This window comes from Phasianus colchicus, chromosome 38 (genome assembly GCF_987193195.1).
Source record: "Phasianus colchicus chromosome 38, bPhaCol1.hap1.1, whole genome shotgun sequence".
Lineage (NCBI taxonomy): Eukaryota > Metazoa > Chordata > Aves > Galliformes > Phasianidae > Phasianus > Phasianus colchicus.
Genome location: NC_143473.1, coordinates 426,707 through 495,371, shown reverse-complemented (window position 1 = coordinate 495,371; position 68,665 = coordinate 426,707). Strand labels below are relative to the sequence as shown.

Sequence of the window (68,665 nt, the reverse complement as noted above, 5' to 3'; positions counted from 1 at the left end):
GTGAATTAAGTTACAGCTGATTTTATATGAAGTACAAAGACTGTGAGGAAGTTTTCTGTTATTGTACAATATACAATCCCAGCTAGATAATAATAAGTAATGAGACTGATAATTGGAAACAAAAACAATAGAAACCCACACTGTTATTTAAGTCTGATTTTTTACACCAGTGACAGAGGAAGAAGATCTAATTAAAAAACTTCAAGTTTGGACAAGTCTGAAAAGAAAGAAGTATTCCAAATTCCAAAAAATATTGCAATATTATTCCTGAAGGATGCTTTCCCAGGATTTACTGGGATCTTTACTGGACAAAGTATTTCCCCTTCAGCTCAAACTAGCTGTGTGCTCTGGTGGCCAGGCAGGGTCCTGTCCACCTCTCCCCAGATGGCCACCTCTGTCTTGGCACCAAACTATCCATCCCATAAGTTTACCACTAGCTGGCGGAGTCCCAACTCCAGTACCACCTTGCAGGCTCACATGGCCATTCCTGGTAATTCTTTTGACAACAAAAGCTCCTGTGAGACCATCCTTCGCATCTCCATCCTTTTCCCTTGCCAAAATCTGTCATTTCTTCTTCCCCAAGTCCTCAGGAATAGGGGAAGGCAGAGACCAGCATTCTCTGAGCTGCTGTGCCAGGACAACAGAAGGAATCCAGCAGAAGGACCTGAGCTGACTGGGGCCCTGAGAATGTGTCAAACAAGTTACAGAAGTGGCTACTCATGTGGAGAAGATGACTTTGGTTCTGACATGAAGCAGCCTGAAGTTCAGCATGAAGGTCATCTTTTCAAGATGAGGCATATTGAACAATTGATTCAATAAATAAAAAATGAGTAATACTTAAGAAAACGAACTCACAAAAACAACAAAAACAACACATATTTCTCTCTCTATTTTTTCCCCCCTTTTGGACCTTGAGAATCTGCATGTGGATTCTTAAGTCCCTACCTGGTGTCCCTGGCATGAAAAAGACATTGCCACATGGAGCAAGAGCTCAGCCAGGGCTGGTGAGAGTCCAGGGCACCCAGCAGTCGCAGCAAAGGCTGAGGGAACTGCCTACAATCAGTATTAAAAAAAGTGAGTGTTACCTACAGATGCTTACTGGGATTGTGGAAGATCATGAAGCCTGGCTTTTCTCACAGGTGCTCAGTGACAGGAGCACAAGCGGCACCAGACACATGCTGCAGCATGGACATCTTCCAGCTGGGAGAAAAAGACTGTCCCCATGAGGATGCGCTCCCAGAAAGCATGGGGGTCTCTGTCTTCCCCATGATATCTAACCTTGACTCAATCTAGCTGAATGTAACTCCCCTCCTCTGAAGCAAAGCTCTGGGCAACATGTTCCAGTACTCTGTAACCCTCATTGTGAAGAAGTTCTTTTGCTTATTGGTTTGGAACTTCCTATGCTCAACTTTATGGCCATTTCCCCTTGTTCTGTCCCCATGGACTGCTGAAAAGAGGTTGGCCATGTCCCTTTGACTCCCACACTTAAGATATTTATAGACATTAATAAGATCCCCTCTCAGTCTTCTTTTCTCAAGGCTGAAAAGATTCAGGTTACCTATCCTTTCCTCATAGGGGAGACTCTCCAGGTCACTTGTGGTCCTCTGCTGGACTATCTCCAGGAGATCCCTGCATTTTTTGTACTGGGAAGCCCAGACCTGGATAGAGTACTCCAGGTGAGGCCTGACCAGAGCAGAGCAGAGGGGGAAGATCACCTCCCTGGACCTTCTGGCCATGCTCTTTTCAATGAACTCACTGGCCTTCTTGGTCATCAGAGCAGTATGTTGATAATATATTGTTTATGTGCTTAAATTTTCATAATGATATTTTGGTGCCCGTGATTAATAACAACAACAAAATACTCTACATGTGTGGAATATGGTAGCCCAGCGAGAGGCCCTTTGATACATTTTACGTTTTTGAAAGATAGATGCTTTTAAAGGATAGATTCATGGTTAATGCTTTTTAGTCATACAGAATTAGTATATGCATTAGTGCCAATACAGCAGCATAAGGCTCACATAATATGTTAAGAAAAGAATGCTGAAAGTGAAGATCCTCACTCTAAAAATGTTTTAATCTAAAAAGTATGTCAGATGAAATAGAGTTAATGTAAGTGAAAAAAGTGAGAAAAATTTCACCTAAGATTGCCAGCAATCAGTACAGAACCTTTATATTTTTAATCCCAGTGAAATGTTTTGTAAGAAGTGTGCAGAGTTGATCGTGTAGAAGCCATTGGCAATTTTGAAATATGTGTGAATGGTAAATTTCCTATGAATATTGTTGGCTTGATTTCAGATATATTCACAAGCATTTCTCTGGAAAGTACACTGCTATTCTGTCCAATGTAAATTCACTGACACCTGCTCTTAGCAGGAATTTTTTAGTAATTCAAGGCAGTAACGTTTATCAAAGTAGCTAAATTAGCTGTTATGAAATCACTGTTGAGTTTTTGTGAATGAGCACCTCTATGCACTATTCTACTTCTATTCTAGCACTTTTCAGACACTAACATAGGTAATAGACTAATGAGGCAGGGGAACCTGCGAATCCAAGCCCTGGGAAAAGGAAAAGGGGAAAAGGTAGGGAGATGGGTCTAAAAACAGCACAGTGGCAATGATCTGAGGAGAAACAAACTAATTTACTAAATAAGATATCAGAATGCAAGATAACATACTATAATGCAATATAATATAACGTAATTAGAATTGAAGCTAATAACTAAAGTGAGAGTGTCTGAAAAATAGAAGCCTTACTCTAATTAAGCTGAGGTGATATGGCTGGGAGCAGAGATGAGCCAGAAAATCAAAAAAGGGAAGTCAAGAGATCTACGAATGGTTTTTATCTTTCCCACTGAGCAGAAATGGTAACAGAACAGTGAGCAGTCCTCTGGGGGATATAGTTCTTCTTCTCTTCTAAAACAGGTACCCCGAAGTATCTACTATGCATGGAACAGGAGCATTAATGCTTTAACATGTACTACATGATGTTATGATGTGGAATACTGAGAACAAAAATCTAAAACCATGACATATAGTTACACTTCCGTCACCAGAAAAAAGAGGAAATAGGGAAGTTCTGGAGTCTGAGTCTAATTCAAAATTGTTCGTAATTAATTAAATGAATTATTTTGGAATTCAAAAAGGAATCTCTTTTACAGATTTTGTTCACTGACCAAAATTTACAAAATTCTTCAAGTAGACACAAGTATAGGGCAAAAAATATCTGAACAAGCCTACCCAAGTCTAATAAGGTAATAAGACTGTGGGTGGTGACTTATTTTCCTTTGAGATTTGGAATTGGGGTCACTTTTGTCACCAGATTTTTTAACACCTTCTTCGAGATATTCTGATTTATTGTTCTTCAGAGGAAAACTGCTTAAATGTGGCATCACAGAAATATATTGGATTAAGGGCTAATACATTTTCCTAGCCAGATGAAAGTGGTGTTGTATTTTTAACATGTCAATAGTGCTTATCCATATCTCAGGAAATCCAACAGTGGAGAATTCAGGTTTAAAGTAATTAGATTTATATTTCTTATTTAAATGCATATATTTATTTTCAATATTGTCAGTTACTTTTTTCCCATCTTACCACATTTTTGTCTCTCTTCCTCTTTTCCTGTCTCTCTCGTGCACTAAGTAAATATATAAACAAATATATAAACATATATGTATACACTTATATACTGTCTCTTTCCTATTAATGGTAGTTAGTTTAGTGACTAAGGATGAAAAATATTATATATTTACGCTTCAATTATAGGAACAATATGTTTTACTGTCTAAGTACCATTTCTTGTCATGGTTATTATCGTGATATTAAATAGCTGAGAGTCATTGTAGAAGGAACATAAGTCATTACCATCTTTCTATACATAATGACTCTTAAACATAATTGCTATGTAATCTTTAGGTGAATTATTATATTGAATTATTATATAGGCCAGTGCACATGCTGGTAGCTTAGCTAGGAATAAAAGAAAGCTACTCAATCAAAGATTAGTCCTGTTTCTTTTTTAATTGAATGATTTCAAAGCATAATATTCAGGGCCGTGTTTTAGAAATATGTGATACTTTTACTTGACTCTGTTAAAGTGTGTGATATTAATTTAAGTAAATTGATAATGAAAAGAACATAACTGCATGACTGAAAGACTGATCCAGGTATGAAAAGGATACTTGTATTTCATGAGCTACATATTGAGAACCCACAAACCCACAAAAATCTAGTCAAAGTCTAGATTAGATGTGAGTCACATGCTTGACAGTCAAGGTAACTTATGCTGATGTTACAAAGAGATACCAGCTGATCTTAGGGGAAAGGTGATATGTTCTACATAGGGGACTTTACAAACAGCAGAAAATTAAATTCTTTCCTTTGACCTCCTTCATAGGATGCGAAGTCAATGCTGTGGAAGTCATGATAGGTTGAGGTGATCCATGAAAATATCTACATATTAATATATATCTGTACATATATATATAGGCAATTGGAAAGAGCCTGAAAACCTTCCAATGATGTGACATGTCTATTTTGGTGATACTAAGCTGCTATTACATCAATTGTGTTCAAAAATAACATGAAATAAAAATGCTCTGTAGGTGCCTTTTACTCCAGTAGAATGTCGAGTAACAATGTCATAGAGAGACATGAGGAAACTTGCACTACAGAATCTATCCCCTCAGTCTTCTTAATCTCTTTTACTTCCACAGGAAGAATTTTGTGGAGCCTACGACTGTTTCAAGTAAAGAAAGAAAGTATTACCTTTTTCTGATCTAACTTGCCACTCCCAGGGCAGTCCATCCCAGTGCTTGACCAATCTTTTGGAAAAAAAGCTTTTCCTAACATCCAACCTGAACTCCTCTGCCACAGCTTGTAGCCATTCCCTCTAGTCCTATTGCTAGTTACAAAGGAGAAGAGGCTGACGCTCACCTTGCCACAACTTTCTTTCAGGTAGTTGTAGAGAGCAATAAGGTCATGCCTGAGCCTCCTCTTTTGCAGACTAAACAATCCCAGTTCCGTCAGCTGCTCCTCATAAGACTTGTGCTCCAGACCCCTCACCAGTTTAATTGCCCTTCTCTGGACAAACTCCAGGCTTTCAATGTCTTTCTTCTAGTCAGGGGCTAAAAACTGAACACAGTACTTGTGATGCAGCCTCTCTATAACTTAGTACAGAGGGATGATCATTTCCCTGCTCCTGCTGGCAGCACTATTTCTGGTACAAGCTAGTAGGCCATTGGCCTTCTTGGCTACCTGGGCATACTGCTGGTTCATGTCTAGATAAACCTCTATTATAGTTTGCATGTAACTAAATAGCAAGCATTACTTTCAGAGTGACCTATGAATTAGTGATTGGTGCATGGGTTTCCATACTTTTGGTTTGCCTGGTATGTTCTGAGAAAAGAGGAATTTTTGTGGGCTACATGTACGTAGGTTACTGCAAGTAATGTCTCCATGGAAACTACAACAGATACAAAGAGCATAATAACACTATTTGATAGAGCAAATTCTCAGCCTCATAATACTATTTTTTCAAGAAAATCACCACCACTAGCTGTGTATTTTCACCAGGGATGAACAAGAAACCACAGGCCATTCTTGTAAAAACCTGCACCAGAGGAGGAGACTAGCTGTCACAATTGCTGAAATCTACCACCTACCAACTCGTATTCACATCCACTGTTGGTGTTCGTCAGTGTTGAGTCATCACCAGTGAATGTCAATGAGAGCCAATTTTCCACCTGGAGGAATTGAATTATCCACCTTTGCTTCTTATGCACTTCTGTGTCAGAGGTTATTTTGTCAGACCACCATCCTGCTTCCATCTGTCACACACAAAATGTGATGGAATATGGTCAGGAAGTTTCAGCCTCTACTACCACACTTTCAACATCTGTCTCTGTCACCATGGGCCAACACAATAAAGCAGGAGGCATTATTTTTGGAGCATCTCTTGTAAAATATATAATATAGTTTATGTATGTAAGTAACAAAACATTTCAATTTTTAATTTTTAAAAAGGGGGCGGGGGGGTGGGGAACCATAAAACTAGTAAGATATTTGATTTCATTTCTGTGAAATCAATGCACAAGTCTGTTTTTATAGTAGTGGTTGCAATTCCTAGTGAGTTCTCAAGGTGTTAGTGAGAGACTTTTGATGAAATTTCATTCATTCTGTGCTTCATCCTTGATAACTGTTGTTCACAAATTTATGTACAATCAGAGAGCAATGACATGAATAAGATGGGGTGGTGAAGCAAGAAATGTTTGTCTCTGCTAAGAGAGGTCTCACAGAAGTCTGATGAAGAGACAGGATCAATGTTTGAGTTAAATATGTGATTGTAACTCTACACATTACATTTAAAAATTTGCAGGTAATTTATTTATGGGAACTGAAAATAGGGTCATGAGTACACAAAAGAAAAAAAAGAAGAGAAAAGAAGAGAAGAGAAAAGAAGAGAAGAGAAGAGAAAAGAAGAGAAGAGAAGAGAAGAGAAGAGAAGAGAAGAGAAGAGAAGAGAAGAGAAGAAAAGAAAAGAAAAGAAAAGAAAAGAAAAGAAAAGAAAAGAAAAGAAAAGAAAAGAAAAGAAAAGAAAAGAAAAGAAAAGAAAAGAAAAAAGAAAAGAAAAGAAAAGAAAAGAAAAGAAAAGAAAAGAAAAGAAAAGAAAAGAAAAGAAAAGAAAAGAAAAGAAAAGAAAAGAAAAGAAAAGAAAAGAAAAGAAAAGAAAAGAAAAGAAAAGAAAAGAAAAGAAAAGAAAAGAAAAGAAAAGAAAAGAAAAGAAAAAAAGATTCTTTTCATCAGTCTTGAAATATAGTCTCAAATTCCTTTATCAAAACAGAAAGCATGGCTGCATGTTTTTCACTGTTTGCAGTACTGTTTTTGGCTAAAGTATCAAATAGTATAAAATTATTTGCCATAACCTGACTTACCTGTACACTGAGCTCCTGGTTTCAGTCACCATGATGTTAGTGGCAGATCTATGTGTGGTTGTTTCTAGGTGAGCACCTAGGGCCAGACCAGGCAGGTAGGTTAAGAAGACTAATCACCATGGTGGTGAGGGGCAGAGGCTGGGCCTCTTGACAGGCTGCGCCAGATTGCATGTTGCCCACAGTCCATGGGTTGGACATGCCTGGTCTAGCTGGAAAAATCCTGAAGGACAGAAACATAATGTGTTGGTGCGTATATCAGAAAACTCACTTTGCTTAATGGTGAAAGGATGTATGGAGAGGCACTTAATAAACATAACTGCGAGCCTTGATCTCAACTGACTGTTGTTTAGTTACTGAATAGAAGATGTGTTGTGGATTTTGTGACTGGACAATGAAATAGAATGAAACATTGGTTCTGTTTGTACATACTTTCAGTAAAGAATAAACATCATGAAGCTTGCTTTTCTCTGACACTCAGATAACTTTTCTATCACTGCAAAAATGTTCCTGGAAATTATAGAATGTGAAAAGAAGCCTACATTGATGCTGTACATAAGCAGCCTCTTGATAGCAGTTGAGGACTCAGAACTCGTAAAAATTGACTCAGCAGATCATTTTGGTATCCCCTAAATTCCCAGACATTTAGGCATGGTTGTAGACATTTCTTTAGGCGCTTCACTGAATCTGGATGAAAAATAATATTTCAAGAATTACTTCAAAGTAAGCATTTTTTAAAATGCATGTCTGACATATGTTGCCAAAAACAAAGGCAACTTTTTTAACATAATAGCGGATAATGTTGACTACCTAAATTTGAACTGAAATATATATAATTTATTAATCATTTATATGTAATATTAATCATGTACAAAATGCTATAATGGAATTTTTTAAGATTCTGCTGCACTAACTGCACAATGGAATGTTTTTGTTTGTGTGTTTTTGAGAAGGTCTGAAAGATTTAAGTTACTTTCCACCATGATAACAAAAACTAGTTAGGATTTTTAGAAAGTTACAAGCAGTCACACAAGAAAATAGGCACACAATAGAAGCAGGCAAAAATAAGGAAGATGTAATTGAAGAATTTATGATAAATTTTATTTTTTATTTAATTCAGAACATGAAATGAATTATACTAACATGTTGTGCCAATAACAGTGGACGCTTCCGTAGAATATAAGTGGGGAAGACTCTTTTCTTTAAAAAGATCAACATTTTAAAGAATTATTTTTAAAGAATTTAAATTATTAGTTGTGAATAGAGAGGAGGAAATACTCATAGAAATAATAGCTAGGGCACTAGTTACTGGTCACAGGTTAAGTGGCTTTTAAAGGGTTTTATTAAACAAATCTATAAAATTTTAAAGATCTATATGTTTGCAGTCTTTTACTGAACTGTTTTTAAAAGAGAAGATTCAAAACTCACTAGAAGTATGCCTGTTCATTGAAATGAAATTCTGTAGCTATTACTTCTGGACCGTGCATCCAAAAAAAGTTGTGAAAAATTCTGTCTCATTCTTAAAAAAATGAAAATAAGAATATATCAAATTTTGTAGTATATTATGCAACTTTTACATGAATATTGGATTAACTTTAAAAGATAATCATTGCATCCCTCAGTTTTCCTCCCTGATTTTGAATAAAACCAAACCTAGATAAAAGCTTGGTCCAAATGATAGAATTTTTTCTTCTCAAGACCAGTTGAAGCTAAATTTTATCAAACATTTCTATATATACAACTGAACAAGGCAAGGAAAAATATTTTAAAACTCCTACACAATTTTTTTAGTTTCATGTCTTAGTGATTACAGTCTTCACAGATGCATATATTTGATTTTAGGAGGCATAATATGAGTAATTAATGATAACTCAGAAGTTGTCAACTAGTTAAGAAAATGCATAGGAAAGCAAATACATTTAAGAAAAGTCAGAATAAAATTAGTACTGTGGCAGTATTTGTTTTCCTGATGCTGCTTTTTTACATCCTATGAATTAAACTTATGCCCTTCCTCGTTCCTACTTTTTATAGGAATAATCCTTGGTCAATAGAAAATATATTTGCAATGCATACTGCACTTGCACAGGTTTTTATTCTGTTCAGATACAATCTACATACAACGTATCTGTTTTTTCCAATAGCTACTGGAATATATAATCGCTCATAAACAATGTTATGTTTTTTTTTTTTCTTTTTCTTCATTAGGGGCTGATGTTATCAATTTTGATGGCCACGTAGTGCTACCATACAGATTCAGGAACAAGAAAATGAAAACATTGAAAGATGTCATCTCTCTGAAATTTAAGACCTCTGAAAGTGAAGGTGTAATTTTCCATGGAGAAGGACAACAAGGAGACTATATCACCTTGGAACTCAAGAAAGCCAAACTTTTTCTAAATTTAAATTTAGGTAATTTTTTTTTTTTTTTTTTTTTTTGGTATGCTTTTGTGTCCTTTTTAACACTTGTTCTGGTTTCAGCTGAAATAAAGATGTCCTGGCTTTTGCTTAGTCATGGGAGCATGTCCATGGCCAAGCCAGGACAGGCCACTTAGTGGGAAAAAGAAGTCACCACTATACGCATGACTGCAAGGGGAGGGAGGAGCCAGGACAGGTGGCCAGAATTAGGCCAAGGGTTATTCTATAAAATATGACATGCAGAAGGTCATGACTACTACCCTCTGCTGATCTTCCACAGATGGGGAGGAATCTGCATCCCATAGTCTGAGGGGAATGAAGAAAGTCTTCAAGGCCTTGGGACAGTTGGTGAAAGGGTCTGGGGCACAAGTTATTTTCTCTTCCCTCCCTTCGTTTTCAGGTGATGACATGGGATGGAATAGAAGGATCCAGTCCATAAATGCCTGGCTACAAGACTGATGCTATAGGCAGGGCTTTGAGTTCTTTGATCATGGCTGGTTTTATAAGACACCAGACCTGACAGTAATACATGGAAAAGGTTTGTTTCACAGTAGCAAAAGGGTTCTGGAACAGGAATTAGCAGGGCTCATCCAAAGACCTGTAAACTAAGTTTGAAGGGGGATGGGGATGTAGATTGACTTGGACTGGTGGAGAAGTGCTCTAGTATTGAGGAAGGCCAGGACATGGGACAGACACCCCTTGAGGGTTGCTGGGCATTGGTTGGTATGGGGTAAGAACTTGCATTGCTGGCAGGCCACAGGTCAGCAGGGAGTTGTATTTATTGCTGTGGATTGGTCAGTAGGTAGAGAGTAATTGCACTGTGGCTGTATAAAGTATGCATTTATATATTTATAGTTGCATTTCTTCCCATTTTCCTCTTCTTTCTTAGTGTATAGTTTTTATCTCAACCTGCAATTCCTGGTTTTGTTTTTTTTTTTTTTTTCCCAATTCTCTCCCTCATTCCATCTGGGATGGAAAGGGGGAGTCTGGAGAGAGTGAATGGCTGTGTGATGTTTAGCTACGTGACAAGTTAAACCGCAATTCTCAAAAGAACTTATATCCTTCTTTTTCTTCAGATATGGCAGGCCACATAATTTAATTTTGTGAAAATATTCATCATTCCTTTTATGTTGTTCTTTTTTACTTCCTGTCCTATGTCCCCCCACTTTGTGTGAGATAACATGAAAGTAAAATCAAAATGAAGATCAACAATATATTATTATTAGAAACTTGTTGGAAAGGATTGGTAGGGGATTGGGAGAACTGTATTTGCCTCAGCTATAATTTCATCTTCAGAAACTTGCAAAATTGTTGAGATTGGAAGGACTTCTAGAGGTCATCTCGTCCATCCCCCAGCTCAAGCAGAATCAGCTAGAGCAGGTTGCCCATAAGTACATCCAGAGCTTCAAGTATCCAGAGCTTCAAATATCTTCAAGAGTGGAAATTGTCATTATCTCATTTTAAGAACACAATCAAGTGGCTGTGTGAAAGAAAGATGCTGTTTTTAATGCTAGGGGAATAAGGATCACTCTTAAAAATCTGCAGCAAAAAAAGATTACTGTATGGGAAGCTACAGGCCACATGAGGTTCAGTAACCTTCCTACAAAGAAACAGAGCTTGAAGATAGGCAGGGAGAAGGTCCTGTTTGTTTTTTTTTAAGCTATACTATGAAGCACTGGACCCACTGAAGCTGGTGAAAATTCTCGGAAGGATCAATAACCTTCAGCAAAAAAGCAGTAAAGATCATTTGTAGGAAAATACTGTATTAAGCCATGGCAGTGTGATTTGCTAGAATGTGTTGTCAACTTGCACATCTTTACTGATTTTCAGGCATGCTCCAGGAATGCATTGTCTTCTCATGTATTTAAAACATAGAAGAATACACTGAGTTATTGGGCAGTGCAGCGATTTTTTAAACTTCTTGGTGAATTTGTCATTTGCTGCTTCACTTGAGATATATACTACCTACCTTTCTGGCTTACTTATGTCAGCCAGACTGCAGTGAAATATGACCTCTGATGAGCACAGCTACCCAGGCAAAAGTTTCCAGAAAGCACAGCAGTAAGCTGCAAAACTGTATTTACGTTAACTTTAATTGCCTCCCAGAAAAATTGCAGAATCACAGATGGCCAGGGTTGGAAGGGACCTCAAGGATCATGAATCTCCAACCCCCCTGCCATGTGCACAGCCACCAACCTCCACATTTAATGCTAGACCAGGCTGCCCAGGGCCCCATCCAATCTGGCCTTGAACACCTCCAGGGATGGGGCATCCACAACCTCTCTTGGCAGCTGTTCCAGCACCTCACCACTCTCTCTGTAAAGAACTTCCCCCTGACATCCAACCTAAATCTTCCCTCTCTCAACTTAAACCCATTTTCCCTTGTCCTGCTGTTGTCTACTCTTTCAAAGAAATGACTCCCCTCCAGTTTGTAGGCTCCCTTTAGGTACTGAAAGGCTGCAGTGAGGTCACCCTGCAGCCTTCTTTTCTCCAGACTGAAGAAGCCCAGCTCCCTCAGACTATCTTGGTAGGGAAGGTGCTCCAGTCCCATGATCATCTCTGTGGTCGTCCTCTGGACCCTCTCCATCAGTTCTGTCTTTCTTGTACTGGAGGCTCCAGATCTGGACACAGTACTCCAGATGGGTCCCCACAAGAGCAGAGTGGAGAGGGACAATCACCTCCCTGTCCCTGCTGACCACCCCTTTTCTGATGGAGCCCTGTATACCATTTGCTTTCTGAGCTGCAAGAGCACTGCTGGCTCATGTTAAGTTTGTCATCCATCAGGACGCCCAGGTCCTTCTCTGCAGGGCTGCTCTCAAGGACTGCTCCTTTTACCTCATCTAGTGAAATGTATCCCTACCCAGGGTGACACTTAGTAGAATGAAAAGGCTCTCACTGTGAGGGTACTCAAACGTGGAACAGGTGACAGAGATACAGAGGATCTCAATCCTCCCCAGATTAACCAGATATAAGTAAGCTTCACTGAATCTAACCTACAGAACCAACAACCAATGCTTGCAAGTTGTATTCCGTTCAGAGGCTTTCCTCAGAAAACGAGTCAAAGAAGAGAAGCTATGAAGCAGCGGTGAAGGGACAGCTGTCCCACTTACCCCATTAGTCCAGTGGACAGTTCAATGGTACAATTTTCTGCACCTATACAAGGCATAGAAAAAAATATAAGAAGTACCCAAGCAAAAGGGGTGCGTTGAGATCCTCTGGTACCATGGCAACACTGGTGTCACCAAAAACAACACAACTAACTCAGTTTTCTTTAGTTCAGTAACAGTCTGTATGATTGTTTGCAATTTAGTCTTCATAGGAAACAGAATCACCGCTTTTCTCTCTACCTGAAGAGAATGTACACAGGGGTAAAGTGATGGGGGGACAGACACACTTATACATGCATCACTAAGCAAGAGCATCCGTAAATAAAAGCATGCTACATAAATGCCAGCTGTGGCTAAACAAATAGAATCATAGAATCACTCAGGTTGGAAAAGACATTCAAGATCATTGAGTCCAACGACCTAACCTTACTACCCTAACAAGCCTCTGCTAAATCATCTATCTGAGCAGCACATCCAAATGGTTTTTAAACACATCCAGGGATGCGATCTTTTAGGTAACAAAGAACTTTTTTTTATAAAGTTATTCTCTCAAGTTGTTCAATATACTTAGAACCAAAAGGGCAACTATGTACCATGAGAAATAAAGAAAACAAGGAGAGAGAAAACGAAGGAAGAAAGGAAGTAAGAACATGTTTATATTGAAAGAATTAAAAATCCACTACTTCAAGTTTCTGAAAAAGAAAAATAGAGATGTTACCATGCAAGGAATTAAGCAATAATTCTTTTTCCAGCAACCAATACAGAAATATGAAGTTCTGTTCGGAAAAATAAATGCTGAAAACAATTAATAATGTAAAAAAAATATTTATTTTCAGAACTTGCTAATTACATACATTCTTCTAAAAGTTTGAGGTTCCTTTATTAAAATAATTTTCTAATCTAGAAGTTACATAAGCACTTATGTGAAAAGGAAAGATTTATAGATTTCTCATGCAAAGGCTGCTCTGAAAGCAATGCCTTCTATTTTATTTTGTTGGCCCATGATATCAGAGGTAGATATCAGTAGTATAACAGTAGAGATTGAACGTTCCCACCAGTATCCCGCTAGATTTTGTTGCCATGATGGCAGCATAGTGGCAGTCTGTGAAAATTATATCTGACACAGAAGTGCACATGAAACAAAGATATAACTGAATTCCTCCATGTGGAAAAAACAGCATCCATTGACATTCTTCAATACTTGATGAACATTCACAGAGATTTAACAGTCAGTGTTAGCATAGTGTGTTAGGTGGTGTGTTTCAGCAGTGGTGACAGTAATAGTGGATCAAATCTGCTGCTCCAGGCTTTTTTTTTTTTTTTTTAAACAATACGCGCAGCATACAAGCCCTTCTTCAATCACCACCAAAAATGCATAGCTAGTCATGGTGACTACATTGAAAAATAATCTTCTGTAGCTTAGAACTTATTCTATTTAAATGGAAACTATATTATATAAGATTATGATGATACAATTTGATAAATGGGAAGCATTACTTTCAGAGCAAAGAAAATATTTAAGGGAATGTATTTAAATCTTATTTAATTTATTGTGACGTTCTAAAAGATAAACAAAGTCCAAGTGTCCCATAAAAAAAAAATTAGTATTTCTAAATCAATTTTTCTGAAGGAGGGCCACAAAGATGATCAGAGGGATGGAACACGTCCCCTGTGAGGACAGGCTGAGGGAGTTGGGCTTGTTCAGCCTGGAGAAAAGAAGGCTGCAGGGTGACTTCTTAGCAGCATTCCGGTACCTAAAGAGAGTCTACAAAGAGGAGGGGAGTCAACTCTTTGAAAGGGTAGATAATGGCAGGACGAGGGGAAATGGTTTGAAGTTGAGGGAGGGAAGATTTAAGTTGGATGTCAGGGGGAAGTTCTTTACAGAGAGAGTGGTGAGGTGCTGGAACAGCTGCCTAGAGGGGTTGTGGATGCCCCATCTCTGAATGTGTTCAAGGCCAGATTTTATGAGGCCCTGGGTAGCCTGGTCTAGCATTAAATGGGGAGGTTGGTGGCCCTGCATGTGCAGGGAGGTTGGCGATCCACAATCCTTGAGGTCCCTTCCAACCCTGGCCATTCAGTGATTCTGTTATAACATCTGTACATTCATTGATTATACAGTATTCCATCAAAAAACCTTAAAAAATCTTTTAAAAATGAACTAGCAATACATACTCTTCTAAAGGAAATGCTGAATGATTTAAAAAAGTGTTCAAGTGTAATTGAAAAATGTTTGAGTATGCAACTGAACATTTTGGTGGGATATGTATGCATGTAAAATAGATTTTTTTTAAATCTGACTTTGATTATGCCTCCACTGATGCATAACAAATGTACTTGTATGGGATACACATTGCTGTTGCAGATCACAAACCTGTGGTGCCTGAGAATATCCACCAGTAACTTCACTACAGCTAGACATTTAAAAATAATGGACTGCTCAATTTGCTGTGGTTTCAAGAAGTTGATACAAAAATAAAACATTTTTTGTATCAGACTAAATATATGTTAAAAGAATGAAAAATATATGTTAAATTTTAATATTTCATTTAAAAATTGTACCATTCTAAGGTGCTGAGTTGATGACAGGGCCTGCTGGGCTGCTGTGTGTGTCTGGGGTGCCCTGTGCTGGACAGCCAGAACCAAAATAGACCCATACCTATTACTGTTAACCACTAGAGATAAGAAATTAGCTGAAGTCTGTTCTCACTTACTTTCATACCAGAATAACAAACACTTGCAAAGAAACAATCACAACTATTTCTTCCTGGGGAGTAGGTAAACAACCCACACTTTAAATACTTATTAAAAAAAAAAAAAAAGTTATTTTTGATCCTAAATCTGCAAAACTCTACTGTTTGAGGAGTACCATGGAGCAAATGAGGAAAATCACCACTTTTTATGATCTTCAAGATAAGAAGTCCCCTCTATGTGAAAACAAATAAGAAAAAAAAAAAGAAAAAAAAAAAACATGCTAGAGAGTACATTAGAAAAGAATTAAGCTTTCAAACAGAGCATGTTTTCAAAGAGATCTTCAAATGCTTTCACAGTTCATTTCCCTCACTCTCCATTGTTTTAATACAAGTACTGAGACATGCACCTGTAATATCAGAAAAAGTAAATACCAAGCTATGCTTGCAGATGTTGAACTGTGACTATGCTGGCTGAAGATCAATTACATAGAAATTGTAGAAATATCCAGAATAAAAATATCTAAAGAGAAACAGAGAAAAAGAGGGTTGGATGCTTCGGATAACTCTTAAGTGTTCTATTCACTGTCACAAACAAAGCTACTAAGTTTACAGTGACTGCTGATAATTTTCTCAAATCTGTGATTCTTTTTTTCTCCAAAATGAAAAACAATTTTAATTACAATGATTTAATACAGTTGCTACAAATATGAGAACATGATTAGACAAAACATATGCTTCAAAATGTTTCTTCCTATCTATCATTTAATATTTTTATGCAGTTCCATCACTTCTATGGTCATAGAAGTCCATCTTTTCATTAAGACAGTTTAGTGAACATTATTATTATGAGTAATAAAATATTATGAGAGGTTGGCAAAGAACCATTTACATGGATTATGAGACCACATAAGTATCTTCACAATTTAGGTGGAAAAAAAAAGTGTAAAAGAATAAATATGTATTCATATGTTTACATACATATGGACATATAGTTCATTCAGCATAGGGAGTTCCAGTGGCCATCAAGACACTTCATCAGTTTTTTGATCGTGAAGGTTTGTCTGTTTGTGAGCATAGGCTGATGAAACAAAATGTCCAGTATATCTATCTAGTGGCACTGGACAAAAGAAAATTGGTTAGGTTCCACACAAGTTAAATAGTGGCTTTCTTATCTACTTTAAATATTCCCTGTGATATTTTGATGTAATATATAGTTTTGGAGAGAATGGAGTTTCTGTGAAGTACATATGGCAACCATAGGAGAGAGTGATGGAGATATGAATAGTTGGTAGCAATAGCATGACAATGGCAAAGGAAATTACAAGTATCACAGAAATTTTTCTAATGATGAATACAGCTGATGAATGTGGAATTAATAGTGAAGAGGAACAATGGTTTCACTTAAAGTCACTACAGGCAAATAGGATTAACTTGTCAAAATCTGTTCAAGCTCTAATTTTTAGCACTTCAATATTTTCAAAACAGTTATTGTAAATATTCCTTTCAAATACTTATGGCTTAAGCCTTAACAGCATCTCCAAGTCTAATTTTTTTTTCTCTTGTAAATATTCACATGACCAAGATTTTGTTCACTGTACTATCTAAGGAGTAAATAATCTCCATAAAAAAATGTTCATTTCTTCATAAAATGATAAGGTCTGACTTGTTTATTTTTCTTCTTTTCTCTCCTTCCTTAAAAAGAAATCAGTCATACATCAGAATACTCTAACAGTAACATTTGACATAGCAAGATAGAACTAGTTCATGAGCAAAGGTATCAGTGACTCCATTCCACTCATGCCATAAGATTTCAGCACCCAGAAGTCCTCAGAAGATTATCTTAAAAAGTGCTGTCGAAGACTGTTCAATAGGAATGCTACTGTTTTTTTTGTTGTTGTTTGTTTGTTTGTTTGTTTGTTTGTTTTGTATGCATTAATCTGCTGCAGTATTGTGATTGAAGGAACTATTCGTATGGCAATGATTCTGCAGGAGCTTATTATGAACTTCAAAAATCAGTGATAAAATACAATATATATTGTAGTTGTCATAGGCTCCAGATGCCTTGAATTTGCTGATTGTCTAAAAAATTCATAAATGGGAACATGACGAGAGACATCTATCTATCATGTCTCTTTACTCTCTGTCTCAAAAAGAGCTTGAATATAAATATTCCATCAGCTTTGCATTAATGAATTCAGTGGATACTTTGCCTTCTGTAACATTACTTTCTTTCCTATGACTTGCTTTTTGATAAATTTTTCCTATGGCTTGCTTTCTGATAAATTATGTCACTGCAAATGTAAAGATCCTTTCTCCTCTTTTGAGTGTATTAAATATATTATATGTACCTGAAACTCTACAAAGGGGATGGGGGGCAAAATGCCTCCTATACTGTCAGAAAAGAGCAAGTCTGACACTGCCTTATGACACTAAATATGGACAAGTCTCTGGAGCTGGACAACATGTATCTCAGAGTCCTGAACTAACTGACTGATGTGGTTGCCAAGCTACTCTAAATCATTTCTGAATATTCATGGCTGTCAGGTGAAGGTCCTGGCAAGTGGAAAAAGGAATCATCACTCCCATTTTTAATAAAGGGAGAAAGGAAAATCTGGGAGACTATCGACCAGTGAGCCTTACCTGTGCCAGGGAAGATCACAGAGCAGAACCTCCATGAATCTACTCTAAGGCATGTGCAAGAAAGGGGAGGGGGGTGATTCAAGAATGCCAACACAGCTTCATCAAGGATAGACTATGCCTGACCATAGAAGTGCTCAGGTTGGAAAAGACCTCAGAGACCATCAAGTCCAACCACAACCTAACCAAACTTACCCTAATTCTAACAACCCTCTGCTAAATAATGTCTCTGAGCACAGTAAACAAATGGTTTTTAAACACATTCAGGAAAGGTGACTCAACCCTGCCTCTGGGGAGCCTATTCCAGTGCTTAACAACCCTTTCTGTAAAGAAGCTTTTCCTGATATCCAGCTTAAACTTACTCTGGCACAACTTGAGACCATTTTCCGTCATCCTGTCACCAGTGAGAAGAAACCAACCCTGCACTTGCTGTAAGCACCTGTCAGGTACTGGAAGAGAGTAATAAGGTCTCTCTTCAGACTCCTTTTCCCCAGACTAAACAGCCCAATTCCTTCAGTCGCTCCTCATACGGCACATTTTCCAAGCCCTTCACAAGCCTTGCAGCCCTTCTTTGGACCTGCTCGCACCCCATGTCCTTTCTGTATTGAGGTGCCCAAAACTGAACACAGTACTCGAGGTGAGGCCTCACCAGTGCTGAGTACAGGGGCCAAATTACTTCCCTAGTCCTGCTCACCACACCATTCCTGATCCAAGCCAGGATGCCACTGGCCTTCTTGGCCACCTGGGCACACTGCTGGCTCGTATTCAGCTGACTGTCCATCAATATACCAGGGTCCCTTTCTGACAGGCAACTTTTCAGCCACTCCTTCCCAAGCCTATAGGGTTGCCTGGGGTTGTTGTGACCAAAATGCAGGACCTGACACTTGACGCTATTGAATCTCACACGGTTCACCTTGGCCCATCAATCCAGTCTATCCAGGACCTTCTGTAGCACCTTTCTCCCCTCTGGCAGATCAACACTCCCTCTCAATTTGGTGTCGACTGCAAACTTACTGAGGGTGCACTCAATCCCCTCATCAAGATTGTTAATAAAGATGTTAAATAGAAGCGGCCCCTGTACTGAACCCTGGGGAACACTGCTCATGACCAGCCGCCAACTACATTCAACTCCATTGATCACAATTCTTTGGGCTTGGCCATCCAGCCAGTGTTTCACCCAGCAGAGCATACATCTATTCAAGCTATGGGCAGCCACCTTCTCCATGAGAATGTTGTGAGGGACAGTGTCAAAGTCTTTACTGAAGTCCGGGTAGATCACATCGACAGCCTTACCTTCATCCACTAAATGGCTCACCTTGTCATAGAATGAAATCAGGTTTGCCAAACATGATCTACCATTTGTAAACCCATACTTACTAGGCCTGATCCCTTGGTTGACTTTTAATTGGTCCATTATGTCTCCTGAGATTATCTGTTCCATAATCTTCCCTGGTACTGAGGCGAGACTGATAGACCTGGAGCTACCAGGATCATCTTTCCGTCCTTTTTGAAGATGGGTGTCACATTTGCCAGTCTCCAGTCCACTGAGACATCCCCGGTTAGCCAGGACTGCTGAAGGATGATGAAGAGTGGCTTGGAAACCACATCCACTAACTCCTTCAGCACTCTAGATGCAATCCATCTGACTCCATGGACTTTTGAGCATTCAGCTTCTGGAGCAAGTCCAAAACCATCTCATCATGGATTATGCAGGGCCTATTCTGTTCCCCATCCCTATCTACCAGTGCAGGAGGCTGTGTTCCCACGGAGTAACAAGTCTTACTATTAAAGACTGAGGCAAAGAAAGCACTTAATACCTCAGCTTTATCCTGATCCTTGGTCACCATGTTGCCCTCGGTGTCCAACAAGTCATGGAGGTTCTCTCTAGCCCTCCTCTTGCTGTTGATATATTTATAGAAATATTTATTGTTGTCTTTTATCTTAATGACCAAGCTCAGTTCTAACTGGGCTTTGGTTTTTCTAATTTTCTCTCTGCACAGCTTCACTACATATCTGTAATCGCCTGGAACAGCTTGAAAAGCGGGCTCATGTAAAATCAAATGAGATTCATCAAACCAAAATGTAAGGTGTTGCCACTTGGGTTGGAGCAATCTCAGATATGTGAACAGACTGGGAGAAGTACTCAATGAGAGCAGCTCTGTCAAGTAGAACTTGGGGGTCCTAGTGGATAAAGAGCTGGATGTGAGCCAGCATTGTGCACTTGCAATTTGGAAGGCCAACAGTATACTGGACTGCCTCAAAAGAAGGGCAGCCAACTGGGTAACAGGAAGAAGTTGTCCCCCTCAGTTCTGTTTTTGTGAAGTCACACCTGAAATACTGTGCCCAGGTCTTAGGCCCTGAAGACAATGAAGATGTGGAGCTGTTGGAATCAGTCCAGAGGGCAGCCACAAAGATGATCAGAGGGCTGGAGCACCTCTCCCGTGAGGTTCAGGAAGTTGGGCTTGTTTATACTGGAGAGGAGGATTGTTTTTCTGGGGAGACCTCATTGTGACCTTCCAATACTTCAGAGGAGTTTATGAACTGGCAGAAAACCAACTTTTTTCATGGTCTACTAATGAGAACGGGCAAGAATGGTTTTAAATTAAAAGAAAGGAGATTTAGGTTAGATGATAGGAGGAAATTTTTTATTCACTGTGGTAAAGGACTGGAAAAGGTTGCCCAGAGAAGATGCAGATGCTTTTTCCCTAGAGGCATTCAGTGCCAGTCTGGATCAGGCCCTGGGCAACCTGATCTAGTGGTTGATAACTATGTTCATGTGAGGGCATTGGAACTACATGATATTTAAAATCCCTTCCAACATAAGTCATTCTATGATTTTAAAATGAAAGCTACAACTCCCGTTGACTACAGTATATTTTTTTTTAATGTTAAATATTTTGTTTGCTTCTCTTCCCACACAGTTAAAATCTTTTCTAAATTTGACATCAGCACTTATTCACAGAGAGAAATGTAAAGAACATTTTCAATCTTACTGTAGAGGGAGCCTTTAATTTATTTATTTATTTATTTATTTATTTATTTATTTATTTATTTATTTATTTTTGTGACTTCCAAGAGATCTATTAGAAAGTAACGTCACAGATCTCATCTGCAGTTTCAAACATAGAAAAATCTCAAAGCAAGAAGGCAAGCAAATAATTAAATGAATAAGAGCACCTTGAAAGGAAATATTTTGTAATTTTACAAACTTCTCTAGGGAATAGATGTCATCTCTAATTCTCTTTTAAAGTTGAACCTTTTTTTTAATTCACATTGCTGTGCAAGGAAGAATGTGGTTTCCATTTCTGACACACAAAAAATAATGTGTATTTTATCAGCATACTCAAGAAAAATAAGAACAAATCAATATGGCAATTAATGACCACGTATTTCAATATGTGGTTTAATGAGAGTTCTTAATACTCTGAGACTAATAACCAGATTGCTGTATTGTGCAATGAAATATTTTTTTAAGCACTAAGTTTATGACTTTCCAATTAAACCTTTACTATGAGAAAATGTGCAAGTTCTACATCTGAAATATGTTCTCAAATATTCTCTAAATAAAAGACTGCATTCAATATAAACCTACAAACTTGAAGAAAAATATATGATTGTAAGGTATTAAGCAACCTTTTGCTTTAGGTACTGTTTCAAAAATTTTCACAAATTGGATTAGATGCCCATGTTTTAATCAGGCTTAAAAAATTGCTACTTATCTATACAGTCAGTTTCTTCACTGACAGCAGGATTAATCTGCAAATCTCACTGGTTAATGACAATGCTTCAACATACAATACTAATTATAGGGCTAAAAACTTTGCTCCTGCTGAATTCTGTATCTATGGAACAATGTAACTTTACATAAGTTGCTCCAAATAATGCATTTGAAAACAAGTTTGGAACTCTCAAACATTATTCCGTTTTTCCAAGAAGTCATAAGACAGTGAACTTTTCTTCTCAACTGCGCTGCTGCTGTCTACTGGTTTCAGCATACTGACTCAAGGACAGCCTGATTCCTGCTTCTAAAATCTACACAGTATTTTAGGAGAGGTTTTTTTTGTTTCTTTGTTTTGTTTGTTTGGGAGGAGAAAAAAAAAAAAGTTCCTATAGACATATAAATGTAAAACATTATTATTAATGTCATTAACAAAATACTGAAATAACTTATAATACTAGCAGTTCAATGCTTCTCTTCGAGGAAAACAAAAGGTTAGGTTTCTTACTTCAGTTGTCTGTGAAGACAAATTTTATCAGTATTTTTTTAGTTGATTCATTATTTCCTTGATAGATGTGTTTTATTTTTCTCCAGAAATATGCAGTCTTTCAAGCAGACAACTTTTCATCCAGTGACAGAAATAATTTTGTTAGCCAACTATGCTTTTCCTCACATTTAGTTTCAGACTCCAAATTCATCTTGTAACGTGCTTACAGTGCATTAGATATCAATTTAATTAAAAAAAAAAAAAAAAAGGAAACAAAACAAAAACCTAAAACCTTTTGCGTGTAAATATTTTTGGCTAAAAAAAAACAAAAAACAAAAAAAAACAAAAAAAACCCTACAACTTAAAAATATTTTTTTTGTTGTTGTTTAAAAAAGTGTTGGATTAAAAAAAAAAAAAGTTGGTTTCTGTCTCCATATACTTGTATTTGTATTCAAAGTAGATATACTTAAATGTAAAAAAATGTAATCATGATGTGAAATCAACCATGTTATAGTGTTGGCTACACTTAAAACAGCATATAAAATATTTTAGTAGAGTGATGGCAAATTTGGTTCATTAAGAGCCTTGTACACAGTGCTACCTAATACTTCAGATGATCACTACCTTTTTGAACAAGAACCAACTTGTTGTAGGATAACCTACAGTTCCTCAGATAACAAATACAATGTGTTTTCTTACAAACGTATCCAACACCCATGAATTCCCCCAGCACAGCCCTACCAACACCGCAGCAAGTTTGATTTGATTTTTCAGCTAAGTTATTTCAGCTGTTAAAAAATTATCTAAGTTTAATCTAAATTTTAAAATGAGGCTTTAATTCTTTGCATGGAAATAGGAAAAATAATACCAGAATGTGATTCTCAATAGTGTTTAATGAAAGCACATAGCCAAGTCAAAACAACAGAAATCACAAGATATTTTTGCTAGTTAATTAACATAATTGCTAGTTACCATGACAAAGTGTTTCAATAGGCCTTAAATCACTTGATGTCAATGGAAGAGTCTTCAAGATAGGTGCTTCTTAACTTGTTCTAACATTTTTTATTTTTTATTTTTTTATTTTTTAAGATAAATCTCAAGTATTTATTTCCCCTAAAACACCTACAAGAATACTGTACTAAATTTGCATAGAAATAGGACATCAGACATTTACAGTTTGCAGGCATGTGGACTTCACGTAAGCACCCACAGGATCAAATTCAAGGAATGGTATTTAGAAACTACACTTGCTTTTCTTAAAACTTGATCTGTTGTGCTCTTAACCACTTGCACCATTGCTCATCTCGTTTTTTTTTTTTAGAAGAGATTCTAAAGTTATACTCAAATATTAAAGGAAAAATCTCCAAAAAACATGTCATATTTAGACAAGGTGAGCTTCTTCAATTGAATTTTTACTTGTTTTATTTTTATCTTTGTCATCAGGCAATGAATTATGTCTTGTTTCCCTCTCAAGACCCAGCATGAAATGTATCTGAATGCTATCTTTTCCTCAACTGGTCTATTCAAGTCTTCTGCAAAAACAATTTTGAAGATCAAAAGTAGTGATTTCAAAGCACTCTTACTAATTCTAATGCTGTATTTCCTATAGAAGAGCTAACTAGAAACTCAGAATAAAGGATACAGTAAATATTAAATTAAGCTCCAGTTATTACAATTAGTAATCCTGGAATATCTTCATGCATTTTAGCAAAAAGCACTTGAGATTCAGATTTAATCTGAAATTCAAAGACAGTTTCTATTTTGATTTTTTTTTTTTTTTTAAAGGAATATAATGGAAAAACTTACAGTAGGAGCAGCCGTAGACCTCAATTCTTAACCCAATTTGGCCTTCTCCATTCCAATCTAAAGGAACTATACGTACATAGCGAGCAATGACTGGGTGTTGCAAATCATGTCGGACCACACTATCAGAGTTTGTGTTTCCAGGAAATGCCCAAGGGAAAGAATAAGAAAATTATTTTATTATTTCTATCTCATACACTGTAAAGATTCTGTTATGAAGGAAAATTTTAGGTAGTGAAGACCTCCGAGTGACTAGTTAGCACTTAAGTTTGGTTAAAATGTTTTCTTTGATACTGAGCAAATGAACAGTGGTTTTAAAAAGTTTTGTAGTGCTCACAACACAAACACTGTAGCACTGGAACCTCGGGCTTTCTCCACAATAGATACAGTAAATTCAGATAAGAGCTGCTGCTAGATAAGAAAGTATTTTGCATCACTGATCCATTGCTCAGTTACTAAAACATTTATAAAGATGTCCAAAAGGGTTGTTCTGTGACAAGATACCCATCCTCTAACAGATTACAAACAGCAGTCACTGTCTTGTAAACAGAAACACTGATATATCCTATTTCCTACAGCAGACCCTCCAATTTCTCAAATTTCCAGGAATACAAAGATCTTTCTTTATTTTTTATGTACTACCTTCTGGAAAATGAGCACACAGTTTCTCTCCTAACCGTAGTTACCTCCCACAGCAAAATCAGCTCTTTTTTGACTTTGGAAGTCAAAAAAGTACAAAACACAGTACTCTGTCATGGTTTTATAATTTTGTTATCGGTATTCCACACCAAACATCATGTAAAGCACGGGTAATTAAAGAGTTAATACTCCAGTTCCGTGGACTGACAACTTTCTGGATGCCTGGTTCTCAGAAGAAAGGAAGAACTACACATCCCAGGGGACTTCATGTTCAGAGAGGAAGATAAGCCATGGGAGGGAGTCATGGGATCTTGCTCTCTGGCTCTCTTGCTCACTGCCTAGCAGTGTGTGGGTCTGCTCCCCAACCGTGTGCCTTCAGTTCAAAGTAGGCCTTTTAGTTTCGGACACTCTCTCTCTCTTATTTGATTTATTAGCCTCAATTTCAATTATATTATATTGTGTTATCTTGCATTCCGATATCATGTTTAGTAAAATTAAGTTTTCCTCCTTAGATTGTTGCTGCTGTTCTGGTTTCTGGGCCCAGCTCCCATCTCCCTTCCCTTCCCCCTTTTCCGTCCTGTTTTTGGGCCAGGGGGCCTATGGGCTTGCTGCCCCCTGTCGAGGGCACACGTTGATCTAGATAACTCCGTGACAGACTCTCAAGTAAAATTTAAAAATGACTGAAGTAAATTCAGTGCTTCTTTTGTAATTTTGTACCTCTTGGTAAAAGATTTCATAGTACTCTGCTTAAAAGTAAATGATACCTATCTGTTAACATAACAGATTTTATTGTCTTTTCATCTCATGCACAAACCATTTGTTTTCTAATGGTAAATGTTAAAGATTGCCATTTAGTTATTTTCAGCATTTTCAGAGAAACATCATAAGTCTTCATGAGTAATTTTCAATAAAACGAGTATCTTGGAGCAGTAAACAAAGAAAGGTGATCTTTGCCACACAAATAAACCCACATAGAATCCTATAATACATTCAAGTACTGGAAATAAAAAGAAATGAAGAAACAACTAGGCTGTAAATATATCTACTGCAAAATATAGTCATCAAAATTTTGTAAAGCCAAAAATTTAGGTTGACACTTTGCATATAGATACAGCACTAGATATTTCAGATGAGTATCCATCTTGTATACTGCACAGTAGATCTAGGTGTAGGTAAAGATTCACAGAACCCTTTCCTTGATGAGCTAAAAAAAAATAATGCATGTAATATTTTTTATAAGGTTGGTTGTTTGTACTGCTGCAATTATTGTGCTAAATAATGATGAAGACACTCGTGGCTTCATAGTAAAACTTGTTAGGTACAAAAATTAATGCCTGTGAAGCACTTCCATATTTGAGTGCTAAGCATTTATGAGAAATACAATAGTTCTGTATTCTGAGCTGAATAGCAGACAGACAACAACAAAAAGCACAGGCCGAACAAGAACTAAACAATCTATTGAATAACTGCCTACCATCTCAGATTTAATGCTGTTATGTCCTTGTTAGCAATGCCTCTGTACCATCAAAAACTATGGCAGAAAGTCACAGAGATTCAAAGGACCGCTTTGCAACAAGCTCCTCGTATACTGCATGAACATTCTTTCATCCCTGCAGCACTCTCAGCTAAATCAGGATCGCCCCACAGAAATAATTCATTTTCACTGCTAACAGTCTTGCGAATTGGCCTACCACAGCTAGTACCATTTTCAAGACCTGCTGCTTTGTGCTGCCAATCAAGTTTCTTAGCTTCTCTCCCCCCTGCCCCAATGGCAGTCACACTTCATGATCTCTGCTTTCCATGCTGGAGCTGCAGCCAGTTGGACTTAGGTTTCTCAAGTCCCTTTCAGTCTCAGGAGGGAATAAAACAGCCAGAATGGAATGGATGCAATGCGGCTCTCTCTAGGACACCTGCTGCCTCAGAAGAGTTCACATCTACTGGACAGCTACAGAGCTCCTACAAAAGCATCACACACAAACAAGGAAGGAAAGAAAAACCCAGGACACTGTGCAGGGGTCCTACCTCTCACTAGGTGATACCTGTTCCGTGTACAGAGGATGGACATAAACTGCACCTCATCTGTTCCCCACTTCTTCTCCCCCGCTTCGTACAGGCACTTCAAGACATTAGGGGTGACAAAGTAAGGCTCATGGAGAAGACTGGGCGTACAGGAGATCTTAAATCCCTTGCAGCTAGAGCACTGCTGGCGCGTACTTGTCTAGATCACGGATATTTTCCAACAAGCACCTACCAGGCACGGCAACCCACAGCCAAAATCTCATTGCCCCTGCCAAGTAGCCAGCCTGTCGAGAGACCTCTCATTAGAGACTTGCAAACAAGGCTAAAAGCATTATTTCCATTTCACAGGCTGGCTTCTCTTCACCACGCATCACCTGCACAAGAATAGATTGGGAAGCACATTACTACGCACCTGAGCATCTTGCTGAGCATGGGCATCATCCACATACATTCCTTCATCTCTGTTTCCCTGCAAAGACACAAGGATAGAAGACTCAGTTCACCAGAGCATCTACTGGAAGCAACTCCTGAGAATTCCCCGTTCATGAAAAGCTGCTGGGGATGGATAATGGAGTCCTTCAAAGGGAACACTAGCTTACAAATGAAACGCAGCTCAGATGTACTTTGGGCTTCCTTCTGAAACGAGCAGCAACCCACTTTACTGGGACATTTAAAGAAGAGCCCACAGCACTCATGCACACCCAGAGTCAGAGTTCCCTCCCCGGAGAGGCTGGGTTTGAGGAGCAGGTCATGGGACACACAGGGTGAGAAAAAGCCAGCCTGGAGCTCCTCACCACTGAGTGCAGAGCTGTGCCCACAGCTCTGAACATTCACCCCCTTCTCCCCTCAGCTTGGCTCACCGTTGCGAGGGACACGAGGACCCTTCGAAACATGGGAGATGTGTCAGATACGATGCCATCCTCAAGGGAGCAGCCATATTCCAGCAAGAACACACACACAGCACCCGTTAGGAGCAGGGCCACCACCTGGGTGCTGCCCACAACATTTGCCAGCTGTAACCTAGCTAAGTACAGAACTGTGCCCAGGCCTCCCAGCAGCACTGCAGCACTCCAGCCATCATCATTAGTGCTACAGCCTCCAATTAAGAAGCGCAGACAGGAAGAAACTGACAAGAGAGCCTTTTGCACTCCTTACGAAGCTTGTAGTTCTCATTAATGCGACAAATCTCTCCATTGGTGCGAGAAGCCAGAATTTCCATTGGGCAACCTTCATCTGCTCCTGCTCCCTAGGGAATCACCAAGGCAAGACTTAAGATACCAGCACCTGCTTGTGACGTGCAACTAGGTTTCTTTAAGAGAGAGAAGACATGCATAACAAAGCAGTAAGTCCTTGGCCAGAACTTAAGCAATACAAAAGGAAGATTTCCAAACCTTCACAGCCCTCCTTAGTTCGTGCACGTCATACATGGTGGTGGGAGTCATCACCCCAATGATCACCCTCTCAAAATTCCCACTCAGCTCCGACTTCAAGTCATCAATCAAATCCTAGAAGGCAAAGAGGAGAAAGGAGTTGGCAGAAGGGACGGCCTTTGAGGACAGAGGAACTGAGCTGTTCAGCACTCCTCTTCAGGCTCCAACCCTCCTTGCATCAACAACTGCTCTGAACTGAACAAGAACAAAACAACCTTGGTCAGGTGAAGTCTCTGCCGACCTTTCTCTTGTAGAGATTGGGTCGTTTTTCACTTTGCGCCCAAGTGACACAACCACGTTCGTGCATCTCTGCAGACCACCCACCCTGCCAGTAGTGCTCTTAGAGGTGATCAGAACTTGCTGACGCTGGGAAACATTTAGTTTGGTCAAGACGTCAGTGATGGCATCTTCATCCGTGCCTGCAAGAAACAAATGGAAGCTAGTCAGGATGCTTGCACAAGGATCAGAAGTGCCCTCTGGTCTTGTGCCACCTCCAGTCCCTCACACAGCCGGCTCTCAACAGCTCCAGGACTACATCGATGCACACAAAGCTGCCAGGACCCACGCCACCAGAGCAGCTGCATTTTGGGACACGAAGGGCAGTTCTGTTTCCGCTTTCCAACAATTTTTAGGGCAGTTGTGCAGCAGAGCAGTGCAAGCAGCTATGCTTCCCTCTATCAAACCACCAGAGCAGCCATTCGCAGTGCTGGGGAAAAAATAAAAGTTGACCATGGAGGGAGATCAACTTAGCAAAGCCCTTCATGGCCTTCCTGAGAGCCTGCGCTTCTTGCTCAGCGCTGAAACTTGAGACCCCCTCGATTGTTGCCTAAGGCCACAAGAAAAGGATTTAGCAAAGGCAGACCGACGCACGCAGAGTTGAACTGGAAAAAAAAAAGAAGACAAACATAAAAGATGTGAACACAGAGATAGTAAAACTCCACCCACACAACTGATGCTTCTCTCTCACTTCTGTCTCACACGGCAGCCTGTTCTAGTGGGACTTCCCAAGCATATCAGAAAGAAGCCACGGGGGCACAACTGCATGGAGAACATATCTCCATACTGCTGCCCACGGAGTACCGCGTTTCCAGTGAAACAAAAGCTGGACCACCCGGCATCTGTGTTCAGGCCCACCAGGCCTTCTTCCTAGCAGTTCTCCACGTCAATCATAAAGCAATGCGCTCCCATCATAGCCCTAGTCCTGACTTCTCTTGTAGCAGGTAAGGACCAGTATTCTGCACCATTCCTTTTGCTCTGCTCAGCACTGGGGAGGCTGCAGCTGGAGAACAGCGTCCAGCTCTGGGCTCCCAGTACAGGAGACAGCTGGACATGCTGGAAAGAGTCCAACGCAGGGCTACCAAGATGGTGAAGGGACTGGAACACCTCTGCCATGACAAGAGGCTGAGAGAGAGGGGGCTGCTCAGCCTGGAGAAGGGGAGCTCAGGGGGATCCCACCCACGGCTGTAGAAGTTCTGCACAGAAGTTTGTCCTGATATCCAACCTAAACTTACCCCATGCCTGTGTGTCCTGCGGAACCCCACAGATGTGACAGTGGGCTGCTTCTCAAAGGAAACCAGTGCTCGGCGTCGGGAGCGGTGGAGGAAGCAGCTGATCCTGCCAATAACGCTGCCATCGCGCGTCCCTCCCCGGGACTCCCACACCTTCCTCTCCCCAGCCCGGCTCGGCTCCTCGCAGGCTGCAGACACTGCTGAGGCACTCGCGCTCCAGGCCGTCATCTTCTTCCCGTGCCGCCGGACCGCTCTCTGCAGGGCTGCGCTGAGCTCCTGCTGCTGCACCAGAACCGCAGCTCCCGTGCTGACGGACGGCGGAGCTTCGTGCCGGCACCCGCAGCACGCGGCCCCCGGGCTGCTGGCGGCACGGCAGGATGCTCCCGTCCCCGCCTCCCTCCCACCGCCCCTCGGCTCCGGCATCCTCCCGTTATCCGCCTGAGGAAACGAAGGCCCCGCACAGGGCTCTGGACGGGCTGACCGACGGCTGATGCCAACGGAACGACGTTCAACACCGCCACGCGCCGGTCCCGCACTTCGGTCACGACGACCCGAGGCATCTCTGCAGGCCGGGGGCAGAGCGGCTGGAAGGCCGCGCGGAGGAAAAGGATCGGGGGGCGCGGGCCCCGGGGCCCCGGAAGCGGAGCGGGCGCGCGGAGCGAGGCAGCGCCGCGGGCAGCCGGGCCGGGGCCACGCGGGACACGCGCGATGATGACGCAATGACGGCGCGACCGCGGGCGCAAACGACCCCGCCGGGAGCGCCCGCCCCGTTCCGCGGGCCGACCAATAGGAGAGCGGGAGAGGCGGGGCCGAGCGCGGGCTCTCCGCCAATGGCGGCCGCGGGATTCCGTGCCGGGAAAGCGGCGCTCCGCCGCCCCGCGTCCCCGCCGCCGCCCGCCCCGCGCCTCGGGGCCCCGTCCGTCCCGCGTCAGAACGGAGCCGTCCTCCGGAGTCGGCGTCGCGGCGGGGCGCCGCCGGCTGAGAACCGGCGGCTGACTGCGAGCGGCGGGACGCCCGGTGTCCGGGAGCGGCTCCTGGCCGAGCCGGGCAGCCCCGAAAGAGAGGGACCGACCCCGCCGATCGAGACGCGTCGGAGCCCGGCAGAGTCGGGCGGCCGCCTTCGGTTCCGGCTCGGCTCGGCTCGAACGGTCAGCAGCGCCGTGCTGAGCCGCTGCCCCGCAGGCGGAGGACTCGACTGCCGTTTTCTGTATTCACGTCTGTCCGAGAAGAAAGCTGGCGGCGCTGGCGCTGACCAGGGAGAGGGAGGCCGGGGGCCGGAAAGCTCTCGGGCTGCGGCTCCAGGGCAGGCAGAGGAAGTCACGGCGCCGGTGACATCAGCCGGGCTGCTGGGACCTGCGTGCTGTCACGCTGCGTTTCCGTGACGACGGCGGGCTCTCCCCGAGGAGCCGAGGGCAGCTTTGCTGCTGAGTTCGTTACCCGACGAAGCCCGACGCGGGGGGGCTGGGCAGACAGTCTTGCCAAAGAGGCCCGTGCTACAGCAAGATTGACAGCACGACGCCTTTTGTTCCCCTTGAGCCCTGGCCAGGCTTCGGGGCGAAAACCAAGAGGAGAAAGAGGGCAGCGGCTGTTCCCTCGGACTGCTCCGTACATTGGTTTACTGTGTGCTAGAAAGGCTGGAGCTGCTTGCAGCGGCTCTGGACGCCTCACTCGTGGGATGGATGCATTGCTGTGCAACTTCCCCATGGCTGGGAGAGGTTCTTCAGATCCTCCCTGCAAACGGGGCTCCCCAGTGACTGCAGATCTGGCTGATGGTAAAGTGCTGGGGCAATTGGTCGTGGATCTTTCTTCACCACTGTGCTCACGTGGCAATGAGTAGGCCCACTGCCTTGCTTATTCCCTTTACTGCTAAGCTTCTCTTTTGGCTATAGACGCTGCCAATATTACTGTTGGTTTTATTTTGTCATAGGCAGTAAAATAAGCCTATCCCAAAGACGTTGGTGTCTTTGTTGCAGCTGTTGAGCCCACCGATTGGCACAACAGCATTAACACATGATGGGCACGTAACTTGGACATCAGGAACGTGACTTCAAAGGCTTCAAAGCATCGGGAATGTCTCCTTTGGAGAGAGACTGAGAGGTTTGGGCTTGTTGAGCCCGGAGAACAGAAGGCTCATGGGAGACCGTGTGGCTGCCTTTCAGTACACGGGGCCTCACAGATCACCCTTGCTGAGGGTGAGCACTATTCCCTCATTGAGGACATTGATGAAGATGTTGAACAAGACCGGACCCAGCACCGACCCCTGAGGAACACCGCTGGTTACAGGTCTCCAACCGGACTCTGCACCGCCAACGACGACCCTCTGCGCTCTGCCAGTCAGCCAGTTCTCAACCCACCTCACTGTCCACTCATCTGTCCACACTTCCTCAGCTTTGTCATAAGGATGTTGTGGGAGACGGTATCAAACGCCTTGCTGAAAGCAAGGTAGACTACATGCACTACATCCACCCAGCCAGTGACAACATCGTAGAAGGCTACCAGGTTGGTCAAGCATGCCCTCCCCCTGGTGAACCCTTGCTGATTACTCCTGATAACCTCCTTTTCTTCCAGTTGTCTGGAGATGGCATCCAGCACAAGCTGTTCCATCACCTTTCCAGGGACAGAGGTGTGCCCAGGTGGCCAAGAGGGCCAACAGCATCTTGCATTAGAAATAGCGTGGCCAGCAGGAGCAGGGAGGGAATCATCCCCCTGTACTCAGCCCTGGTGAGGCCACGCATTGAGCACTGTGTTCAGTTTTGGGCCGCTCACTACAAAAAAAAGACATTGAGGCCCTGGAACGTGTCCAGAGAAGGGCAACAAAGCTGGTATGGGGTCCGGAGCACAGGCCTTACGAGGAGCGGCTGAAGGAGTTGGGGTTGTTCAGTCTGGAGAAGAGGAGGCTCAGAGGAGACCTCATTGCAATCTACAACTTCCTGAATGGAGGCTGTGATGAGGAGGGGTTTGGCCTCGTCTCCCAGGCAACAAACAGGACCCGAGGAAATGGCCATAAGTTGTACCAGAGGAGGTTTAGGTTAGACATAAGGAAGAACTTGTTCTCTCAGAGAGCAGCCAGGCACTGGAATGGCTGCCCAGGAAGGTGGTGGAGTCGCCGTCCCTGGCAGTGTTCATGAGGCATCTGGATTAGGAGTTACAGGATATGGTTTAGTGCTTGTAGTGGCAGTGGTGATGGAAGGATGGTTTTTTCTCCTTTCCTTTTTCTTCTTTTCTTCCTTTCCTTTTTTTCCTTTTTTCATTTTGTTTTCTGTTTTCCATCTTTTCTTTCCCTCTCCCCTTTTCTTTCCCTCTCCCCTTTTCTTTCCCTCTCCCCTTTTCTTTCCCTCTCCCCTTTTCTTTCCCTCTCCCCTTTTCTTTCCCTCTCCCCTTTTCTTTCCCTCTCCCCTTTTCTTTCCCTCTCCCCTTTTCTTTCCCTCTCCCCTTTTCTTTCCCTCTCCCCTTTTCTTTCCCTCTCCCCTTTTCTTTCCCTCTCCCCTTTTCTTTCCCTCTCCCCTTTTCTTTCCCTCTCCCCTTTTCTTTCCCTCTCCCCTTTTCTTTCCCTCTCCCCTTTTCTTTCCCTCTCCCCTTTTCTTTCCCTCTCCCCTTTTCTTTCCGTCTCTTTTCATCTCTTCCCCTTTCTTTCCTTTTTTCATTTCTTTTGATTCATTTTGTTTAGTACTTTCTTACTTTTCATCTTTTAGATTCCTTTCTAAAAGAAAAGATAGAATGGGAGACAATAATTAAAGAAACAAAACCTGCTTTGAAAGCCATGGGGCCGGATGGATTGAACCTTGGGGTGCTGAGGGGGTTGGCAGACGTGGCTGCCAAGCCGCTCTCCATCATCCTTCAGCAGTCCTGGCTAATTGGGGATGTGTCCTGGCTGTCCCTGAACGTGTTTAAAGAGCTCTGGATGTGGTGCTCAGGGACATGATTGAGTGGTGGGTTGTTAGAGTTAGGGGAGTATGGTCAGGTTGCGGTTGGACTCGATGATCTTTCAGGTCTTTTCCAACCTGATCCATTCTATGATTCTATGGATTTAACAGCAGCGTTCTTGTGGGAGCTGCATTGAAACTTGCAGTGTCTCTGGGTCCCCAGAATTACTTTCTCCAAGCTGATTCGTAGGTGCTGGCACTTCTTTAAAGCAAGAGCAGCTGCTGATGGGAGGAAGGTAGTTCAGGCTCATGAGCTCTGCAGCATCTCCCAGGATGGTACCAGAGGAGGCAGGAATGATATTGCAGAAGATGAGAAGCTCCCCAGCAGGAAGCCAGAAACCCTGCGGGAGAGTCGGAGCACGTGTGGATGCCCAGGAGGTAATGCAGCCCCAGTATTTGAGAAGCGTGTGGCCAAGGAGCTGCGGCCCAAGAACAGAGCTATTCCGCCTTTGCAGAATAGCTGGCATCCCAAGAAGGACTCGTCTGTCCTTGTAAAAAGCAGGGGGAGGGCACGTCCAAATGCTTGCTGGTTGCTTGGGAGCTCAAATCCTCCAAGCTGGAGGCAGCCTGGGGGTAACATCTCCTTGGTCCGATTGTGCAGCACCTGAGCAAGAACTGGCTGCATGAGGGTCATCTTAATTTCTCTGTTCTTTTACTTAAATAAACCCGTTGGGAGACCGTGGTGTTGGTTTCCTAAAATTTGGATCTGGGAGGTGAGCACGCCCTTTGCTTATGATGGAAGCACAGAAGTGATGAGGGCACTCGCTGAGGTCACAGTCATCGCCGAGGTGGGAGCGTTTGTGGCACAGCCGGTGAGCAGAGCTGGTGCTCTGGTGAGTGTGCTGCACGCAGAGACTGAGCTGTGAGCTTTCCTTGAGAGATCACCCTGCGAGAGCCCGTCGGAAGCACCGCTGCGGCGTGTGCGTGAGCTGGGCACAGCTCAGGCTGAGCAGGCCGAGCAGGTGAGCTGGGTTTGGTGCTGGGTGGTTGCCGGGAGGTGTCTCAGCAGGAAAGCTGGGCTGGGGTGGGCACGCTGCATCAGCCCTCGTCCCGGCTGGCAGTGAGACAGAGGGAGTTTTCTTCAGGACAGCAACACCAGCCATGTGCTTCAAGGCGCGTAACTATTGAGGAGATGGAGAACGCTTGCTGTCAAAAATCATGGCAGCTGTACAGGAGCTGGGTGTATTTTGGGGACAGTCCTTGTAACCAGCTGGTTTCGAGACATTGCCCTGCCCGAGAGTTTAAACTGCACAGCAGAAGAATGCTGGGAAAATGCTTCTTCCTCACTGTTTTTCACTTGCAGGTTCTTTCCTTAGGGTTCCTTTTTCCTTTCCAAAAGGAGATTTTGGGGATCAAGGCACTTGAAGAGAGAGTGAAGCCAGCTCTTTCCAACAGTGCGGGCAGTCCCTGTGGAGAGGACCCCGGGAACTTGAGCTTCCCCTGAGACGTTCCCCAGCATGTCTCAGCAGGGAGACGGACGCAGTTGCCATCGCTGCTTTGCGCGTGGAAAGGTATGGCTGGGTTTCTTTCGCTTGGGTTTCTCCTTTCTCTGGTTTTGGAGGGGAAGGGGTGGAGCAGGGGGAGCCCTGCTGGTCCTTTGTTAGCTCAGTAAGCGGCTGGGTTGTGCACTTGCAGCAACAGGACAGCATTGCCAGGCTCCTTAACCTGCTGGGGCAGGGTGGGAGCAGAGAGCGGGCACTGCCCTCCTGCCAGCTGCACCTGGTTATGGTTTGCCAGCTGCCCTGGGTTTCTGCTGAGAAGTTAGTTCTAGCTGCCTGCAGTAGTAAAGGGTGGGGAAGAAATAGTGGTGAAGAGCTAAGGCTGTGTACGGTAATTTTGCATGGGTTGAACTGTGGCACCTGAAGTCACTGTTTCCCTCGGAATAATGCTGGTGTTTGCAGGTGTGTTGGTTTAACCCCCCGAAGTGATGTCTGAGAGCGCCCGTCTTCTCCACCTGAACGATGAGAAAGCTGGATATGCCCAGAAATTGCAGCGCGTGCAGATGTTGTGAATGCGCTCCCAAATGTTTCCGTTAGTGATAACTAACGTCTCAGCACTCTGATACCCACCTCTGGCACCATCTGGAACGCTGCATCTCTTTGCAAACGTTGGGTGGCCGTTTCCATGGCCCTTCCTTTATTTCTCTCCTCAGAAGCAGCGCGGCGCGGTTCCCTGTGCTAGGGAGCAGCACCCAGCAGGCTGCCAGAGATCCAACAGCGCCTTGCAGCGCACAGAGGGACGCGATGGGGACGGACCATCCTTAGCACCACGCAAAAGTGAGTCTCTGCAGTCCTCTGTCATGAAGTATGGAAGAATGCATTTTAAGTATTACTTCTGAGCGGTGCAGCACTGCAGGGGTGTCCGGTAACCATGGTGGAAGCATTAGAGAGGCCGACAGCAACAGATGGCAGCAGTGAGACAGAAGTGTGTGTGTAAGTGGTGGTGCTCAGAGCTGAGTGCATTCCCTGTAGGGACAAAAAATCCGTGCCTCGACTTTTGCAGCTGATAGCGTTTTGTGTGCTGACGCAGCTTTGCTCTGCAGCATGCAGAGCTGTCAGGCAGACTGGGGTTCCTCTGCTGCCACCTGAGCGGGAATGAGAGCAGTAGTGCTTTGTGCAAGCGCACTGCAGTTTAAAGATCAGTTTCTGTTCTGGCTGTAGAAGAGTGTCTTTTGGTTTTTGTGGTGGACGTGGGCTAACAGGACAGTGCTGCTCCTGGTGTCTGTGAAATCAACACACAATCTGTTGTTGTAGGGACGGAGCCTGCGCGTCCATGGAATGGTGCTGGGCTTGGGGGGAAACGGAAAGCCTCCCCAGGTAAGAAGCTCTTGTGAGCTGTGGTGTGGGTACCTGCCTCTAAATAGGGCTGCATGAAGGGCTGTGTGGGATGGAGGAGAAAAGAAGGGGCACTGCAGATCTGTGCTGACTGCAGAAATGGCACAGCGTTGTAGCAGCAGAAAGGCCAATTGAAGAAACTACGCTTGAGGAGCAGAAGTTTGTGGTTGGCTGTGCTAAAATGCTCCTCCAAAGAGATGCTCTTCATGTCTTTCTTGTTTCCTTTCTGACAGAAGCTGATGCAAGCAGGCTTGCAGTGAAGCGCAGCCTTGCAGGAAGCCAGGGGAGGAGCATGGAGTGTGGCACAGCCCTCAAGAGAGGTACAGACACACAGCAGCATCTGGGTTTGGTGCACTGTCTTTCTAGTTAGGCTTTCTGTCTGTCCTTTCCTGGGACTGCTGTCGTTGCGTGTTGCTTGAGATCTTAATCCCTGGGGATTACAGTTGCCTTTCCTGTCCCAATTGGAAATGGCCCACAGTTCAGCCAAGATCCCAAGGTCCATTGCTGTGAACACTCGAGAGTTCCTAGCATTGTGGCCCATTTTGCAGACCGAAGGCAGTGTGTGACTCTCTTTTAATCTTGCTGCTTCCCCTTGCTTGATTTGAACAGGGAGAGGTGCTGAGCCAAACGGCAAGATGTACGCGAAAGCTCCTCTCCAGGCTCCAGGAGGGCTTCCTGGAACAGCAGGTCCCAGCAGAGGGGAAAGACCTTCCCCTGCAGTTGACAACCACTCCCTCTCCAAGACCATGGCTGCAAGAAAGCGCAAGGGAGTGGAGGAAGAGGAGCAAAAAGCAGAGCTGTGGCCTGCCAAGAAACAAGTGAAGGTGGAGCGCGATGGGGAGAAGGCTCAGAGCCCACATCAGAGAAGAGGCGGTGTGCCAGCTCCAGCAACACACCCTGGGCCTGCCCCAGCGCCGACTGAGCGGTTCCGGACCTCAAAGCGAAGAGGTAGGAAGGTGCTGCAGCTGCCCTGGTGAGGTGCTTCCCTTATCAGGTGCATGGAGTTTGCTTAGGATTTGCTTTGCTTTCTCCTTCTCTCTGCGGAGAGGGGAAAAGAGTAGAAGGCTGCCGAGTCCAATGACAAGGAAGTGCCAGAAAGTGTAACCCTCTCTTTTCCCATGAAATCCATGACGGCCTTCTACTTGTCCCACTGGAAATACCCTTCCCTGAGAGGCTTCCTAGCCTGTTTTCATGTACCCATGTTTCCGCGGTTTTGCTGTTGACAAACTGAATTTCTCTCCTCTTTCTCTATAGCAAGACGACAACGACAAAAAGAGAGGAGAGCAGAAATGAAGAAGGCTGCTCTGAGAGCTGCCACTGCACGTGCAGAGGTGAGTCCTCGGTGAGCACAGACACGGCTCTTGTTGTTCTCTGTCTGTCAGACGTGAAGGGGATTGTAGAATGCTGGGGGAAGCGGTGTCCTACTTTGACGCTCGCTTTCTTTCTTTCCAGTCCTCCACAATGAACAGCCTTGTGGAGATGATGGAGAAGCTGCAGCTGAAGGACTGAGTGGAGGAGCATCAGAAGGCAGCGGCTTCGTGGCAGCAGCCCAACTTGGCACTCTGGTTGCAGTCCATCAATAAACAATTGGAGCTTTGTATTCACAAAGAGCGCACGGCCTGATTTGTCCAGTGGCACTCAGTGAGCTGCTGCACCACCTCCTCGTTATTCCACTCGCGGCGCTGGGTCAGAACTCCCACATCTCCATCAGGGGATGCTGCAGGTTATAGAAGCAATGGATGCACCAGTCCTTGGCCCTGCCCATAAACGCACTGCCTGCAAAGCACGTGCACAGAACTGCAAGTAGCACGGCCTGAGCACAGGCGCGCTGAGTTAGAGAACAGCTGTCCCGAGCTGTCTGAGTTTCTCGGGGCAGCACTGAGCAGAAGTGAGCGTGTGCCCCTCACCCTGCAGGCGTCTCTGTTGGGGGAAGAGAGGCTCCGCCGGCTGCCTGATCCCGGAAGGCAGAGGTGTTCTCCTGACTTCTCTGCAGTGCTACCTTGCCTCATTGTCCCCCCTCTCTTCAGCCGTTTTGATGCTACTTTTCATCCTTTGGGCAGAGCTTGAGTCACTCTCATCATCGCACAGCTTTGTACTGAGCGGTGTGGAATTTTCTGGCTTTGCTCTTAAAAGCCTAGGCTGAAAACTGCAGCGTGCATGCTTAGTTTACATGGGGACATGGGGGGGGACATCCCCTAACCCCCATTATCGAAAATTAATTTGCAAAATAATTGCAAAAGTGAGGGGTGTCAACCGCCGACCCATGGGAACAAAGTGGTCCGTGGGGGTGACACTGTGGGGGTGTCCCCATCTCCAGTACGTGACACCACCAGGGTGCCATGAAGGTGTCCCCAACTTTGGTGGTGTGACAGCACGATGCTGTGTCCCCACTTCTCCAGGAAGTCCTCCAGCTGGTTACAGTGTCCCCAGCTTCGGCTCAACGTCCCCAGGGGGTCCTTTTGTCCCCTCTGCATGACGGTGACACCCGATGCTGGCTGCCGAACGCGACACCCGATGATGATGACACCGCGTCACGGCTGTGCCACGCTGGTGTCACACAGTCCCCTCTGGTGGTGGCACAGAGTTCACCACCGTGCGTGTCCACATCCTCATGTCAGACGATGGTGACAGCGCCAGAGGACTCCAGTGTCATCAGGTCCAGCTCTAGGTGGGCCTGGAGGGGTGACAAAGAACAGTGAGAGGCTCAGTGACAGCATGGTGACAACGCAGAGCTGCCTGTGCCTGGCCCCATGCGGTGGTCAGAGTACAGGGAATGGTGTCACCCGATAGATGGTGGCACACAAGTGATGGTGACACCAGATGACGGTAACAACAGTGACAGCCAGGGATGGGGACACTGCGTCACGGCTGTTCCACATCAAGGTCACCCTGTGTCACGGTGTCACCTGAAGACAGTGACACTCAACGACTCCCAGTGGCATCCAGTGAAGGGAAGAACCAACAATGGTGACACCACCGACCCCATGTCACACCCACAGCAGACCCCACATGTCCCCCGACTGTCCCCAGCTCCCCTCCCTGTACACTCCTCGTCACCTCTTCAATGAGGATGGCACCGCTCTGCAGTTGTGCCAGTCCTCTTCTTGGTTGCAAGTGTCCCATTTGGTTTTGTCATCCAGTATTTTTGGGAGAAAACGTGTGGTAGTTCTAAGAGAAGGGGTATTTCTGGGAGAAAATATCCTCTTTTTGGAAGAGAAGTTGAAATTTACCACTGAAATGTGGTATTTCTGGGAGAAAATGACATACTTGAGGGAGAGAACTCGGAAATGGTGGGAGAGAATGTCTTCTATTCGAGAGCAACTGTGGTATTTTTGGTGTGACGACTGGTCCTTTGGGGAGAAAATACGGTAAATATGGGAGAAAATGTCCTCTTGAGGAGTGTCAAGTAGTACTTTTGAGAGAAAATGTCAGGTATTTCTCAGAAAACTGCTGTTTCTGGGAGATAGTAGCATCCTTGGTTGGAAAATGACAGGTGTTTGTGAGAAAGCTGGTATTTTGGGAAAAAAGGCCGTATTTTTAAGACGAAGCTGGTATTTCTGGGGGAATATGTCCCGTCTTTGGGAGAAAAGTGGTCTATCTTGGAGAAAATGTCATGTATTTGGGAGAAAACTGGTCTATCTGGAAGAAACTGCCATTTTTCTGGGAGTAAGTGTGATCCTGAGGAGCATCAAGTAGTATTCTTGGGATGAAACGTGAGGTATTTCTAAGCGTAGTGGTATTTCTGGGAGAAAATGTCTTGTTTTGGGGGGAAAAGATCACATGTATGTGAGAAAGCTGGTATTTCTGGGAGTAAACGCCATATTTTTAGGAAAAAATGGGTATTTCCCGGATAATCGGTCACATAGTTAGGAGAAAAGTGGTCTATCTGGGAGAAAATGTCCTTGTTTTTTGATGGAAGAGATCATGTGTAGGGGACTAAAATAGTGTTCCCGGATGAAAATGTCACGTATCTGTGAGAAAAGTGGTATCTGTGGGTCACAGTGCTGTTCCCCAGGGGTCGGTGCTGGGGCCTGTCCTCCTCAAGATCTTTCTTGATGAGCTGAGGGCACTGAGTGCACCCTCGGGAAGTTTGCAGATGACACCAGGCTGGCTGGAAGTGTGGATCTGCCTGGGGGTAGCGAGGCCCCACAGAGGGATCTGGACAGGCTGGAGAGCTGGGCTGAAGCCAATGGGATGAGTTCCAACAAGGCCAAAGGCCAGGTCCTGCGCTTTGGCTGCAACAACCCCAGGCGACGCTACAGGCTGGGGGCGGAGCGGCTGGAAGATGCGTAGAGGAAGTGGACCTGGGGGTGTTGATGGATGCTGGGCTGAAATGAGCCAGCAGTGTGCCCGGGTGGCCAAGAAGGCCAATGGCATCCTGGCCTGCATCGGGAACGGTGTGGCCAGCAGGAACAGGGCAGTGATTGTCCCCCTGTCCTCAGCTCTGGTGAGGCCGCACCTCGAGTGCTGTGTCCACTTTTGGGCCCCTCACTGCCAGAAAGACATCGAGGCCCTGGAGCGGGTTCAAAGAAGGGCGCCAAGGCTGGCGAGGGGTCTGGAGCACAGAGCTCACGAGGAGCGGCTGAAGGAGCTGGGGTTGTTCAGTTGGAGAAGAGGAGGCTCAGGAAGACCTTACTGCTCTCTAGAACTACCTGAAGGGAGCTTGTAGTGAGCTGGGCTTCAGCCTCTTCTCTCGTGTCACTAGTGCCGAAAAACAACGTTATAACCCACAAATATCAGTGTTCTCCCAAATCACGATGTTTTCTTCCGGAAAGATCACTTTTCAATCCTAAATATGACAATTTGTTCCAAAAATGCGATATTTTCTCCCGGAAATACAAGCATTCTCCAAAATCCATGATATTTTCTCCCAGAATGCCAGCTTTATCAGAGATATATGAAATTTTCTTCCAAAATTATGATATTTCCTCCCAGAAATATCAGTTTCCTTAGAAATACTTCACGTTTCCTCCAAAAAATACAACATTACAATACCCCTCCTTCCCCATAATGTGATACTTTCTCCAGGGAGTCACAGTTTTCTTAGAAATACCTCATGTTTTCTCCAAACAATATGACATTACAGTCCTCAGTATGACATTTTCTCCCAAAAATAGGACATTTCCTCCCAGAAATACCAGTTATCTTTACAAAAATAGGACTGCAGCCATTGGAGATCTGCTGGAAGGACAGACGGCCAGCTCCAGGAGCTCCAGGAGGCTCCTGGAATGCAGCCATGGTCACTTTGTGCTCCGGGCGTTGGGCAGACCGACCAGAGGTGAAGCGTGGCTGGATCTGCTGCTCAGCAGTGCGGAGGAGATGATGAGTGAAAGGCGTTCAGGTTGGGGCAGCCTGGCTGCAGTGAGCACGGCTTGTGGGGTTGGTGATCCGAGGGATGTGGGCATGGCAAGGAGTGGGGCAGGACCTGAGCTTTGGGACGGCGAGCTTTAAGCTTTCACGGGCTGATGGCCCAGATCTCTGGGGATCTGTCTGTAAAAACAAAGATGGTGAGCAAAGCTGGCTGCTCTTCAAGGCTGCCTTCCCTTCTGAGAGCACAAGAGCTCTCCGTCCCTCTGAATAGAAAGCAGAGGACGCAGGAAGCCCATCGGCTCGGCGCAGACCTGCTGGGCAGCTGGGGGCAAAGCAAGGAGCAACGAGCTCTGCTGACAGGCCGTGTCACCTGGAGCAATACAGGGCTAACAAACAGGCCGTGTCACCTGGAGCAATACAGGGCTAACAGGCCGTGTCACCTGGGAAGAATACAGGGATGTCTGGACCTGCAGACGTGGGATCAGGAAACACAAGGCGCAGAACTGAACTTGGAGAGGGACGTGAAAAACAACAGGAAGACTTTCTACACGTGCATTGGCCAGAAGAGACAGGTCAAAGCAAGTGTGCCTCCTTTGTAAATGTAAAAGGAGAACTGCCTGCAACAGATGGAGAGAAGGCTGAGGTACAGAATGAGTTCTGTGCCTCGGTCTTCACTGGCAGCCAGGATTCCAGAGTTTGTCACGTCCCCGAGCCCTGCATCCATAAACCTCCAGGTGGGGACTGGGGTGGTAAATACCCCCTGCTGTGAGGGCAGAGCAGAGAGACTGCCTGATGAGATTGAACGTGTGCAAGTCTATGGAGCAGATAGATGGTGAGATGTGAGACTGAACGTGTACAAGTCTATGGGCAGGATGGCGTGCATCTCAGGGCTCTGAAGAAGCTGGCTGCCGAGCCGCTCTCCATCATATTTGAGAAGTCGTGGCTGTCAGGTGAGGTCCCGGATGCCTGGAGGAAGGGTCACGTCACTGCCGTTGGCAAGAAAGGGAGCAAGGAGGACACGGGAACTACAGGCCGGTGAGTCTCACCTCTGTGCCTGGGAAGATGATGGGACAGATCCTCCTGGATGACATGCTTGATCACATGAGGAGTGAGCGTGTGATCTGAGACAGCCAGCACGGCTTCAGCAGGGGAAGTCATGCTTAACCAATCTGGTGGCCTTCTGTGATGGAGTGACGGCATCGGTGGACAAGGGGAGGGTGACCGATGTCATTTCCCCGGACTTGAGCACGGCCTTTGACACGGTCCCCCACCACATCCTTATCTCCAAACCGGAGGGATGTGGATTTGATGGGTGGACCACTCGATGGATAAGGAATTTGTTGTAAGGCCTCAGACAAAGAGTGGTTATTAATGGCCCTATGTCCAGGTGAGGCCAGTAACGAGCAGCATCCCACAGGGCTCTGTCTTGGGACCGGTGCTCTTTAGCACCTTTATCAATGACATGGATGGTGGAATCGAGTGCACCCTCAGCAAGTTTGCTGACAACACCAAGCTGAGCGGTGCGGTTGACACGGCTGAAGGAAGGGATGCCATTTGGAGGGACCTCGACAGGTTGGAAAGGCGGACCCGGGTGAACCTGATCAGGTCCTACACAGCACAGTGCAAGGTTTTGCACTTGGGCCGGAGGAATCCCAGGCATCCATACAGACTGGAAGGAGCGGTCCTTGAGAGCAGCCCCGTGGAGAAGGACCTGGGGGTCCTGATAGATGAAAAGCTTAGCATGAGCCAGCAGTGTGCCCTTGCAGGTGGGAAAGCAAATGGAATCCTGGGCTCCATCAGAAGAGGGGTGGCCAGCAGGGACAGGGAGGTGATTGTCCCCCTCTACTCCGCTCTTGTGAGGCCCCATCTGCAGTACTGCGACCACGTCTGGAGCCCCCAGTACAAGAAAGACAGGGAGCTGTTGGAGAGGATCCAGAGGAGGGCCACAAAGATGATCAGGGGACTGGAGCACCTCCCTTATGAGGACAGGCTGAGGGAGCTGGGCTTGTTCAGCCTGGAGAAAAGAAGGCTGCAGGGTGACCTCATTGCAGCATTTCAGCACCTAAAGGGAGCCTACAAGCAGGAGGGAAGTCAACTCTTGGAAAGGGTAGAAAACTGCAGGACGAGGGGAAATGGTTTGAAGTTGAGGGAGGGAAGATTTAGGGTGGATGTCAGGGGGAAGTTCTTTACAGAGAGTGGTCAGGTGCTGGAACAGCTGCCCAGAGAGATTGTGGATGCCCCATCTATCCCTGGAGGTGTTCAAGGCCAGATTGGATGGGAACCTGGGCAGCCTGGTCTAGTGTGAAATGTGGAGGTTGGTGGCCCTGCATGTAGCAGGGGGGTTGGAGATTCATGATCCTTGAGGTCCCTTCCAACCCCGGCAATTCTGTGATTCTCCTATTCTGTGTCTTCTCTCTGATGCCAATTGGAAGTGATATCCTTTAGTCTTCAGTATAACAGACATTCTGTGACTGTGCTTTAAGACAGTCTCCCTTGAGCGTTTTAGTTGTGCTTGTTTAGTGCTTGTAAAACCAACTGTGCAAGTGCTGCTCTCCTCCCCATTGTGAGGGGATTGCTGGCAGGAGCTAAGCAGTTATCACAGGCACATCCAGCAAGGAGCTGCCGTGGCAGATGGGCGGGTGGAGCAGCTGTCTTCCAACCTGTCCACTGCAGCAGTTGGCATTCTGTAAGCTACTCTTCCCCAGTTTGCAGAACCAGTATCAAAAGTTGATACTCTTTTGTGAAAGAGTAAATGGGGGTTGAAAAAAGAGGCAATATGACATTCCTGACTGCAGATAAACAACAGCACAGATGCTGGTCACCGCCGCAGAAAAAGCTGGACTTGTTAATGAAGCAGCTTATCCATCTGTGTTGGGATTTTGTACAGCTGACCTCACCTGCCTCTCATTCCTTGCCATCGCCCCCTTTTTCCTCTAAGGTGAAAAAGACAGCCTTATTCTTTTTGAGTCCGTAATTGTGATCGTTTATTGATTGAGTACAACCAGATAAGACATGGAGTGCCAAGTTGGGCGGCACACGCAGCGCTGTCCTGTAACACCACACACTGCAGCTGCTGCCTTCTGATGTTCTTCCTCTCAGTCCTTCAGGTGCAGATTCCGCATCATTGCCACAGGGCTGTTCATTGGAGAGGACTGGAAAAAAACAAAGCAAGTGTAGAAATAGGACAGAAACAATCTAGGGAGAGCTCACTAAGAAAGTCTGAACAGTAAACTTCCACAACAGCCCCATGCAGAACAGCAGGTTACTGCCATTCAGATCACTGACATTACTTCCCATAACACACAGCTTAGCTGCTGTGCCCTCCTTTTTCCCTAGCTGAGCTGCATGCCCTTCCTTTTCCCTACCTGAGCTGCTGTCCCCTCCCTTCCCTAGCTGAGCTGCATGCCCTTCCTTTTCCCTATCTGAGCTGCATGCCCTTCCTTTTCCCTACCTGAGCTGCTTGCCCCTCGCCTCCTTTTTCTTGGTGCTCTTGCCTTTTCCTGCTACTCACTCCCAATCTCAACACTTGCCTGCTCTGCTTGCTGCTCTGACAAGTGCCTCTTAACTCTGCTCGCAGCTTCTCTCCTTCTGCATGCCCTTCTCTATTCCCTTCTCGTGCCCTTCAGGCTTCTGCTCCCCTTGCTGAGCAAGCCCATGCCCGGTAGCTCCCCTTCAACCTCCTCCGCCCTTTGCCTTTCTCCACACAGATGCTTGCTTCTGGCCAGCACTCCTGCCCGCTGCCTAGCCCACAGCCCGCATCTCTTGGGGAGACAGCAAGGTGGCCTGGAGCTACCCACACCTCCTCCCGGGCACGGCTTCTCAGCTTTGCTTCAAGCCCACAAAAAGCCCCAAGGAGCTCCTCTTACCTTTGGGCTCAGCTTCTTCTCCTGCCGCGCAGCTCCTGTGCCAGGCCGGGGCTCAGCTCTTCCCACACTCCACCATTCCTGCAAGATTGCTTTCTCTCATTCACTGCCTTCCTTTGCTTTCCTTTGCCCTGCTACCCTTAGCTTCCCTACTTGCTTCCTCTACATTTACGTGCACCGCTTTGTACTTTTGAGTCTCTTCTTTGCCTCTTCTTTCTCTATTTTCCCTTCAACCCTCCCCTCCCCCCTCCCTCCCATTTTTCCCTTCCTCCCCTCCCCTCTCTCCTCTCCCCCCTCCTTCCCTTCCCCTCCCCTCCCGTACCCCCCCTTTTCTCCCTTTCCCCTCCCCTTCCCCCTTGCCTTATGGCAAACTCACCTTTCCTGCTCTTCACTCCCTCCTTCTTCATTCTCCTGCCTTTTGCTGCTACTCTCGCCTTGCTTTCCCTTGCTGTGCTCTGCTTTGCTTTCTCTACATTTTGGCCATCCAGTCTTTTCTCAGCTGTTATTCTTGACTGTTTACTTGGCTTTTTTCTTCTTTTCTCATTTCTTTTCTTTCTGACCTTTTTGGGCTTTTTTCTTTTTCTTCTTTTTTTATGCTTTCGTTTCTTTTTTCATTTCATTGCACTTGTTCTATTTTTTTTTTCTCTTTTCCTTTTTTTTTTTTGTTTTCATCTATTTTTTCTCATTTTCATCTTGGTTTTCTTTTTTCATTTTCACTCTTTTTTTCTTTTTTTTTTATTCTTTTTTCTTTTTTTTTCATTGCACTTTTCTTTTTTATTTCATTTTTCTCTCTCTTTTCTCATTTTTTTCTATTTTCATTTTTTCTTTTTCATCTTGGTTTTCTCTCTTTGTTTTCCATTTTTTTTTCTTTTTTCCTTTTTTATTTTTTTCCTTTATTACTCTTTTTTTTCCCTCTTTTTTCTTTCACCGTTTTTTCTTGTTTTTCTTTTTTTCTTTTTTTTTTTTTATAATCATAGGTACTCCTGAAACCCCCTTTAAGCCCTCCCTACCCTCCCCATTCTTTCTTTTCACCCTCACCTCCCCCCTTGCCCTATCCTACCATTCCCTTGCCTGCTCTTCTTACCTGAGCTGCTGTCCCTTCCTTTACCTACCTGAGCTGCTTGTTCCAAAAATTACCTAGCTGACCTGCTTGCCCCTTGCTTTCCTAGCTGAGCTGCTGGCCCCTCTCATTCCCTACCTGAGCTGCTTCCCCCTAACTTACCGAGCTGAGCTCCTTGCCCCTCGCTACGTACTTGAGCAGATGTTTGCTCACTTGGCTTCCTTACTGGTTGTCCCCTCACTTACCTACCTCACCTGCTATCCACTCACTTTCCTAGCTTAGGTGCTGTCCCCTCCCTTCCCTACCTGAGCTGCATGCCCTTCCTTTTCCCTACCTGAGCTGCATGCCCTTCCTTTCCCTACCTGAGCTGCTGTCCCCTCCCTTCCCTACCTGAGCTGCTTGCCCCTCGCCTCCTTTTTCTTGGTGCTCTTGCCTTTTCCTGCTACTCACTCCCAATCTCAACACTTGCCTGCTCTGCTTGCTGCTCTGACAAGTGCCTCTTAACTCTGCTCGCTGCTTCTCCCCTTCTGCATGCCCTTCTCTATTCCCTTCTCGTGCCCTTCAGGCTTCTGCTCCCCTTGCTGAGCAAGCCCATGCCCGGTAGCTCCCCTTCAACCTCCTCCGCCCTTTGCCTTTCTCTTGGGGAGACAGCAAGGTGGCCTGGAGCTACCCACACCTCCTCCCGGGCACAGCTTCTCAGCTTTGCTTCAAGCCCACAAAAAGCCCCAAGGAGCTCCTCTTACCTTTGGGCTCAGCTTCTTCTCCTGCCACGCAGCTCCTGTGCCAGGCCGGGGCTCAGCTCTTCCCACACTCCTCCATTCCTGCAAGGTTGCTTTCCTTTGCTCTGCTGCAGTTAGCTTTCCTACTTGCTTTCTCTTGATATACATGGATTGCTTTTTACTTTTTTTCATCCTCTGTGCCTCTTTTTTTCTGTTTTCAGCACTTCCATTTTTTTTTCTTTTTCCATCTTTTTTTTTCTTACTTTTCATTCTCATTTTTCCTTTTGTTTTTTTTTTTTTCCCTGCCCCGTTGAGATTCTCCCTCTTTATCCCCCTCAGCTTGCCTCTATCTGTGCCTCCAACTGGGTCTTCTCTCTCACATTCCCGTCTTGTGCCCGGTGTCACCCCACATTACCCTCTATTTCCCTGTGCCCACGCAAACCCCCTATTGTCTCTCTGCAGCCTTTTATAACCTTACACCTCTCTACTTCCCCCCCAATCCCACCCACAGACCCCTGTCATGCCTGTTTCTCTATACCACGCCTACAGCCCTCCCACTGCTCCCTGTAGCCCCACATCCCCTTCTATCCCACCTCCATTCCCCCTACAGCCACTCATAGAGCCACAGTTTCTTAGGTCCTCCCCCAGCCCCCTATATCCCTCCCCGTAGCTCTCCCCAGCCCCTCCCGGCCCCCAACGCTCCCTATAGCACCGTGTCCCCCCGTTTCCCCCTCACAGCCCTCTGCTGCCCTAAATCCCTTTGTACCCACCCCTATCGCCCCATGTACCCCGATACCACAGCCGCTGCAGCCCCGCCTGCCTCCCTATCCCCCCCCCGCCTTCCCAGCCCCTCACCCCACCAGGCTTCCTCCCCTGTCCCGGCGCCGCTCTCCGTCCCTCCCGGCTCCGGCTCTGCTGTGCTCAGCACCGCTCCCGTCGTGCCGCGGTTCCGTCTCGGTGCTGCCCGGACAGCTCCGGCGCGCAGCGGCGGTGCGGGGCGGCCAGGGCTGCGGGAGCGCCGCCGCCTGAGGGGAGAAGAGCTCTAGGCCGGCTGCCAACGGCCGTTCCCGCGCGCCGCGCCTCAGCCAATCGGAGCCGGCGCCGCTGCCGCTGACCAACGAGAGCCCGGGGGCGGAACGGATCGGCACGTGCCCAACGAGAGCCCGGGGGCGGGACGGACCGGCACCTGACCAATGAGAGCCCGGGGCTGGGACGGTCCGGCACCTGCCCAATGAGAGCCCGGGGGCGGTGCGGCGTTGCGCTGCGCTATTGGTGGGAGGAGCGCGGCAGGGGGCGGGCCGTGGGTGGGGCCTCGGGGTGCGCCCTACTGCTATAGGGGGTGCGAGATGGGAATGGGATTGACAGGTGGGAGGTGGGGCTTGGATGTGGGGTTGGGATATGAGGTTTGGAACTGGGCTTGGGATGTTGGATGTGCATTGGGATGTGAAATGTAGGGTTGGGGTGTGGGGATATGGATATGGGGTGGATATGGAATGGGAGATAGGAAAATGGAATATATATGGGATGGGCTTGGGATGGACATGGGACCAACACTGAAGAATGTGGGATGGATTGGGGATGAAATATGGACACGGGATGGGATTGGGATGATAGTGGCTTGGGATAAGTAGATGGAATGGACATGGGATGCATGTGGGGATAAGGATTCGGAATGGCTATGGATATAGGGTTAGGGATGGGGATAGGATGTGGGGGTATGGATATGGGATGGGTTTGAGATGGCTGTGGGGTGGATATGATGGATATGGGATGGGATAACGTTGTGGGATACGGACGAGGGATGGCTACGAGATGGAGCTGTACTGGTTATAGGGCCATAGGGGCGATGGGGCCAGGATGCTGCAGTCACCTCTGTCCCCAGAGTTCATCCCCAGTGTGACACATGGAGCCCCACAGCCGCTCCTCTGCCCTTTATCACTTACATGGGGAGGACATCCCCCAACCTCCATTATCAAAAATAAACCTTAATTAGAAAAGTGAGGGGTGTCAACCCCGCCCCATGGGAACAATGTTTTCTGTGGGGGAGGGCACAGATGGCGTCTCCAGAGGGCTGTCCCAAACTCTGGGGGGTGTTCACAACTCTAGGATATGACACCAACAGGGTGCCATGAAGGTGTCCCAAGCTTTGGGGTGTGACACAGGGATGTCCCCAATTTTGGTGGTGTGACATTGTCATGTGGTGTTCCCACTTCCCTGGGAAGTCCTCCAGGTGGTCACGGTGTCCCCAGCTTCGGCTCAATGTCCCCAGGGTTTTTTTGTCCCCTCTGCATGACGGTGACACCCAGCGCCAGCTGCCAGGAGTGACGCCCAACGGTGATGACACCGCATCACGGCTGTGCCACGCTGGTGTCACACAGTCCCCTCTGGTGGTGGCACAGAGTTCACCACCGTGCATGTCCCCGTCCTCATGACAGACGATGGTGACAGCACCAGAGGTTTCCGGTGTCACCGGGTCCTGCGGTAGGCAGGTCTGGAGGGGTGACAAACAACAGTGAGAGGCTCAGTAACAGCATGGTGACAACGCAGAGCTGCCTGTGCCTGGCCCCATGCGGTGGTCAGAGTACAGGGAATGGTGTCACCCGATAGATGGTGGCACACAAGTGATGGTGACACCAGATGACGGTAACAACAGTGACAGCCAGGGATGGGGACGCTGCGTCACGGCTGTTCCACATCGAGGTCACCCTGTGTCACGGCGCCACCTGAAGACAGTGACATTCAGTGACACCCAGTGGCATCCAGTGAAGGTGACACCCAACAATGGTGACACCACCGACCCCATGTCACACCCACAGCAGACCCCACGTGTCCCCCGACTGTCCCCTGCCCCCCTCCCTGTACCCCTCCTCGTCACCTCTTCAATGAGGATGGCACCGTGCTGAAGTTGTGCCACCATGGCAGGGGGGACAGCATGGGACAGTCATGGACAGCCAGGGTGACAGCGTCCAGGAGCTGTAGGACGCGGATGGGGCTCTCAAGGTACGTTGGTACGGCCCCAGGTTCCACGGTTACGGTGACAGTGAGAACTTTGGGGACAAGTGGTTGTCCGGTGTCACCCGGTGGCCCTGGGGGGATTGTTTCCGTGGGGCTTTGCACAGGGATTGGTGGGAACCATCCATTTCTGAAAGGAAGTGGCAAAAAATATACAAGAAAAGTGACATAGTATTGATTTTAATGGAAACAGACATTATTGGGGGCGATCCCACGGGGACAAAGAAGAGCGAGAATGTGTCACTATGTGAGGTTGTTCTCAAAATCCCCATTAGAGACCTCTGGAGGACTCCAGGAACGCCTGGGGACCCCAAGACACCCATGGGACATCTCCAGACCCTTCCAGAAGACAATAGGACCCTCTGAAGCCACCTGAGGACCACCCCACATTCCACAGGATCATTCTGGGACGTCTGCAGACCCTTCTGGATGAATCCAAGGACCCCCTGGATCAATTTGAAAACCCCCTGCACCCTCCAAGTCCTCTCTGGGACATCCCCAGAGATGTCTCTGATGACGGGATGACTCCAGGACCACTCAGACCCACATGAGAACTCTCTGGACCCTACCAGACTCTACTGGGACATCTCCAAATCATCCCAGTGGCTCCTCGGAGCTCCTGGACCCATCCTGGGAGCTTCCAGATCCTTCCAGGGACCCCCAGGACCATTCTTGGGACCCCCTGGACACCCCAGGATCCCTCTGGGACATCTCCAGATCCTTCTGTATGAATCCAAGGACACCTTGGATCCACCTGGGGACCAACTGGATGCCCCAAACCCCTCTACAACATCTCCAGATTCTTCTGCATGCCTCCAGGGGTATATAGGGGGGGGGGCTCGTGGGGAATCTATGGGCGGAAAGGTGTGAGTGGGGCTTCTGTGAGGTGGAAAGAGGGTCTGGAGGTGGAGAAAGGTTGGAAGGGGAAACTGAGGGATTGTGGAGGGCTTCTGTGGCGTGGAAAGGGGCTCTGAGGATGGAGAGAGGGGGTTGTGAGGGGGAAAAGAGCAGAACGAGGCTTCTGTGAGTGAAAAGGGGGCCTGGGGATGGAGGGGTACATTGTGGAGGGGAACTTGAGGGGTGGAAAGGGGGCTTCTGTAGGGCAGAAAGGGGGGTCTGGGAGTGGACGGGGGGTTGTGTGGGGGAAAAAAGGGGTGAGTTGGGTCTCTGCTGGGAGGAAAAGGGGTCTAGGAATGGAGAAGGGGTGGCAGAGGAAATCTGGAGGGTTGTGGGGGGCTTCTATGGGGTGGAAGGGGAGTCTGGGGGACACCTTAGGGAAGTATTGGGGGGGAGAAGAGGAGAGTGGGATGTCTATGGGGTGGAAAAAGAGTCTGGGGGGAAACTTAGTGGCTTGTGTGGGGGAAAGGGGTGAACAGAGCTTCTACAAGGCAGGAAGAGCATCTGGGGGTGGAGGGAGGGGTGGGAGGGAAGAGCCAGGGGTTGTGCGAGGCTTCTATGGGGTCTGGCTGAGGGAAATTGGAGGTCAAAATGAGGAACTGACTCCAGGGGTCAGGGAGGAGCGCACAGGGGGTTACAGGGACCTCTAGGGGTCAGAAAAAAGGGGCCAGGAGGTGGGAGGAGAAGGGAGGACACGGGACCCTGGGGGTCAAATAGAGGGGAATGGGGGGTGGTAGGAGACTCTGGGGATCAGAATGGGGGAATTGGAGTGGGGGCACTCGGGGGGAGGAGAGGGGGTTCGGGGGTCAGATAGAGGAGACTGGGAAAGGGGGGGACTCTAGGGGACAGAATGGGGAGAGCGGTGGGGGGGTGGGGGGACACCAGGGATCAGAACGGGGGACTGGGGAGGGATGAGGGATCGGGGGGGGACCCTGGGGATCAGAATGGGGGAGGCACAGAGGGGAGGGGTGGAAGAGGACTACGGCGATCAGAACGGGGGGACTGGAGGGGAGGGAGACCGGGGGGAGGGTGTAACCCCGGGGGGCACACAGAGGGACTGGGGGGTGCGGGCGATCAGCGGCAGGGGGAGAGGGGGGGAGGGCAGCGAAAGACACGGGGTGGGGGAGGCGGCGAGACGCAGGGCAGCCGCCCCCGCCGAGGGAAGCCCCGAGCACCACGGAGACCCCGCGGGGCCGAGGCAGAGCGGCACGCGGCCCCCCCGCCGCCTTCACCCCGGCCCCCGCCCCGGCGCCCCCCGAACACCCACCTGTAGGAGCCGAGGCGGCGCCCGGAGCCCCGAGGCGCCCCGCACCGCTTCCGCACGGCCGCCTCCTCGGGTCGCGGCGTGATGACGTCACTCGGCGGGGACGGCGCGGCGCCGTAGCGACGGACCGGCGCTGAGGCGCTGAGGCGCCGTCGCCGTGGCGACGCCGTCGAACGGTACCGCTCCTGCGGGAGCCGCGCTGAGACGTGCGGCGTCTCCGGCTTCCCCAGAATCGCTTTCTCCAGGCCGATTCCGAGCTGCTGGCGCTTCTTGAAAGCCGAGCGCGCATCTCTGCCCGGTTTTCTCACGGCTCCTGCGGCGGCATCTCTGGCCACTTTCTCCTCCAAGGAAGAACCGAGCGGTGGCCCGGCCGGGCTCGGTGCGTGGGATGTGAGAAGGGCACAGCCCGGAGCAGGACCTGAAGAACGAGCTCAGCTCACCGCTGGCACGTGTTCTGTAGTCCCCCGGCTCCTGCAGAGCTGCGCTGGACTCGCTGAGCAGCACGGCGTGGTGCGGGGATGTAAGAGAACACAGGTGCTCGGTAGACTTGCTGGGGCAGGGAGCTCTCACTGACGCTAAACTCGCTGAAACGAAGTGACTCGTTCAGGACACGTGCCTGAAACATATGCTGGTTCTCTAGGCAGAGCTGCCGGACAGACCTGTCAGCACTGGGAATTAAGCACGGCAGTGAGATGAAGCCAATGATGCGTTCATGTAAGAGCAAGAGGTGCTTTGGAATGCCTTTATGGCTGCACAGCTCCTCGGGAAGCAGTTACACCTGCCGGCTCAATAAGAGCTGTCCCGTAGATGCTGTACAGCTGTGGAGCCTTTGCCCACCTGCACTGCATCTTTTAGATGTATCATTGAGAGGAATTGAACCAGCAAGGCTTCAGGGCTGAGCTCTAAGAATGGAAACTCCCTCAACTTTTGAAAGAGACCGGGTTTCTAAGGTCTTAAGACCTGGAGCTGGCAGGGCACACCGCTCTTGTGCCCTTCCCCTGACTGGTTTTTGGGAGACAGCAAATGGACACCCCTACAAGAAGTCTCAGGGTGTTTCCTTCTGACACTCTTGTTATGGAAGTAAGAATACATTCCTGGCTCCATTTTGCTCTTGTGTCAGAAGGCAGAGATTTAAGCTACCTAAAGTCACTTTTCCACAAACGTTCCCACAGAAGGTGGACCTGGCCTTTGGCCTTGTTGGAACTCATCCCATTGGCTTCAGCCCAGCTCTCCAGCCTGTCCAGATCCCTCTGTGGGGCCTCGCTACCCCCAGGCAGATCCACACTTCCAGCCAGCCTGGTGTCATCCGCAAACTTCCCGAGGGTGCACTCAGTGCCCTCAGCTCATCAAGAAAGATCTTGAGGAGGACAGGCCCCAGCACCGACCCCTGGGGAACAGCACTGTGACCCACAGATACCACTTTTCTCACAGATACGTGACATTTTCATCCGGGAACACTATTTTAGTCCCCTACACATGATCTCTTCCATCAAAAAACAAGGACATTTTCTCCCAGATAGACCACTTTTCTCCTAACTATGTGACCGATTATCCGGGAAATACCCATTTTTTCCTAAAAATATGGCGTTTACTCCCAGAAATACCAGCTTTCTCACATACATGTGATCTTTTCCCCCCAAAACAAGACATTTTCTCCCAGAAATACCACTACGCTTAGAAATACCTCACGTTTCATCCCAAGAATACTACTTGACGCTCCTCAGGATCACACTTACTCCCAGAAAAATGGCAGTTTCTTCCAGATAGACCAGTTTTCTCCCAAATACATGACATTTTCTCCAAGATAGACCACTTTTCTCCCAAAGACGGGACATATTCCCCCAGAAATACCAGCTTCGTCTTAAAAATACGGCCTTTTTTCCCAAAATACCAGCTTTCTCACAAACACCTGTCATTTTCCAACCAAGGATGCTACTATCTCCCAGAAACAGCAGTTTTCTGAGAAATACCTGACATTTTCTCTCAAAAGTACTACTTGACACTCCTCAAGAGGACATTTTCTCCCATATTTACCGTATTTTCTCCCCAAAGGACCAGTCGTCACACCAAAAATACCACAGTTGCTCTCGAATAGAAGACATTCTCTCCCACCATTTCCGAGTTCTCTCCCTCAAGTATGTCATTTTCTCCCAGAAATACCACATTTCAGTGGTAAATTTCAACTTCTCTTCCAAAAAGAGGATATTTTCTCCCAGAAATACCCCTTCTCTTAGAACTACCACACGTTTTCTCCCAAAAATACTGGATGACAAAACCAAATGGGACACTTGCAACCAAGAAGAGGACTGGCACAACTGCAGAGCGGTGCCATCCTCATTGAAGAGGTGACGAGGAGTGTACAGGGAGGGGAGCTGGGGACAGTCGGGGGACATGTGGGGTCTGCTGTGGGTGTGACATGGGGTCGGTGGTGTCACCATTGTTGGTTCTTCCCTTCACTGGATGCCACTGGGAGTCGTTGAGTGTCACTGCCTTCAGGTGACACCGTGACACAGGGTGACCTCGATGTGGAACAGCCGTGACGCAGTGTCCCCATCCCTGGCTGTCACTGTTGTTACCGTCATCTGGTGTCACCATCACTTGTGTGCCACCATCTATCGGGTGACACCATTCCCTGTACTCTGACCACCGCATGGGGCCAGGCACAGGCAGCTCTGCGTTGTCACCATGCTGTCACTGAGCCTCTCACTGTTCTTTGTCACCCCTCCAGGCCCACCTAGAGCTGGACCTGGTGACACTGGAGTCCTCTGGCGCTGTCACCATCGTCTGACATGAGGATGTGGACACGCACGGTGGTGAACTCTGTGCCACCACCAGAGGGGACTGTGTGACACCAGCGTGGCACAGCCGTGACGCGGTGTCATCGTCATCGGGTGTCGCGTTCGGCAGCCAGCATCGGGTGTCACCGTCATGCAGAGGGGACAAAAGGACCCCCTGGGGACGTTGAGCCGAAGCTGGGGACACTGTAACCAGCTGGAGGACTTCCTGGAGAAGTGGGGACACAGCATCGTGCTGTCACACCACCAAAGTTGGGGACACCTTCATGGCACCCTGGTGGTGTCACGTACTGGAGATGGGGACACCCCCACAGTGTCACCCCCACGGACCACTTTGTTCCCATGGGTCGGCGGTTGACACCCCTCACTTTTGCAATTAAGGTTTATTTTTCGATAATGGGGGTTAGGGGATGTCCCCCCCCATGTCCCCATGTAAACTAAGCATGCACGCTGCAGTTTTCAGCCTAGGCTTTTAAGAGCAAAGCCAGAAAATTCCACACCGCTCAGTACAAAGCTGTGCGATGATGAGAGTGACTCAAGCTCTGCCCAAAGGATGAAAAGTAGCATCAAAACGGCTGAAGAGAGGGGGGACAATGAGGCAAGGTAGCACTGCAGAGAAGTCAGGAGAACACCTCTGCCTTCCGGGATCAGGCAGCCGGCGGAGCCTCTCTTCCCCCAACAGAGACGCCTGCAGGGTGAGGGGCACACGCTCACTTCTGCTCAGTGCTGCCCCGAGAAACTCAGACAGCTCGGGACAGCTGTTCTCTAACTCAGCGCGCCTGTGCTCAGGCCGTGCTACTTGCAGTTCTGTGCACGTGCTTTGCAGGCAGTGCGTTTATGGGCAGGGCCAAGGACTGGTGCATCCATTGCTTCTATAACCTGCAGCATCCCCTGATGGAGATGTGGGAGTTCTGACCCAGCGCCGCGAGTGGAATAACGAGGAGGTGGTGCAGCAGCTCACTGAGTGCCACTGGACAAATCAGGCCGTGCGCTCTTTGTGAATACAAAGCTCCAATTGTTTATTGATGGACTGCAACCAGAGTGCCAAGTTGGGCTGCTGCCACGAAGCCGCTGCCTTCTGATGCTCCTCCACTCAGTCCTTCAGCTGCAGCTTCTCCATCATCTCCACAAGGCTGTTCATTGTGGAGGACTGGAAAGAAAGAAAGCGAGCGTCAAAGTAGGACACCGCTTCCCCCAGCATTCTACAATCCCCTTCACGTCTGACAGACAGAGAACAACAAGAGCCGTGTCTGTGCTCACCGAGGACTCACCTCTGCACGTGCAGTGGCAGCTCTCAGAGCAGCCTTCTTCATTTCTGCTCTCCTCTCTTTTTGTCGTTGTCGTCTTGCTATAGAGAAAGAGGAGAGAAATTCAGTTTGTCAACAGCAAAACCGCGGAAACATGGGTACATGAAAACAGGCTAGGAAGCCTCTCAGGGAAGGGTATTTCCAGTGGGACAAGTAGAAGGCCGTCATGGATTTCATGGGAAAAGAGAGGGTTACACTTTCTGGCACTTCCTTGTCATTGGACTCGGCAGCCTTCTACTCTTTTCCCCTCTCCGCAGAGAGAAGGAGAAAGCAAAGCAAATCCTAAGCAAACTCCATGCACCTGATAAGGGAAGCACCTCACCAGGGCAGCTGCAGCACCTTCCTACCTCTTCGCTTTGAGGTCCGGAACCGCTCAGTCGGCGCTGGGGCAGGCCCAGGGTGTGTTGCTGGAGCTGGCACACCGCCTCTTCTCTGATGTGGGCTCTGAGCCTTCTCCCCATCGCGCTCCACCTTCACTTGTTTCTTGGCAGGCCACAGCTCTGCTTTTTGCTCCTCTTCCTCCACTCCCTTGCGCTTTCTTGCAGCCATGGTCTTGGAGAGGGAGTGGTTGTCAACTGCAGGGGAAGGTCTTTCCCCTCTGCTGGGACCTGCTGTTCCAGGAAGCCCTCCTGGAGCCTGGAGAGGAGCTTTCGCGTACATCTTGCCGTTTGGCTCAGCACCTCTCCCTGTTCAAATCAAGCAAGGGGAAGCAGCAAGATTAAAAGAGAGTCACACACTGCCTTCGGTCTGCAAAATGGGCCACAATGCTAGGAACTCTCGAGTGTTCACAGCAATGGACCTTGGGATCTTGGCTGAACTGTGGGCCATTTCCAATTGGGACAGGAAAGGCAACTGTAATCCCCAGGGATTAAGATCTCAAGCAACACGCAACGACAGCAGTCCCAGGAAAGGACAGACAGAAAGCCTAACTAGAAAGACAGTGCACCAAACCCAGATGCTGCTGTGTGTCTGTACCTCTCTTGGGGGCTGTGCCACACTCCATGCTCCTCCCCTGGCTTCCTGCAAGGCTGCGCTTCACTGCAAGCCTGCTTGCATCAGCTTCTGTCAGAAAGGAAACAAGAAAGACATGAAGAGCATCTCTTTGGAGGAGCATTTTAGCACAGCCAACCACAAACTTCTGCTCCTCAAGCGTAGTTTCTTCAATTGGCCTTTCTGCTGCTACAACGCTGTGCCATTTCTGCAGTCAGCACAGATCTGCAGTGCCCCTTCTTTTCTCCTCCATCCCACACAGCCCTTCATGCAGCCCTATTTAGAGGCAGGTACCCACACCACAGCTCACAAGAGCTTCTTACCTGGGGAGGCTTTCCGTTTCCCCCCAAGCCCAGCACCATTCCATGGACGCGCAGGCTCCGTCCCTACAACAACAGATTGTGTGTTGATTTCACAGACACCAGGAGCAGCACTGTCCTGTTAGCCCACGTCCACCACAAAAACCAAAAGACACTCTTCTACAGCCAGAACAGAAACTGATCTTTAAACTGCAGTGCGCTTGCACAAAGCACTACTGCTCTCATTCCCGCTCAGGTGGCAGCAGAGGAACCCCAGTCTGCCTGACAGCTCTGCATGCTGCAGAGCAAAGCTGCGTCAGCACACAAAACGCTATCAGCTGCAAAAGTCGAGGCACGGATTTTTTGTCCCTACAGGGAATGCACTCAGCTCTGAGCACCACCACTTACACACACACTTCTGTCTCACTGCTGCCATCTGTTGCTGTCGGCCTCTCTAATGCTTCCACCATGGTTACCGGACACCCCTGCAGTGCTGCACCGCTCAGAAGTAATACTTAAAATGCATTCTTCCATACTTCATGACAGAGGACTGCAGAGACTCACTTTTGCGTGGTGCTAAGGATGGTCCGTCCCCATCGCGTCCCTCTGTGCGCTGCAAGGCGCTGTTGGATCTCTGGCAGCCTGCTGGGTGCTGCTCCCTAGCACAGGGAACCGCGCCGCGCTGCTTCTGAGGAGAGAAATAAAGGAAGGGCCATGGAAACGGCCACCCAACGTTTGCAAAGAGATGCAGCGTTCCAGATGGTGCCAGAGGTGGGTATCAGAGTGCTGAGACGTTAGTTATCACTAACGGAAACATTTGGGAGCGCATTCACAACATCTGCACGCGCTGCAATTTCTGGGCATATCCAGCTTTCTCATCGTTCAGGTGGAGAAGACGGGCGCTCTCAGACATCACTTCGGGGGGTTAAACCAACACACCTGCAAACACCAGCATTATTCCGAGGGAAACAGTGACTTCAGGTGCCACAGTTCAACCCATGCAAAATTACCGTACACAGCCTTAGCTCTTCACCACTATTTCTTCCCCACCCTTTACTACTGCAGGCAGCTAGAACTAACTTCTCAGCAGAAACCCAGGGCAGCTGGCAAACCATAACCAGGTGCAGCTGGCAGGAGGGCAGTGCCCACTCTCTGCTCCCACCCTGCCCCAGCAGGTTAAGGAGCCTGGCAATGCTGTCCTGTTGCTGCAAGTGCACAACCCAGCCGCTTACTGAGCTAACAAAGGACCAGCAGGGCTCCCCCTGCTCCACCCCTTCCCCTCCAAAACCAGAGAAAGGAGAAACCCAAGCGAAAGAAACCCAGCCATACCTTTCCACGCGCAAAGCAGCGATGGCAACTGCGTCCGTCTCCCTGCTGAGACATGCTGGGGAACGTCTCAGGGGAAGCTCAAGTTCCCGGGGTCCTCTCCACAGGGACTGCCCGCACTGTTGGAAAGAGCTGGCTTCACTCTCTCTTCAAGTGCCTTGATCCCCAAAATCTCCTTTTGGAAAGGAAAAAGGAACCCTAAGGAAAGAACCTGCAAGTGAAAAACAGTGAGGAAGAAGCATTTTCCCAGCATTCTTCTGCTGTGCAGTTTAAACTCTCGGGCAGGGCAATGTCTCGAAACCAGCTGGTTACAAGGACTGTCCCCAAAATACACCCAGCTCCTGTACAGCTGCCATGATTTCTGACAGCAAGCGTTCTCCATCTCCTCAATAGTTACGCGCCTTGAAGCACATGGCTGGTGTTGCTGTCCTGAAGAAAACTCCCTCTGTCTCACTGCCAGCCGGGACGAGGGCTGATGCAGCGTGCCCACCCCAGCCCAGCTTTCCTGCTGAGACACCTCCCGGCAACCACCCAGCACCAAACCCAGCTCACCTGCTCGGCCTGCTCAGCCTGAGCTGTGCCCAGCTCACGCACACGCCGCAGCGGTGCTTCCGACGGGCTCTCGCAGGGTGATCTCTCAAGGAAAGCTCACAGCTCAGTCTCTGCGTGCAGCACACTCACCAGAGCACCAGCTCTGCTCACCGGCTGTGCCACAAACGCTCCCACCTCGGCGATGACTGTGACCTCAGCGAGTGCCCTCATCACTTCTGTGCTTCCATCATAAGCAAAGGGCGTGCTCACCTCCCAGATCCAAATTTTAGGAAACCAACACCACGGTCTCCCAACGGGTTTATTTAAGTAAAAGAACAGAGAAATTAAGATGACCCTCATGCAGCCAGTTCTTGCTCAGGTGCTGCACAATCGGACCAAGGAGATGTTACCCCCAGGCTGCCTCCAGCTTGGAGGATTTGAGCTCCCAAGCAACCAGCAAGCATTTGGACGTGCCCTCCCCCTGCTTTTTACAAGGACAGACGAGTCCTTCTTGGGATGCCAGCTATTCTGCAAAGGCGGAATAGCTCTGTTCTTGGGCCGCAGCTCCATGGCCACGCGCTTCTCAAATACTGGGGCTGCATTACCTCCTGGGCATCCACACGTGCTCCGACTCTCCCGCAGGGTTTCTGGCTTCCTGCTGGGGAGCTTCTCATCTTCTGCAATATCATTCCTGCCTCCTCTGGTACCATCCTGGGAGATGCTGCAGAGCTCATGAGCCTGAACTACCTTCCTCCCATCAGCAGCTGCTCTTGCTTTAAAGAAGTGCCAGCACCTACGAATCAGCTTGGAGAAAGTAATTCTGGGGACCCAGAGACACTGCAAGTTTCAATGCAGCTCCCACAAGAACGCTGCTGTTAAATCCATAGAATCATAGAATGGATCAGGTTGGAAAAGACCTGAAAGATCATCGAGTCCAACCGCAACCTGACCATACTCCCCTAACTCTAACAACCCACCACTCAATCATGTCCCTGAGCACCACATCCAGAGCTCTTTAAACACGTTCAGGGACAGCCAGGACACATCCCCAATTAGCCAGGACTGCTGAAGGATGATGGAGAGCGGCTTGGCAGCCACGTCTGCCAACCCCCTCAGCACCCCAAGGTTCAATCCATCCGGCCCCATGGCTTTCAAAGCAGGTTTTGTTTCTTTAATTATTGTCTCCCATTCTATCTTTTCTTTTAGAAAGGAATCTAAAAGATGAAAAGTAAGAAAGTACTAAACAAAATGAATCAAAAGAAATGAAAAAAGGAAAGAAAGGGGAAGAGATGAAAAGAGACGGAAAGAAAAGGGGAGAGGGAAAGAAAAGGGGAGAGGGAAAGAAAAGGGGAGAGGGAAAGAAAAGGGGAGAGGGAAAGAAAAGGGGAGAGGGAAAGAAAAGGGGAGAGGGAAAGAAAAGGGGAGAGGGAAAGAAAAGGGGAGAGGGAAAGAAAAGGGGAGAGGGAAAGAAAAGGGGAGAGGGAAAGAAAAGGGGAGAGGGAAAGAAAAGGGGAGAGGGAAAGAAAAGGGGAGAGGGAAAGAAAAGGGGAGAGGGAAAGAAAAGGGGAGAGGGAAAGAAAAGGGGAGAGGGAAAGAAAAGGGGAGAGGGAAAGAAAAGGGGAGAGGGAAAGAAAAGATGGAAAACAGAAAACAAAATGAAAAAAGGAAAAAAAGGAAAGGAAGAAAAGAAGAAAAAGGAAAGGAGAAAAAACCATCCTTCCATCACCACTGCCACTACAAGCACTAAACCATATCCTGTAACTCCTAATCCAGATGCCTCATGAACACTGCCAGGGACGGCGACTCCACCACCTTCCTGGGCAGCCATTCCAGTGCCTGGCTGCTCTCTGAGAGAACAAGTTCTTCCTTATGTCTAACCTAAACCTCCTCTGGTACAACTTATGGCCATTTCCTCGGGTCCTGTTTGTTGCCTGGGAGACGAGGCCAAACCCCTCCTCATCACAGCCTCCATTCAGGAAGTTGTAGATTGCAATGAGGTCTCCTCTGAGCCTCCTCTTCTCCAGACTGAACAACCCCAACTCCTTCAGCCGCTCCTCGTAAGGCCTGTGCTCCGGACCCCATACCAGCTTTGTTGCCCTTCTCTGGACACGTTCCAGGGCCTCAATGTCTTTTTTTTGTAGTGAGCGGCCCACAACTGAACACAGTGCTCAATGCGTGGCCTCACCAGGGCTGAGTACAGGGGGATGATTCCCTCCCTGCTCCTGCTGGCCACGCTATTTCTAATGCAAGATGCTGTTGGCCCTCTTGGCCACCTGGGCACACCTCTGTCCCTGGAAAGGTGATGGAACAGCTTGTGCTGGATGCCATCTCCAGACAACTGGAAGAAAAGGAGGTTATCAGGAGTAATCAGCAAGGGTTCACCAGGGGGAGGGCATGCTTGACCAACCTGGTAGCCTTCTACGATGTTGTCACTGGCTGGGTGGATGTAGTGCATGTAGTCTACCTTGCTTTCAGCAAGGCGTTTGATACCGTCTCCCACAACATCCTTATGACAAAGCTGAGGAAGTGTGGACAGATGAGTGGACAGTGAGGTGGGTTGAGAACTGGCTGACTGGCAGAGCGCAGAGGGTCGTCGTTGGCGGTGCAGAGTCCGGTTGGAGACCTGTAACCAGCGGTGTTCCTCAGGGGTCGGTGCTGGGTCCGGTCTTGTTCAACATCTTCATCAATGTCCTCAATGAGGGAATAGTGCTCACCCTCAGCAAGGGTGATCTGTGAGGCCCCGTGTACTGAAAGGCAGCCACACGGTCTCCCATGAGCCTTCTGTTCTCCGGGCTCAACAAGCCCAAACCTCTCAGTCTCTCTCCAAAGGAGACATTCCCGATGCTTTGAAGCCTTTGAAGTCACGTTCCTGATGTCCAAGTTACGTGCCCATCATGTGTTAATGCTGTTGTGCCAATCGGTGGGCTCAACAGCTGCAACAAAGACACCAACGTCTTTGGGATAGGCTTATTTTACTGCCTATGACAAAATAAAACCAACAGTAATATTGGCAGCGTCTATAGCCAAAAGAGAAGCTTAGCAGTAAAGGGAATAAGCAAGGCAGTGGGCCTACTCATTGCCACGTGAGCACAGTGGTGAAGAAAGATCCACGACCAATTGCCCCAGCACTTTACCATCAGCCAGATCTGCAGTCACTGGGGAGCCCCGTTTGCAGGGAGGATCTGAAGAACCTCTCCCAGCCATGGGGAAGTTGCACAGCAATGCATCCATCCCACGAGTGAGGCGTCCAGAGCCGCTGCAAGCAGCTCCAGCCTTTCTAGCACACAGTAAACCAATGTACGGAGCAGTCCGAGGGAACAGCCGCTGCCCTCTTTCTCCTCTTGGTTTTCGCCCCGAAGCCTGGCCAGGGCTCAAGGGGAACAAAAGGCGTCGTGCTGTCAATCTTGCTGTAGCACGGGCCTCTTTGGCAAGACTGTCTGCCCAGCCCCCCCGCGTCGGGCTTCGTCGGGTAACGAACTCAGCAGCAAAGCTGCCCTCGGCTCCTCGGGGAGAGCCCGCCGTCGTCACGGAAACGCAGCGTGACAGCACGCAGGTCCCAGCAGCCCGGCTGATGTCACCGGCGCCGTGACTTCCTCTGCCTGCCCTGGAGCCGCAGCCCGAGAGCTTTCCGGCCCCCGGCCTCCCTCTCCCTGGTCAGCGCCAGCGCCGCCAGCTTTCTTCTCGGACAGACGTGAATACAGAAAACGGCAGTCGAGTCCTCCGCCTGCGGGGCAGCGGCTCAGCACGGCGCTGCTGACCGTTCGAGCCGAGCCGAGCCGGAACCGAAGGCGGCCGCCCGACTCTGCCGGGCTCCGACGCGTCTCGATCGGCGGGGTCGGTCCCTCTCTTTCGGGGCTGCCCGGCTCGGCCAGGAGCCGCTCCCGGACACCGGGCGTCCCGCCGCTCGCAGTCAGCCGCCGGTTCTCAGCCGGCGGCGCCCCGCCGCGACGCCGACTCCGGAGGACGGCTCCGTTCTGACGCGGGACGGACGGGGCCCCGAGGCGCGGGGCGGGCGGCGGCGGGGACGCGGGGCGGCGGAGCGCCGCTTTCCCGGCACGGAATCCCGCGGCCGCCATTGGCGGAGAGCCCGCGCTCGGCCCCGCCTCTCCCGCTCTCCTATTGGTCGGCCCGCGGAACGGGGCGGGCGCTCCCGGCGGGGTCGTTTGCGCCCGCGGTCGCGCCGTCATTGCGTCATCATCGCGCGCGTCCCGCGTGGCCCCGGCCCGGCTGCCCGCGGCGCTGCCTCGCTCCGCGCGCCCGCTCCGCTTCCGGGGCCCCGGGGCCCGCGCCCCCCGATCCTTTTCCTCCGCGCGGCCTTCCAGCCGCTCTGCCCCCGGCCTGCAGAGATGCCTCGGGTCGTCGTGACCGAAGTGCGGGACCGGCGCGTGGCGGTGTTGAACGTCGTTCCGTTGGCATCAGCCGTCGGTCAGCCCGTCCAGAGCCCTGTGCGGGGCCTTCGTTTCCTCAGGCGGATAACGGGAGGATGCCGGAGCCGAGGGGCGGTGGGAGGGAGGCGGGGACGGGAGCATCCTGCCGTGCCGCCAGCAGCCCGGGGGCCGCGTGCTGCGGGTGCCGGCACGAAGCTCCGCCGTCCGTCAGCACGGGAGCTGCGGTTCTGGTGCAGCAGCAGGAGCTCAGCGCAGCCCTGCAGAGAGCGGTCCGGCGGCACGGGAAGAAGATGACGGCCTGGAGCGCGAGTGCCTCAGCAGTGTCTGCAGCCTGCGAGGAGCCGAGCCGGGCTGGGGAGAGGAAGGTGTGGGAGTCCCGGGGAGGGACGCGCGATGGCAGCGTTATTGGCAGGATCAGCTGCTTCCTCCACCGCTCCCGACGCCGAGCACTGGTTTCCTTTGAGAAGCAGCCCACTGTCACATCTGTGGGGTTCCGCAGGACACACAGGCATGGGGTAAGTTTAGGTTGGATATCAGGACAAACTTCTGTGCAGAACTTCTACAGCCGTGGGTGGGATCCCCCTGAGCTCCCCTTCTCCAGGCTGAGCAGCCCCCTCTCTCTCAGCCTCTTGTCATGGCAGAGGTGTTCCAGTCCCTTCACCATCTTGGTAGCCCTGCGTTGGACTCTTTCCAGCATGTCCAGCTGTCTCCTGTACTGGGAGCCCAGAGCTGGACGCTGTTCTCCAGCTGCAGCCTCCCCAGTGCTGAGCAGAGCAAAAGGAATGGTGCAGAATACTGGTCCTTACCTGCTACAAGAGAAGTCAGGACTAGGGCTATGATGGGAGCGCATTGCTTTATGATTGACGTGGAGAACTGCTAGGAAGAAGGCCTGGTGGGCCTGAACACAGATGCCGGGTGGTCCAGCTTTTGTTTCACTGGAAACCCGGTACTCCGTGGGCAGCAGTATGGAGATATGTTCTCCATGCAGTTGTGCCCCCGTGGCTTCTTTCTGATATGCTTGGGAAGTCCCACTAGAACAGGCTGCCGTGTGAGACAGAAGTGAGAGAGAAGCATCAGTTGTGTGGGTGGAGTTTTACTATCTCTGTGTTCACATCTTTTATGTTTGTCTTCTTTTTTTTTTCCAGTTCAACTCTGCGTGCGTCGGTCTGCCTTTGCTAAATCCTTTTCTTGTGGCCTTAGGCAACAATCGAGGGGGTCTCAAGTTTCAGCGCTGAGCAAGAAGCGCAGGCTCTCAGGAAGGCCATGAAGGGCTTTGCTAAGTTGATCTCCCTCCATGGTCAACTTTTATTTTTTCCCCAGCACTGCGAATGGCTGCTCTGGTGGTTTGATAGAGGGAAGCATAGCTGCTTGCACTGCTCTGCTGCACAACTGCCCTAAAAATTGTTGGAAAGCGGAAACAGAACTGCCCTTCGTGTCCCAAAATGCAGCTGCTCTGGTGGCGTGGGTCCTGGCAGCTTTGTGTGCATTGATGTAGTCCTGGAGCTGTTGAGAGCTGGCTGTGTGAGGGACTGGAGGTGGCACAAGACCAGAGGGCACTTCTGATCCTTGTGCAAGCATCCTGACTAGCTTCCATTTGTTTCTTGCAGGCACGGATGAAGATGCCATCACTGACGTCTTGACCATACTAAATGTTTCCCAGCGTCAGCAAGTTCTGATCACCTCTAAGAGCACTACTGGCAGGGTGGGTGGTCTGCAGAGATGCACGAACGTGGTTGTGTCACTTGGGCGCAAAGTGAAAAACGACCCAATCTCTACAAGAGAAAGGTCGGCAGAGACTTCACCTGACCAAGGTTGTTTTGTTCTTGTTCAGTTCAGAGCAGTTGTTGATGCAAGGAGGGTTGGAGCCTGAAGAGGAGTGCTGAACAGCTCAGTTCCTCTGTCCTCAAAGGCCGTCCCTTCTGCCAACTCCTTTCTCCTCTTTGCCTTCTAGGATTTGATTGATGACTTGAAGTCGGAGCTGAGTGGGAATTTTGAGAGGGTGATCATTGGGGTGATGACTCCCACCACCATGTATGACGTGCACGAACTAAGGAGGGCTGTGAAGGTTTGGAAATCTTCCTTTTGTATTGCTTAAGTTCTGGCCAAGGACTTACTGCTTTGTTATGCATGTCTTCTCTCTCTTAAAGAAACCTAGTTGCACGTCACAAGCAGGTGCTGGTATCTTAAATCTTGCCTTGGTGATTCCCTAGGGAGCAGGAGCAGATGAAGGTTGCCCAATGGAAATTCTGGCTTCTCGCACCAATGGAGAGATTTGTCGCATTAATGAGAACTACAAGCTTCGTAAGGAGTGCAAAAGGCTCTCTTGTCAGTTTCTTCCTGTCTGCGCTTCTTAATTGGAGGCTGTAGCACTAATGATGATGGCTGGAGTGCTGCAGTGCTGCTGGGAGGCCTGGGCACAGTTCTGTACTTAGCTAGGTTACAGCTGGCAAATGTTGTGGGCAGCACCCAGGTGGTGGCCCTGCTCCTAACGGGTGCTGTGTGTGTGTTCTTGCTGGAATATGGCTGCTCCCTTGAGGATGGCATCGTATCTGACACATCTCCCATGTTTCGAAGGGTCCTCGTGTCCCTCGCAACGGTGAGCCAAGCTGAGGGGAGAAGGGGGTGAATGTTCAGAGCTGTGGGCACAGCTCTGCACTCAGTGGTGAGGAGCTCCAGGCTGGCTTTTTCTCACCCTGTGTGTCCCATGACCTGCTCCTCAAACCCAGCCTCTCCGGGGAGGGAACTCTGACTCTGGGTGTGCATGAGTGCTGTGGGCTCTTCTTTAAATGTCCCAGTAAAGTGGGTTGCTGCTCGTTTCAGAAGGAAGCCCAAAGTACATCTGAGCTGCATTTCATTTGTAAGCTAGTGTTCCCTTTGAAGGACTCCATTATCCATCCCCAGCAGCTTTTCATGAACGGGGAATTCTCAGGAGTTGCTTCCAGTAGATGCTCTGGTGAACTGAGTCTTCTATCCTTGTGTCTTTGCAGGGAAACAGAGATGAAGGAATGTATGTGGATGATGCCCATGCTCAGCAAGATGCTCAGGTGCGTAGTAATGTGCTTCCCAATCTATTCTTGTGCAGGTGATGCGTGGTGAAGAGAAGCCAGCCTGTGAAATGGAAATAATGCTTTTAGCCTTGTTTGCAAGTCTCTAATGAGAGGTCTCTCGACAGGCTGGCTACTTGGCAGGGGCAATGAGATTTTGGCTGTGGGTTGCCGTGCCTGGTAGGTGCTTGTTGGAAAATATCCGTGATCTAGACAAGTACGCGCCAGCAGTGCTCTAGCTGCAAGGGATTTAAGATCTCCTGTACGCCCAGTCTTCTCCATGAGCCTTACTTTGTCACCCCTAATGTCTTGAAGTGCCTGTACGAAGCGGGGGAGAAGAAGTGGGGAACAGATGAGGTGCAGTTTATGTCCATCCTCTGTACACGGAACAGGTATCACCTAGTGAGAGGTAGGACCCCTGCACAGTGTCCTGGGTTTTTCTTTCCTTCCTTGTTTGTGTGTGATGCTTTTGTAGGAGCTCTGTAGCTGTCCAGTAGATGTGAACTCTTCTGAGGCAGCAGGTGTCCTAGAGAGAGCCGCATTGCATCCATTCCATTCTGGCTGTTTTATTCCCTCCTGAGACTGAAAGGGACTTGAGAAACCTAAGTCCAACTGGCTGCAGCTCCAGCATGGAAAGCAGAGATCATGAAGTGTGACTGCCATTGGGGCAGGGGGGAGAGAAGCTAAGAAACTTGATTGGCAGCACAAAGCAGCAGGTCTTGAAAATGGTACTAGCTGTGGTAGGCCAATTCGCAAGACTGTTAGCAGTGAAAATGAATTATTTCTGTGGGGCGATCCTGATTTAGCTGAGAGTGCTGCAGGGATGAAAGAATGTTCATGCAGTATACGAGGAGCTTGTTGCAAAGCGGTCCTTTGAATCTCTGTGACTTTCTGCCATAGTTTTTGATGGTACAGAGGCATTGCTAACAAGGACATAACAGCATTAAATCTGAGATGGTAGGCAGTTATTCAATAGATTGTTTAGTTCTTGTTCGGCCTGTGCTTTTTGTTGTTGTCTGTCTGCTATTCAGCTCAGAATACAGAACTATTGTATTTCTCATAAATGCTTAGCACTCAAATATGGAAGTGCTTCACAGGCATTAATTTTTGTACCTAACAAGTTTTACTATGAAGCCACGAGTGTCTTCATCATTATTTAGCACAATAATTGCAGCAGTACAAACAACCAACCTTATAAAAAATATTACATGCATTATTTTTTTTTAGCTCATCAAGGAAAGGGTTCTGTGAATCTTTACCTACACCTAGATCTACTGTGCAGTATACAAGATGGATACTCATCTGAAATATCTAGTGCTGTATCTATATGCAAAGTGTCAACCTAAATTTTTGGCTTTACAAAATTTTGATGACTATATTTTGCAGTAGATATATTTACAGCCTAGTTGTTTCTTCATTTCTTTTTATTTCCAGTACTTGAATGTATTATAGGATTCTATGTGGGTTTATTTGTGTGGCAAAGATCACCTTTCTTTGTTTACTGCTCCAAGATACTCGTTTTATTGAAAATTACTCATGAAGACTTATGATGTTTCTCTGAAAATGCTGAAAATAACTAAATGGCAATCTTTAACATTTACCATTAGAAAACAAATGGTTTGTGCATGAGATGAAAAGACAATAAAATCTGTTATGTTAACAGATAGGTATCATTTACTTTTAAGCAGAGTACTATGAAATCTTTTACCAAGAGGTACA

General features: G+C 47.7%; 5 protein-coding genes across 11 annotated transcripts; 1 reads left to right on the top strand and 4 right to left on the bottom strand.

Annotated features, from left to right (window-relative positions):
* Nucleotides 1-9,132: 9,132 nt before the first annotated feature.
* On the bottom strand, nt 9,133-30,073 carry LOC149913353 (annexin A4-like). 5 transcript variants are annotated; one of them, XM_090129916.1, is made up of 5 exons: nt 28,118-30,073; nt 27,838-27,951; nt 27,602-27,692; nt 23,792-26,915; nt 9,133-12,499 (listed from the first exon to the last, which is right to left on the bottom strand). In XM_090129916.1, exons 1-4 carry the CDS (start codon nt 28,181-28,183, stop codon nt 26,902-26,904), a joined length of 285 nt encoding a protein of 94 aa, XP_089986042.1. In that variant the 5' UTR covers nt 28,184-30,073; the 3' UTR covers nt 9,133-12,499; nt 23,792-26,901. The 5 variants fall into 5 exon arrangements, 2 of the variants coding, with proteins under 2 accessions (XP_089986042.1, XP_089986040.1); XM_090129914.1 differs by having other exon boundaries at nt 23,792-27,692; nt 28,118-28,582; nt 29,388-30,073; XR_016461286.1 differs by having other exon boundaries at nt 9,133-10,826; nt 23,792-27,692.
* Nucleotides 30,074-32,988: 2,915 nt separating this feature from the next.
* On the top strand, nt 32,989-43,686 carry LOC149913352 (zinc finger CCCH domain-containing protein 11A-like). Of its 2 annotated transcripts, none has more exons than XM_090130008.1 (8): nt 32,989-34,269; nt 34,647-34,818; nt 35,460-35,583; nt 36,061-36,123; nt 36,375-36,461; nt 36,751-37,089; nt 37,396-37,472; nt 37,594-43,686. In XM_090130008.1, exons 2-8 carry the CDS (start codon nt 34,765-34,767, stop codon nt 37,648-37,650), a joined length of 801 nt encoding a protein of 266 aa, XP_089986134.1. In that variant the 5' UTR covers nt 32,989-34,269; nt 34,647-34,764; the 3' UTR covers nt 37,651-43,686. The 2 variants fall into 2 exon arrangements, with proteins under 2 accessions (XP_089986134.1, XP_089986133.1); XM_090130007.1 differs by having other exon boundaries at nt 34,611-34,818.
* A 2,665-nt stretch (nt 43,687-46,351) lies between these two features.
* Nucleotides 46,352-49,442, bottom strand: LOC149913351 (uncharacterized). The gene is made up of 3 exons (XM_090129859.1): nt 49,410-49,442; nt 47,954-48,769; nt 46,352-47,195 (listed from the first exon to the last, which is right to left on the bottom strand). The coding sequence occupies exons 1-3, from the start codon at nt 49,440-49,442 to the stop codon at nt 47,082-47,084; spliced, it is 963 nt and encodes a 320-aa protein (XP_089985985.1). The 3' UTR covers nt 46,352-47,081.
* A 423-nt stretch (nt 49,443-49,865) lies between these two features.
* LOC149913350 (uncharacterized) lies at nt 49,866-55,196 on the bottom strand. The gene is made up of 3 exons (XM_090130038.1): nt 55,130-55,196; nt 52,270-52,696; nt 49,866-50,235 (listed from the first exon to the last, which is right to left on the bottom strand). Exons 1-3 carry the CDS (start codon nt 55,194-55,196, stop codon nt 49,965-49,967), a joined length of 765 nt encoding a protein of 254 aa, XP_089986164.1. The 3' UTR covers nt 49,866-49,964.
* Nucleotides 55,155-60,836, bottom strand: LOC149913349 (zinc finger CCCH domain-containing protein 11A-like). Of its 2 annotated transcripts, none has more exons than XM_090129935.1 (8): nt 59,536-60,836; nt 58,987-59,194; nt 58,222-58,345; nt 57,682-57,744; nt 57,344-57,430; nt 56,716-57,054; nt 56,333-56,409; nt 55,155-56,211 (listed from the first exon to the last, which is right to left on the bottom strand). In XM_090129935.1, the coding sequence occupies exons 2-8, from the start codon at nt 59,038-59,040 to the stop codon at nt 56,155-56,157; spliced, it is 801 nt and encodes a 266-aa protein (XP_089986061.1). In that variant the 5' UTR covers nt 59,041-59,194; nt 59,536-60,836; the 3' UTR covers nt 55,155-56,154. The 2 variants fall into 2 exon arrangements, with proteins under 2 accessions (XP_089986061.1, XP_089986062.1); XM_090129936.1 differs by having other exon boundaries at nt 58,987-59,158.
* Nucleotides 60,837-68,665: the final 7,829 nt, after the last annotated feature.

Excerpts from the sequence above, each read along its gene's own strand:
- LOC149913353 (XM_090129914.1), bottom strand. The coding sequence starts at position 29,807 with ATGCCGGAGCCGAGGGGCGGTGGGAGGGAGGCGGGGACGGGAGCATCC. Across the intron at positions 28,583-29,387 it reads GCAGGACACACAGGCATGGG|CACTGCGAATGGCTGCTCTG; the intron begins GTAAGTTTAGGT and ends TTTTTTCCCCAG.
- LOC149913352 (XM_090130008.1), top strand. The coding sequence starts at position 34,765 with ATGTCTCAGCAGGGAGACGGACGCAGTTGCCATCGCTGCTTTGCGCGT. Across the intron at positions 34,819-35,459 it reads GCTGCTTTGCGCGTGGAAAG|AAGCAGCGCGGCGCGGTTCC; the intron begins GTATGGCTGGGT and ends TTCTCTCCTCAG. Across the intron at positions 35,584-36,060 it reads ATCCTTAGCACCACGCAAAA|GGACGGAGCCTGCGCGTCCA; the intron begins GTGAGTCTCTGC and ends CTGTTGTTGTAG.
- LOC149913351 (XM_090129859.1), bottom strand. The coding sequence starts at position 49,442 with ATGCGGTGTCATCACCGTTGGGCGTCACTCCTG. Across the intron at positions 48,770-49,409 it reads ACCGTTGGGCGTCACTCCTG|CCATTCCGAATCCTTATCCC; the intron begins GCAGCTGGCGCT and ends CTATATCCATAG. Across the intron at positions 47,196-47,953 it reads GGGACAGGGGAGGAAGCCTG|GAATGGAGGAGTGTGGGAAG; the intron begins GTGGGGTGAGGG and ends GCAACCTTGCAG.
- LOC149913350 (XM_090130038.1), bottom strand. The coding sequence starts at position 55,196 with ATGACGGTGACACCCGATGCTGGCTGCCGAACGCGACACCCGATGACG. Across the intron at positions 52,697-55,129 it reads GATGACACCGCGTCACGGCT|CTCGTTCTTCAGGTCCTGCT; the intron begins GTGCCACGCTGG and ends CGGTGAGCTGAG. Across the intron at positions 50,236-52,269 it reads CGCCGCCTCGGCTCCTACAG|AAATGGATGGTTCCCACCAA; the intron begins GTGGGTGTTCGG and ends ACTTCCTTTCAG.
- LOC149913349 (XM_090129935.1), bottom strand. The coding sequence starts at position 59,040 with ATGTCTCAGCAGGGAGACGGACGCAGTTGCCATCGCTGCTTTGCGCGT. Across the intron at positions 57,745-58,221 it reads ATCCTTAGCACCACGCAAAA|GGACGGAGCCTGCGCGTCCA; the intron begins GTGAGTCTCTGC and ends CTGTTGTTGTAG. Across the intron at positions 57,431-57,681 it reads GAAACGGAAAGCCTCCCCAG|AAGCTGATGCAAGCAGGCTT; the intron begins GTAAGAAGCTCT and ends CCTTTCTGACAG.